General features: G+C 40.8%; 2 protein-coding genes across 2 annotated transcripts; both read right to left on the bottom strand.

Moving 5' to 3' along the window:
• Positions 1-13293: 13293 nt before the first annotated feature.
• On the bottom strand, positions 13294-60369 carry cops8 (COP9 signalosome subunit 8). The gene is made up of 7 exons (XM_060928618.1): positions 60196-60369; positions 43871-43941; positions 38962-39010; positions 38432-38564; positions 28452-28559; positions 14826-14888; positions 13294-14449 (listed from the first exon to the last, which is right to left on the bottom strand). Exons 1-7 carry the CDS (start codon positions 60265-60267, stop codon positions 14370-14372), a joined length of 576 nt encoding a protein of 191 aa, XP_060784601.1. The 5' UTR covers positions 60268-60369; the 3' UTR covers positions 13294-14369.
• trim63b (tripartite motif containing 63b) lies at positions 29588-31068 on the bottom strand. The gene has a single exon (XM_060928617.1). The coding sequence runs from the start codon at positions 30874-30876 to the stop codon at positions 29839-29841; it is 1038 nt and encodes a 345-aa protein (XP_060784600.1). The 5' UTR covers positions 30877-31068; the 3' UTR covers positions 29588-29838.
• Positions 60370-72089: the final 11720 nt, after the last annotated feature.

Here is a 72089-nt window from a genome sequence, read left to right on the forward strand (position 1 = left end):
AATGCCAATACACGATTTGCGTGCACACAGCAACGCCAATACATGGATACGCTCGGCTCCGCAGGCATCCTGCGCTCCAAATCACTCCACCCTGAACAGCGAGTGCCCTCTGGAGGGTGCGCACTCCGGCCCTGCACAGCTCACAGAGCGCACGAGTGAAGCGCACGAGCAGTGATTCGGGACTGAGCCGCTGTGTGTGTGATCCCAGTGCATATCGGGCATGCACGTCACTTACCACTTGCAAGTGGAAGGATGGCAAGCCTAAAGACAATCATAACTACACAATGGGCAGTATTTGCATCAGTATTTGCAGTATTTTCATACTTTTATACTCTTTAATGAAAGGTGATACAAGGCGGAAGTCCGCGCCATTTTTCAGCAGTCGCGTCACATGACCAACGCCAGCGAATCAGGCAGGTGGATGTCACAGTGACATTGTCCAATGACGATGCCAGCTAGAGCTCAGCACAGCGTATCCGCGTATTCTCAATGTTTACACAACACCAGACCAGACAAGATCTGGATTGAATACGTGGACCCTGGCGGATTCCCGTTTCCGGGCGTTTCCAGGTGTTTTAATGTAAATGGACAGTGCATCCGCGAAGAAAACGAGACAGATATGGTCTAATGTAAACTTGGCCTTAGATGAGCTTTTCATCCATGAGAGGATAAATACCTGATGCTCCCTACCAGTCAGACAGAACTGAAGAAGCCTTTCGGATGAGAGGTGAAACGTCTTCAAGAATCTTCAAGCAAGTCCAGTTGCTCTCTTTTACCACCCACAGTTTACCATGACCTGGATGACTGAGAATCTTCACAGACATGTTTCCACACACTTTGGGATGAGAACCCTTTGACTGGTGCAGGAGTATGAGAGGACTTCCAGAAAACTGGCAGACTACAGAAACCACCTGTGTTTCAACCTGAGATGCCGACAATCCAACATTATCCCCACTAGCCTACACCTGTTTTCAATGGTCAAAGGCCACAGAGCTGAAATAATCCTCCAGAAAGCCCAGAAGCAGCTTCTCAACGAGAGAGTGAGACAAGTACATTTCACCATCGATGCTCTCCAGAACAAGACTGAACTGATGTTTGAAGAATTGACATTACTTCTTCCCAGTGAAGTTTTGGAACGAGTCTCTGAGTTCGCTGAGAAGGCACAGATTTCACAACATACCAAAGGTAAGGAACGACAGATGCGCAAATTTCAAACTTTGCTGTCTAAAACCACCTCCTCCAGAAAGACAGAAGTGCTGACTTGGAGGAAGAAATCTGACCAGGCTACACAACTGGACATCGAAGAGATATGGGTGAAGAACTTATCCGACAGGGTACTCACCCAACCAGAGGAAGATGTTCTATCCAAGGGACTTAACTTTGCAGTTTCACCAGAGCGGATACCAGTGGTAGATCTCATCACAGCCACAGAGTCAGCCATCAGAAACAACAATCTGACCAACACTGAGGCAGAACAACTTAGACTGAAGATATCAGCTGCTCTGTCCAGTGTGAAAGCACCCCCCTCCAACCTCACCATCCAAGAAAGGAGGGCTCTTACATTGCTTCAAAGAGACTGGAACATCACCATCCTTCCTGCTGACAAAGGGAGATGCACAGTGTTGCTAAACACAGCGGATTACCACTCCAGGATGACCAGTCTCCTCAGCGACACTACGACCTATGAAACCTTGAGGCGGGACCCCACAAGTTGCTACAAAAAGAAAGTTGTTAGCTGCCTGCAACAACTAGAAAAGGACCAAGCCATCAACCAATCTCTGTACTACAGATTGTACCCTGGGGAAGCCATTCCTCTCATATATGGACTTCCCAAGATTCACAAGGAAGGGGCTCCACTCAGACCTATCATCAGCAGTATAAACTCTGTTACTTACAACACTGCCAAACACCTGGCCACCATCCTGGCTCCTCTCGTTGGGAATACTCCACATCACGTCAAAAACTTCCAAGATTTTGCTACTAAAGTTGCAGACCTCAAACTAGACGCAGATGAAACCATGGTTTCCTATGACGTCACTTCTCTGTTCACATGCATTCCCACCACAGAAGCAGTTGAATCTGTTAGAAAACGACTCCTTCGAGACAGCACCTTATTGGATAGAACAAACCTCACCACAGACCAGATTTGCATCCTGCTTGACCTCTGCCTGACTACCACTTATTTCCAGTTTAATGAAAGTTTCTACAGACAGAAGCATGGATGCGCCATGGGCTCACCGGTATCCCCCATTGTGGCCAATCTTTACATGGAGGAAGTGGAACATAAAGCTTTGACCACTTTTTCAGGAGTTGCTCCCAGCCACTGGTTCAGATATGTGGATGACACCTGGGTTAAAATCAAAACCCATGAGGTGGAAGCCTTCTCTAAGCACATCAATGCAGTGGATATTAACATCAACTTCACTCGGGAGGACGTCAGTGGGAATAATCTAGCCTTCTTGGATTGTGATGTACACATTAGACAAGACAGAAGCCTGAGCATCGAGGTCTACCGGAAACCCACACACACAGACCAGTACCTACTCTTTGACTCTCACCACCCACTGGAACACAAATTGGGGGTCATTAGGACCTTGCAACACAGGGCTCAGAATGTCCCTACAACGATAGAGGGAAAAGAGAAGGAGCAGAATCACATCCAGAAAGCACTTCAGAACTGCAGGTATCCCAACTGGTCTTTCCTCAAGAGCAGAAAAAAGAACAGAACGGACAAGGAGGATAACAGGAACAAATGCAAGAATATTGTCATTTCCTACATTTCTGGTCTATCTGAGAAACTCAGGAGGATCTTCTACAAACACAACATTCCAGTACATTTCAGACCCAGTAACACTCTGAAGCAGAAACTAGTCCACCCTAAGGACAGAATACCCAGACACAAACAGGACAACGTAGTATATGCCATTCAGTGCAGTGAGAAATGTACAGACTCGTATATTGGGGAGACAAAGCAACTGCTTCACAGGCGCATGGCTCAACACAGGAGAGCCAGTTCCTCAGGCCAGGACTCTGCTGTCTACCTTCACCTTAACAACAAAGGACACTCATTTCAGGATTGCAATGTACGCATTTTAGCCAGAGAGGATCGTTGGTATGAGCGAGGAGTTAAAGAAGCCATTTTTGTCAACCTGGAATGGCCATCACTGAACAGAGGTGGGGTCTAATGGCCTTTTTCCACTACCCTTTTTCAGCTCACTTCAGCTCGCTTCAGCTCACTTCAGCCCGACACGGCTCGCGTTTCGACTATCTCAAAACAGCACGACTCAGCTCGCTTCAGCCCTGCTTAGCACCCAAAACTCGCACAGTTTTGGAGTGGGGCTGAAGCGAGCCAAACCGAGCTGAGTGAGGCTGGGGGCGTGAGCAGACACTCCCCTGTGCACTGCTTGGTGAGGAGGAGTGTCCTCACATGCCCACACACGCCCCGCGAGCACGCTAGGATCTGTAAACACCGTAAACCCGGAAGAAGAAGAATTACGAATTACGAGAATTTCTGGAGCCTTATGCGCCTCACCTCATCTATACGCTCTTGCCAGTATCTGTTGGCGTTGTCGGTGACAACAAGCCACAGCACCAAGACCAGCAACACTAACGACTCCATGTCCTCCATGTTTATTGTTTACTATCTGGGTTGTGAGACTACCGCTTAAAAGATCACTGATGTCACTGTTTGCGCCACTTAACGACATCACGTGACGTCCACCCACTTTCGCTAACTCCACCCAATGTGTCCACCCACTTCCAGCCAGCACGGTTCAGCGCGGTTATAGTCGAAATGCAACTCCAATAGCCCCGCTCAGCTCGACTCAGCCCAACTCAGCACAGCACGGCTCAGCCGCGTTTGTAGTGGAAAAGCGGCATTAGACATCATTTATCAGCCACCTACAATGCAGTCCTTGGCACACTTCCCAAACAACTGAATGCACACCAAAACCCAGCTGTTTTCAGTGACTCACAGGAGGACAGAGAGAATCAGCATTCCATTGATCACCCTAACGGGCAAACCATTGATCATCCTAACGACTCTCGAGGCCGTTCACAACCAGCCCCCAGTTGACCCACACCAACAGGATGACTCAATGACACCTTAGATGAGCTTTTCATCCATGAGAGGATAAATACCTGATGCTCCCTACCAGTCAGACAGAACTGAAGAAGCCTTTCGGATGAGAGGTGAAACGTCTTCAAGAATCTTCAAGCAAGTCCAATTGCTCTCTTTTACCACCCACAGTTTACCATGACCTGGATGACTGAGAATCTTCACAGACACCTTAGTGCAGCATTTGATACCAGTGATCATTCCATTCTTCTAGACAGACTAGAAAATGTTGTGGGAGTTAAGGGAACGGCCCTCTCCTGGCTCAGCTCTTATTTAACTGATCACTATCAGTATGTTGATATAAATGGTGATTATTTATAGACGTACTGAGGTAAAGTTTGGTGTTCCACAAGGTTCTGTCTTGGGTCCACTGCTTTTTTCTTTATATATGTTACCTCTGGGTGATATTATTCGTAAACATTGTATTAGTTTCCACTGTTATGCTGATGACACACAGTTGTATGTTTCTGCAAAACCTGATGAGCGACACCAGCTTAATAGAATTGAGGAATGTATAAAGGACATCAGACACTGAATGCTTATTAATTTCCTTCTGCTTAACTCTGATAAGACTGAAGTACTTGTACTAGGACCATATGCAGCTAGAAGTTTTCTGATTGCACAGTAACTCTGGATGGCATTTCTACTTCTTCACATGCAGCAATAAAAGACCTCGGAGGGATTATTGACCCCAGTCTTTCATTTGAAACTCACATTGATAACATTACCCAGATAGCTTTCTTTCATCTCAGAAATATTGCTAAGATAAGAAATTTAATGTCACTACATGACGTAGAAAAACTAGTTCATGCTTTCGTTACCTCCAGGTTGGATTATTGTAATGTCTTACTGTCTGGGTGTTCCAATAAGTGCATAAACAACCTCCAGTTAGTTCAAAATGCAGCAGCAAGAGTCCTTACTAGAACTAGAAAATATGACCACATCACCCCTGTCTTATCCACACTGCATTGGCTCCCAATCAAATTTCGTATTGATTATAAAATACTACTGTTAACCTTTAAAGCACTGAATGGTCTCGCACCACAGTACCTGAGTGAACTACTGATCCTCTATGACCCGCCACGCCTACTTAGATCAAAAGGTGCAGGCTATCTGCTGGTACCTCGTATTGAGGTATTTCACCTGACATCACAGGGTCACATGACGCCCCGGTGTCCGCCATTTTGGACGGCAAGCTACATACTAATGCTGCAGACAGAGAGGGAGAACCAGCTTGGAAAAAAACGTGTTACAGACACCTAGAATAGATTAATTTGTCAGTAAGCACTCTATAAATAACCATGGTGTTTGCTTGTTGTGCTGTGGGCTGCCACAACAGACAGGGACAGCGTGCAGGACGCTCCTTTTACCGGTTTCCTACTGACCCAGACAAGAGGGCCAAATGGATTGCAGCTGTGAAGAGACAGGATTGGGAGCCAACAGAGTACTCCAGACTTTGCAGTGATCATTTCATTTCAGGTTAGTTTATCAGTCAACGCAATTTTGATAAAATATATAGCAAAAAGTAAATGGGTCAGTGTTTGTTAACCCATCTGAGCAGTGAAACAAGGCAGTGTTAATTTGTCTAGGGTTGCATGTAGCAGACATTTTGTTCTCCTGTTTGTCATGTATTATTTTCCTTTTGATGAATAAAGTTTATAAATACTACTTATATCATGTCATAGCCGGAGCTCGCCAGCGCGCCGGGGAGCTCGCCGGCGCGCCGGGGGAGCTCGCTGGCGCGCTCGGGCGCTGGGGGAGCTCGCTGGCGCGCCGGGGGAGCTCGCTAGTGCGCTCCGGCTATGACATGATATAAGTAGTATTTATAAACTTTATTCATCAATAGGAAAATAATAATCTATTCAATATTCTATTCTAATTGCCCAAACCTGTGTATGGCGATGGGTCAGTGAACAATCCTGGTGGAAGCAGGTAAATGTTGTTCTCTAAGCCTGCTAACCTCAATTTTTGCAAATACCTCTCCCTCTGCTCGCCCTGTAAATGCCCTACGTCGCTGGATAGTGAAGGTGTTTTCTGCATCTCGCTCCTTTTTCTTTTATGTTTTTCGTTTGTCGCCTTCCTCGCATTCAAACTGATTCGAGCTGTGCCGTCCAAAATGGCAGCATCACATGACTTGGTCACGTGGGTGAAATACCTCAATAGTGAAGGCTACATCAGGGGGCAGAGCCTTTTCTTACAAAGCCCCACAGTTATGGAACAGCCTTCCAAGTAGTGTTCGGGAATCAGACACAGTCTCAGTGTTCAAGTCTAGGCTGAAAACATATCTGTTTAGTCAAGCCTTTTGTTAATGGTGTTTATGAGGTAAAGGTGTAGATCTGGAGGGTCCTCAGACATAGTGTTTTGGTAAACTGGGATGTATGGATGCTGTCAGTTCCTACTCGCTTGCTCACTCAAGTTTGTTGATGGTGTAGTGGCTGGCTGTTTTATGTCCTGGGGCTCCCTCATGCCTGTGTTACCTTCTGGCCCTCCCCTTTTAGTTATGCTGTCATAGTTAGTTGCCGGAGTCCCTGCTTGTACTCAGTGCAATATGTATACTGTTCCTACTTATTCAGGTGACAGTGGGCATACCTAACAACCTGTGTCCCCCCCCCCCCAAAAAAAAAATCTGTCCCTCTGGGTTACATGTTGGTCCTGGGATCGAGATGCTGACCTCTTCTGCTCCTCGGACCTGCTTGATCCATCCTGGTGCCCTGTGTCTGGTTGGAGTCTCATCGCATTGCTCCTGTGAAGGACGGCCCCATGAGGACAGTTGAAAGTCACACCTGGAGGATGCTCTGGACTCTTACAGTAATGCTTTTATGGCTGAGGACTGCAGTTGTCATGAACAGTTTTGCACTCAAGTTTCCATCAATGAAGAGTTTATAACATCAACAAAACTGACTTCATGTTAAAACTGTTAATATTATAGTCATGCTGTCTGTTGTTGCCCAAATGAGGATGGGTTCCCTTTTGAGTCTGGTTCCTCTCGAGGTTTCTTCCTCATGTCGTCTGAGGGAGTTTTTCCTTGCCACCGTCGCCACAGGCTTGCTCATTGGGGATAGATTAGGGATAAAATTAGCATGTTTTAAGTTGTTCAAATTCTGTAAAGCTGCTTTGTGACAATGTTTATTGTTAAAAGCACTATACAAGGGGCGGCACGGTGGTGTAGTGGTTAGCGCTGTCGCCTCACAGCAAGAAGGTCCGGGTTCGAGCCCCGTGGCCGGCGAGGGCCTTTCTGTGTGGAGTTTGCATGTTCTCCCCGTGTCCGCGTGGGTTTCCTCCGGGTGCTCCGGTTTCCCCCACAGTCCAAAGACATGCAGGTTAGGTTAACTGGTGACTCTAAATTGACAGTAGGTGTGAATGTGAGTGTGAATGGTTGTCTGTGTCTATGTGTCAGCCCTGTGATGACCTGGCGACTTGTCCAGGGTGTGCCCCGCCTTTCGCCCGTAGTCAGCTGGGATAGGCTCCAGCTTGCCTGCGACCCTGTAGAGGGATAAAGCGGCTAGAGATAATGAGATGAGATGAGCACTATACAAATAAACTTGACTTGATTTATCATTATACTGTATGTGTGTATGGCCTAGATCAGAACTAGTCACCTATGTTTCCAGTATGAATATTTATACTCATTTTCAGTTATAATATCACAACTACAATATTACAGCTGGAGCACTGAGCCACCAGTACAACCCACTACACTACAGTAACATTTTGTTCAAAGATTTTTACTAATACCTTGCTGTTTTTTTTCTATTTGTTTTTGTTATATATAAAATAACATTTCATATCAGGAAGTAACAATATACACACAAATAAGGAATGGATAATTGTTTAGCCTTAATATGTGTTGTGTTCATTATGAAGGATGTAAGGTCAGGATAATGCTCCATATAAGGCAGCTGTCTTATGTTTATCTGACTACTTCATTTGTTTACTTTCAGAGAGGTGGCAAAGCATGCAGGGCAGTAGTTTTTGTTTCCAGGGAATTTCAATGGCAAACATTTCCCTGGCATAGACCAGCGCAGAGAGTAGCTTACACATTGAATAAAATCAATCAATCAAACACTACTACAGTTGGAATCAAGCGGGGTTTACACTTGTAGTGTCTTCCATGATTATTGGCACCCCAGCAGGACAATGATCTGAAGCATATATCCAAATCAACACGAAAATGGTTCACTGAGCACAGACTCACGCTTCTGCCATGGCCAGCTCAGTCCCCTGACCTGAACCCCAGTGAAAACCTGTGGGGTGAGCTGAAGAGGAGAGAGCACAAGAGAGGGCCTTGGACTTTGGATGATCTGGAGAGATTGTGTAAAGAGGAATGGTCTCAGATGCCCTGCTCTGCATCTCCAACCTTATAAAGTGTGACAGGAGAGACTCATTGCTGTTTTACTACTAAAGGGAGGTTGTGCAAACTATTAAATGCAGGGGTGCTAATAATAATGGCATATGGTTTTGTTGAAAGCAATTATTTCTTGAGGAGGGATTTGTTTTTCTCTGAATAAATGTATTCAAATTAAAAAGGTTGGATTTTTCTCATTTTTTTCAGTGCGAGATCAAGCAACTTTACCAAAAGGTGGATTTTTTTCCAACCCTTTACAAAGGGTGCCAATAATTGTGGAGGGCACTATATGTAATCAAATACCTACAGATTTAAACTATTTTACCTTATAAAGTATGGGAGCTAAAAAGCTAAACTAATGCATTGAGAGTATGACAATTCGGACAGGAAAAGAGAAAAACCTGCAACGATTAACTCTCCATAACCAAACTCATTTAAACTGTTTATTAGCCAATTCCAACTTCTGCCTGTGACTCATGTTTCCACATGGAAACATTTTCCCTTATGATGCAGTAACGGAAGAGCTTACTCATTCGTTCTGAAAGCAGATTTTAACGCTTCTCTGTCTATACAAGCAACATGCAGCGTCAGCACTTTGGCACTTCTTGTATGAGACAAACATTATCAAACTGTTAAAAACTTTTCAAAACTTTGGTTAGGAAAAAATATTGTTGCAAAACTCTCAATTCCAATTAAGATGCGTCTTTTTAATGCTACTACTGGTTTGTAGGACCCATTAAAAAAAGAAATTACTTTCCAGATACTGTAATATGCACTATTGTGAAAATGTATATTAGTTAATGGCATAATGTGCTGAATGGCATGGCAATTTCTTATGGAAAGCAATACTAGGCAATTTAAAGTATATAGAATATCATTATTTATGCTATTATTAGATATATTATTGTTTTCATTGCATTTTATTCCTCCTTCCACATGCTGTTTGAATAAGAGATGATCAGCAATGGCCCTAGGTAGAGGATATTATATGGCTGTACAAAGATGTGAAGTTTATCTACAAGTGGAGAAGATCTTAAAGTGAGCGAAGTGAAGGAGTATAAACTTCATGTCTTCACGCCACCATGTAATGCTCTTTATATGTACACACACACACACAAATCAAAAGAATTTTAATTTTGAACCAGTTGGCCATTTTAACAAACACACGAGAAAACATTGGGAGTGACATCATCAGAGTGAAATATCAAGAATTATTATATATACAGGCCACTTTTTCCATGAAATAAAAACAATGTATTCTATTCCCTTCTAGTGGGTTTATTGATGGCATTCAATATTGTTACCATATTGCTTATCCTCCATGTATTACGCCATGCTTCCCAATGGAGAATGAGCGTGCAATATTGTTACAGCATTGCATGTTGTCAAGACAACACAACGTCACACTTTGGAGCTCATGCAAAGATCCAATGACAAAATTTTGCTGCTGCGCATGCGCACAATCATTTCTTTGGCGGCCGCAAGAGAAAGAGAAGATGGGGGTTAATTTAGTGCTCGGAAGAAGCACCAAATAAATAAACTGAAAAGTGAAACTAGACACGTGCTGAACACCCGAAAGGCTACCAAAACTTCATTATATATTCTTCATGCATAATTACAAGAGAAAAACATACCAACAGACATCGAAAAACTGGAAGAGAGACACGTCAGAGATGTAACACTTCTGCACTAGTGCGTGACTGTGACAATTTGTACACAAACATGGCCGCGAGGTTTGCTTAATTAAAAACCGAAGATTTAAAGAGGCCGACGCGCTGAACATCAGAAAGGCTACCAAAACTTCACTGGATATTCTTCACGCATATTTACAAGAGAAAAACAGACCAACAGACATTGAAGAAATGGACAAGCGAGCAATAGCGGAAATAGTATCAAAGTTCTACTTGGAGGTGAGGAAAAGTGACAGATTTTTACAAGAGGACTTCACTTAGCAAAGTCCTTTTGCTTTGAACAACTGCAGTGTAACAATTAACTACTACCAAAAGTAACTTTGAACTTGAACTGTCCACCTGTACATAGCGTGTATACAGTATACAGTGGTGCTTGAAAGTTTATGAACCCTTTAGAATTTTCTATATTTCTGCATAAATATGACATAAAACATCATCAGATTTTTACACAAGTCTTAAAAGTAGATAAAGAGAACCCAGTTAAACAAATGAAACAAAAATATTATACTTGGTCATTTATTTATTGAGGAAAATGATCCAATATTACGTCTGTGAGTGGCAAAAGTATGTGAACCTCTAAGATTAGCAGTGAATTTGAAGGTGAAATTAGAGTCAGGGTGTTTTCAATCAATGGGATGACAATCAGGTGTGAGTGGGCACCCCGTTCTATTTAAAGAACAGGGATCTATCAAAATCTGATCTTCACAACACGTTTGTGGAAGTGTGTCATGGCACGAACAAAGGAGATTTCTGAGGAGCTCAGAAAAAGCATTGCTGATGCTAAGCAGGTTGGAAAAGGTTACAAAACCATCTCTAAAGAGTTTGGACTCCACCAATCCACAGTCAGACAGATTGTGTACAAATGGAGGAAATTCAAGACCATTGTTACCCTCCCCAGAAGTGGTTGTCTAACAAAGGTCACTCCAAGAGCAAGGCGTGTAATAGTCAGCAAGGTCACAAAGGACCCCAGAGCAACTTCTAAGCAACTGAAGGTCTCTCTCACATTGGCTAATGTTCATAAGTCCACCATCAGGAGAACACTGAACCACAAATGGTGTGCATGGCAGGGTTGCAAGGAGAAAGCCACTGCTCGCCAAAGAGAACATTGCTGCTCGTCTGCAGTTTGCTAAAGATCATGTGGACAAACCAGAAAGCTACTGGAAAAAATGTTTTGTGGACGGATGAGACCAAAATAGAACTTTTTGGTTTAAATGAGAAGCGTTTTGTTTGGAGAAAGGAAACACTGCATTCCAGCATAAGAACTTTATCCCATCTGTGAAACATGGTGGTGGTAGTATCATGGTTTGGGCCTGTTTTGCTGCATCTGGGCCAGGACAGCTTGCCATCATTGATGGAACAATGAATTCTGAATTATACCAATGAATTCTAAAGGAAATTGTCAGGACATCTGTCCATGAACTGAATCTCAAGAGAAGGTGGGTCATGCAGCAAGACAATGACCCTAAGCATACAAGTCATTCTACCAAAGAATGGTTAAAGAAGAATAAAGTTAATGTTTTGGAATGGCCAAGTCAAAGTCCTGACCTTAATCCAACCCAAATGTTGTGGAAGGACCTGAAGCGAGCAGTTCATGTGAGGAAACCCACCAAAGGTGTTCTGTATGGAGGAATGGGCTAAAATTCCTCCAAGCCGGTGTGCAGGACTGATCAATAGTTACTGGAAACGTTTAGTTGCAGTTATTGCTGCACAAGGGGGTCACACCAGATACTGAAAGCAAAGGTTCACATACTTTTGCCACTCACAAATATGTAATATTGGATCATTTTCCTCAATAAATAAATGACCAAGTATAATATTTTTGTCTTGTTTGTTTAACTGGGTTTTCTTTATCTACTTTTAGGACTTGTGTGAAAATCTGATGTTTTAGGTCATATTTATGCAGAAATATAGAAAATTCTATAGGGTTCACAAACTTTCAAGCATCACTGCAAGTTGGGTTGTTATTTAGGCTTTTTGGACTTGTACCATTTTTATTGGTAGAACTTTGACTTTGTACATTGGATTGATAGAACGCTGAATTACATTCCATCAGAATCAGCATTCAATATTGGTAAGTTACACCCCTGTTCTTAACTTTTTGTAAAATCTATAATTGTTCCATCGAATGTGTATGTACAACAACAACAGTTGGCTTTTATTTTCGTGGTCTAACAGATATATTCCATTCAGCTAGGATGATATTGAGACTCGTTCAATATCATGCTAGCTGAATGGAATATATCTGTTCTTATCTTCAAGCCAACATGTGATTTTTTTTTATTACACAGACACAGTCACAAACAAAGAGTACCCAAATTTATCAAAACAATTCAGTTGATTTCTTCACGAGTGCCAGAAAGAGATTTATGTCACGGTTTTGGTTCTCCATGTCCCAGATGTAGCTCGTATGAAAAATACAAGTGGTGTATTTCCCAGTAAAACATGCGTGTCCTTAATATGTATGACATTATTTAACTTCACATGCAGGAATACTGTAGTTAGTTAAACTGGCTACAAAAATTATCAATTATGCAAATTATCACTGAAATTTAAGAATAATTTTAACAATTATAACCTAAACTAGTAATATGTTCATTTTAGACTATGAAGTAATAATGAACATATTGCAAAGGATATCATTTCACAGAGTGACACATACACTTATCTACAACAAACAAGGCCATACTCTAGCAGAGCATCTTTTGCACACATGTACCAGATGCTTCAGCTGTCTATGACCCTGTGACATCTTCAGAGTTCAAAGCCTGCTAGCTGCTCTCTTCTTTGATCAAATGTAAGCTCTACAGTCCAGTAAATTACCAGTTCATTGGCATTACCTCAACGGTGAAAGACTAACCCAGCAATAGGTTTAATGACATGCTGAAGTCGTGATCTAGCATCATCTCTTTTCCTGTTAAAAGTGTTTCTAAGGTTACAAACACCGAAGTGTTTTTGAGTCGGAGTTTACATATTAGCAGCATGATGAACCGCAGCACGAATGTGTAGATGACAGTGTACATGTTCCAGATGTGCACTGGAAAACAGGAGTTCAACTGCCAGTTCAATTCAGAATATGCATTTTACATCACTGACTTCAGGAACATAAGGGTTCATCATTAAAAAGAGATGTACATGAAACATTGGTTTCTTTTTCCTTTTATCATTTGCGTCTGTTGAAGATCTGCATAAAACTCCAGCCTTTGCTTTCACACTAGGTTATGTGGTAAAAGCTGTCTATGATTGCCAACACCAGATGTTTTTATGTCATGTCCACGCCACCCCCATTCCCCTTTGGAAAAGAAACACACAAGATTTAAAAAAAAAAAAAAAAAAAACAGCCTCATGTACAGACTGTAGAAATGACAAACTATCATGCTACTACATCAACACAGACCTTGGACAACATTGTCTCATTGTATGTTCATTATTTGTGCTTATTTCTGTGGAAAAATACAACTTCCAATCAAAGTAAAACAAGAACCATGAGAATCACAGACAAGTAACAGGTAAAAGAGAAAGAACTTCCTCAAGAAGGTCGAAGGAAAAAGTTTAGATATGGTCTTTAAGCATTCTGTGAATGCTGGCCACAAACGTTAAACCTTATTTCAATACATGCAGCAGTTGTATTCGATTTATCCCTAATGCACAGGAAGCTTCCGTATTAATACTCCATGCCTACATGTACAGTCCATATGTCTGACATAGGACACATGCATGGTTTGTTTTCTCAAATATGTACTCTCATTATACCTTCATAATGCACTTTTAGCATTAAGCAAAAATATTCACAACAGTCCTTTATGCTCCTCGAGTACATCATAGACAGCACGGGATTTAAGGAGAAATTACTCATCATAAACATGGAAACTGTCCAGCGATTCATTTTTGACATGTGCAGGAGAAAGAAATTATTCTGTATAAAATTTAAACACCACTTAAATTGATTCTTTTTGCTAAATAATAATTTCATGTTTCTGCTAGCAAATATTTTTAAAAAAAAGCGCACAGGCTAAACATTAGCAAGTTAAACGATTGCAAAATCAAATCCAAATTCAAGAAATCACATGCACAGTGTAAGATTAGCATCTGGGAGAGGCCTGCATGCCAAAGACAGGAAGAACATACTTAAGACCTTTGAAATCACACAGTTTAGCTGAGAAGATGGAAACTGGGTGGGGGCGGGGCGGGGATGGGGTTGGGGTAAGGGTAAGGGGGATCAGTTCTCAAGGAAAGCCACGTAGTCAGTGAGTCTGGCCAGCTGCTGCTCGTTTGGAACCAAAGAGACAGGGGGTGGATCTGGAGAGAAAGAACAGCAAAGAAAGAAGCATAAGCCTGACACGAGAATATAAATTTCATCAAACCTCCCCATTCTCTTGCAACTTTTACTGCAAAGACGTACAGACTAACAACCTATAGTTGAACTGTGTGCAAAATTAACTTAAAATGTGCACACAACAGTAGAGCATGAATAAAATTAAAGCAGAGGCCAGAGAAGAAGGGGCTGAAGTGTGTGAGCAACACTGTATGGAGGTTGCCATGGAGAATGGACAGTTTGTTTTTCTACATAAGAGGGGAGTATAACTGGAACATTACAGACAGATGACTCAGACCTACACTAGGGGCAAGAAGGAAAGTTCTCTCTTTAATAAACAAAATGAAAGAGTGCCCCCACCTGGTTTCTGTGGTAATATCATCCTGGCGTTGGGATCTGCCTGCCATCCGTGACTGAGAACACCTTTAGAAAAAGAACAAAGACTGGACTGGTTTGTATAACACACCATAACACAACAGTGAATTGAATGGAGAGAGAAAATATTGGCATAATATTGTAATCCTGTAATGCTGGCGTAAAGAAGGCACCACAATATTCCTGCTTTAGTGATTTACACTGAACCGAATAAAGTCAGGATGAAGCCGTGCCAGCATGCATTTTTACATTGCGACAATGTCGGCATCTAGGGCGACATATCTATGTGCTGGAAAAATTAATAATATCTCGGGCATACCAGGACTGCTTTCAGAGTGTTCAGGTGCTTTTGTTAGCCATGCACATTTATACCACTCTTCAAACACAAGTTACTGAGCATCATAGGCAACATGTAATTACTTCCATTAAACAATTCACATTTAAGGGAGGTAACAGCCTCAATATATTTATACATATTACACGGTGGTGTGAAGATATGAAGTTTACCTTCGAGGGGTGAATGTATATATTCACGAGTGACTGAAGCAAACGAGCAATATTTCTCAACACAAGAAGATAAACCTCATATCTTTACACCACTGTGTAATGTTCTTCATATTATACTGTATGGACATCCACAAAAAAAAAAAAGCAAGCAAGTTAATCAAAAGAATTTTAATTTTGAACTGGTTTGCCATTTTGACAACGTGAATCTAGTCGGCGGGAAAACACAGGGAGTGATGTCATCAGAGTAAAATATGTCACTCAGATCTGCGAAGCATTCATATGAAAAAGTTTTTCAATACGAGAAGATAAACTTCATATTTTCAAGCCAATGTGTGATTTTCTTTTTATTATATAGACACATTCACAAACAAAAAGTACCCAAATTTATCAAAACAATTCAGAAATTTCCTCATGAGTGGCAGAGATGTGTCACGGTTTTGGTTCTCCATATCCCAGATGGAGTTCGTTGGAGTTCGGGGGTGGTGGGGGGACTTCCCAGTAAAATATGCATGTCGATAGAGTATATAGATATGTAAAACGTTTGTGTCCATTTTTTGGGGGGGGGGTCCCCATCACAGAAAACTGTGCTCACAAACGGGAGAGAGAGAGAGAGAGAGAGAGAGAGAATATATCTGAGTGAAAGGTAACGAGGAAGAGGGAAGAGAGGAGTGGGACAACTTGTGCAAGCAACATGTTTGTGGATCAGAAATAAGTTGAGAAGAAGGTGAACAGAATTAGGAAGAAATCTGAGGCAGAAAGACTTGCGGACCTTGTATACTATAGAGACAGACAATTGAATTTGCGCTGGTCTCAGAAAGAAGGATGTCGAATATGACCCCCGTCCCTTTTACACAGACGTCGACTCTGGCTCTGTCACTACCAATCGCTCCAGCTCAGAGGTGGAGCGCCACAGAACCCCTGATCCGCAATTGGATGTTTTATATGGAAAACAAGGCGGAACGAAGGCGCAAGATTCCTGCCTTGTACAGGCTGTGTAAAAGGGGCAACACAGAGAGAGAGAGAGAGAGAGAACACAAACAGGAAGTAAGGAACTGATGAGCTTGTAGTCTGTTCACCTTTAATTCCTAACTAATGTTTTCAGCTAATATTAATATTCATTTAAAGTGAATTTAAATGTCCCTAAACCACACTTCTTTCCTTGTACAAAGCAACAATCATTATGTTGCTTAACCATGTGTTTTCAAACCATAGCTGATCCAAAAGGCCATAAATTGATGGAAGATCAGCCAATTTTCATGGATCTCTGCCGAGACTGAATCGGAAGATCCCAAAGGGGTGGTGACGTCACACGTGTAATAATCCAGGTATCAATTTCATTCCTGTGTGCAGCAGTGGTCAGACCAGTCTCGATACGGAATTATGTTTTGGAGAGAATTCTGATAGTGACTGGGATTCTTGTATGTCGGATGAAGGGGCAGATGATTATCAAGGACATTCCAGAGTAAATGGTTATCTTTTCAAGCCCCCAAGACGAGAAACTGCCAGTTCACTCAGTTCATGACAGTCCCACTCACCGCCGACAGCGCATCACCAGCCAGAGAGAACTGGAAACACAGATTGGTTTGTGGACTTTTATTCTAAGCTGGCCACTGCAAAATATAGGGAAAATATTTGCATGTACCTCAATAAATGCAGAAATATAATCTTTAAAATGTATTCAGTGTAATTATTAAAAGAAAATATGAAGTGGGCGATAATAGGGAAATCAACGAACTGTCCAAATGTCATTTATTAAATAAATGGGTTTCTTTTTTGCTCCAATAATTCCCATGTGGTCGTTCTGATGGTGAGGAACACTTGATGAATCAGATTTACAGTGCTGCTTGAAAGTTTGTGAACCCTTTAGAATTTTCTATATTTCTGCATAAATATAACTTAAAACATCAGATTTTCACACAAGTCCTAAAAGTAGATAAAGAGAACCCAGTTAAACAAATGAGACAAAAATATTATACTTGGTCATTTGAGGAAAATGATCCAATATTACATATCTGTGAGTGGAAAAAGTATGTGAACCTTTGCTTTCAGTATCTGGTGTGACCCCCTTGTGCAGCAATAACTGCAACTAAACATTTCCGGTAACTGTTGATCAGTCCTGCACACCGGCTTGGAGGAATTTTAGCCCATTCCTCCGTACAGAACAGCTTCAACTCTGGGATGTTGGTGGGTTTCCTCACATGAACTGCTCACTTCAGGTCCTTCCACAACATTTCGATTGGCTCAAGGTCAGGACTTTGACTTGGCCATTCCAAAACATTAACTTTATTCTTCTTTAACCATTCTTTGGTAGAATGACTTGTGGTCGTTGTCTTGCTGCATGACCCACCTTCTCTTGAGATTCAGTTCATGGACAGATGTCCTGATATTTTCCTTTAGAATTTGCTGGTATAATTCAGAATTCATTGTTCCATCAATGATGGGAAGGTGTCCTGGCCCAGATGCAGCAAAACAGGCCCAAACCATGATACTACCACCACCATGTTTCATAGATGGGATAAGGTTCTTATGCTGGAATGCAGTGTTTTCCTTTCTCCAAACATAACACTTCTCATTTAAACCAAAAAGTTCTATTTTGGTCTTATCCGTCCACAAAACATTTTTCCAGTACAGTTTTCACATGACGTCACAGAGTCGGGGATTCCCTAGTGGCGGCCATCTTGTGGGTCAAGCTTACCGTACGGGTCACTGAGCACACATTGTAACGCACGAGTACAAAGTCTTCAAAAGAACCCAAGCAGGCTATTTAAAGCTAGCAATGGTGCACACCTGTTGTATTCACGGCTGTCGTAATAAGTCAGATGACGATGCCAAGCGGAGCTTTTATGGAATTCCCACTGTACGGGAGCACGAAGGCGAGCAAACAAAGAAACTCAGCATACAAAGGAGAAATCTATAGCTTGCGAGAATCAACCGCAAGGATTATCAGCCCGAGCGGTGTGCAGGACTGCGCAAATGTGCGCAGCTTTCCGATTTAAACTGTTTTTTTCTCATCCTTATACTTCCTGTTTCATGGACTGTAACGGATTTGCTTATTTAGTAATTTTAATACAGAATCTACTTTGAAATTATAATCAGACACTCCAACGCCCCCCCCAAAAAAAAAAAAATCGGATCTGTGCGATTCAGGCGGCATCCGCCAAAAGGCGCGCTGTGAATATATAAAAGTTGTATATATCAGACAGCCTTTAAAGGAACAGTCCACCGTACTTCCATAATGAAATATGCTCTTATCTGAATTGAGACGAGCTGCTCCGTACCTCTCCGAGCTTTGCGCGACCTCCCAGTCAGTCAGACGCACTGTCACTCCTGTTAGCAATGTAGCTAGGCTCAGTATGGCCAATGGTATTTTTTGGGGCTGTAGTTAGATGCGACCAAACTCTTCCACGTTTTTCCTGTTTACATAGGTTTATATGACCAGTGACATGAAACAAGTTCAGTTACACAAATTGAAACGTAGCGATTTTCTATGCTATGGAAAGTCCGTACTATAATGACAGGCGTACTAACACCTTCTGCGCGCTTCGGCAGCGCATTGATACTTTGCTCATTTGATACGCTCAGATATCAATGTGCTGCCGAAGCGCGCAGAAGGTGTTAGTACGCCTGTCATTATAGTACGGACTTTCCATAGCATAGAAAATCGCTACGTTTCAATTTGTGTAACTGAACTTGTTTCATGTCACTGGTCATATAAACCTATGTAAACAGGAAAAACGTGGAAGAGTTTGGTCACATCTAACTACAGCCCCAAAAAATACCATTGGCCATACTGAGCCTAGCTACATTGCTAACAGGAGCGACAGTGCGTCTGACTGCGTCTGACTGACTGGGAGGTCGCGCAAAGCTCGGAGAGGTACGGAGCAGCTCGTCTCAATTCAGATAAGAGCATATTTCATTATGGAAGTACGGTGGACTGTTCCTTTAAAGTTTGATGAAGTCAGTTTCAGGCTTTGGAGCAGGCTTTGGCAGCCCTGCATAGTCACTTGAAAATGCATCTTTGTCCACTTCGTAGGGGTCAATTCCCCCAATCAAGGCCAGTTTGGCTGCATACCGTTGTCGTGAGATGTCATCTAATGTATCTATATACTTCCGTTTGCTTGATTTTGCCGACATTGATCTTTATTTTAGAAAACTGACTATATAACTTCATAAATTCGTCCGAGATAATGTAGCCGGTAGTGGCGATGGTCCGTTTTGTTTGCCCCCCAAGATGGCGGCTGGGGGGCGTTCCCCGGAATGCCGTGACGTCAGTGAAAACTATCTATGGAGCACTTGCATGTGACGTCACAGCCGATCCAGATTGTGACAGACGCCATCTTGTCGGTCAAATGCCATATTCCGCCTTCTACTTCTGGTTCTACTTCTGCTTTTACTTCTACCTTTTCTTCTGGAAAACCCTACTATATACAATTCTACTACAACGGCTGCGGCTACAAGCTCTCGCTACCTGTGCACGTTTTTTTATGTTTTTTGTGTGTATTTTTGCGTGTTGTTCGTCTGTACCGGACTTCAATATCCACTACAACCGTATGGACTTGCTGGACATTGGTTTCCAGCAGAAAATGACGGTTTGTAGCGATTTCCATCGCATGCACAACATTCCGGACGAGAAAAAAAAAAAAAAAAACATTCCGGACGAGATAGCGAGACCAGTGGGGTCTCCGTGGATTGTTATCGGAAGCAAAGCGAAGGAGGCGGTGCTGGGAGCGGAAGCAAAAGCGAGGCTGCAGAGCCGGCCTGTTGACTAAGCTCAGAAAACAGCTACTCAAACCTCCACTGCTAAGCCTTTACCTCTCCAACGCCAGATCCATGTAAACAAGACGGCCAATTTGGAATTACGGCTGGAATTACCTTATTCTATTCTATAATCGGCTGGTCAGTGCTATACTCAATACTTAAGTGACTTACCCATCCAATGAGGATTCTTGTTTACAAGATGCCACATCTGAGTCGCTGACAAATCCTGAATTTCTGTAAAGATAACTGTCCAGAGATTTATAGGCACGCAGTGCTTCACTACTGAACAGCGAGGGAAAGTTAATGAGGTAATTATACACTTCCGGGTATTCCGCTGGCAGTTCAAAATCCGGTCGTGAAAACTCCGTCCGGAAAGCCATAAGGGTCACAAATCTGTAGATCGTTTATTTTAGACATATATCTAGTTATCTGTTCATTAGAAAAATGAGCCGTGTAGTCCGTCGGTTGAAATTGATCCATTCTGTACACGAGTGCAGCAGTATTCAGCAGTGTTTTTGACTGACAAGATGGCGGTTGTGTACTTTCCGGTCACGTGACTGCAAGATCTCTATAGGCTTCTGGCTTGTCCACGTGATCTTTAGCAAACTGCAGACAAGCAGCAATGTTCTTTTTGGAGAACAATGGCTTTCTCCTTGCAACCCTGCCATGCACACCATTGTTGTTCAGTGTTCTCCTGATGGTGGACTCATGAACATAAACATTAGCCAATGTGAGAGAGGCCTTCAATTGCTTAGAAGTTACCATGGGGTCCTTTGTGACCTCGCTGACCATTACATGCCTTGCTCTTGGAGTGATCTCTGTTGGTCAACCACTCGTGGGGAGGGTAACAATGGTCTTGAATTTCCTCCATTTGTATCTGATTGTGGATTGGTGGAGTCCAAACTCTTTAGAGATGGTTTTGTAACCTTTTCCAGCCTGATGAGCAACAATGCTTTTTCTGAGGTCCTCAGAAATCTCCTTTGTTCGTGCCATGATGCACTTCCACAAACGTGTTGTATAGATCAGATTTTGATAGATCCCTGTTCGTTAAATAAAACAGGATGCCCATTCACACCTGATTGTCATCCCATTGATTGAAAACACCTGACTCTAATTTCACCTTCAAATTAACTGCTAATCCTAGAGATTCACATACTTTTGCCACTCACAGATGTGTAATATTGGATCATTTTCCTCAATAAATAAATGACCAAGTATAATATTTTTGTCTCATTTGCTTAACTGGGTTCTCTTTATCTACTTTTAAGACTTGTGTGAAAATCTGATGTTTTAGGTCATATTTATGCAGGGATATAGAAAATTCTAAAGGGTTCACAAACTTTCAAGCATCACTGTGTTATTAGTAGGCAACATGAAATCTGCCTGCTTCGTTTGCACAAACTTCACCCACTGTCGCTTTAGATTAGTGTCATTTCTTGGAAATTTGTGAACTGAATGTCCTGTTGTATATGGATTTGAACATCTAAACACAACATAGTGCTTTCCCATCATTATTTTTGTAAGATTCCAACAACATCCAATTTCAGCAAGTAAACAAGCATGGAGTAAGATGAACCGAAATTACCCAGATAACCAGGGTTCCACGCATAATGTCATCATGGGTGCAAGTATAAAATTTTCAAAAACCTGAAAAGTCTGACAAAGGGGGGTGAGCCCCCCTTAGGGCTCGAAAAAAATATTAAATTACAAGTTAAAATGGTTGTCTCTCATGCAAACATTTATAATATTAATAGTTATATGATTTGCATATTCACATCAAATGTTTAATACATTTCATCAATTCATCTGAAATAATATTTCAAGTACAAGGCTTGATATTTCAAAACATCTAGCAACTACTAATTTAAATGTTGAAACAACCATTTTTAATGTGATTTTGCTGTGATACCTTTTTCACAATATATACACAGCTCGAGTTAAAATAAGGGGCCACATGTCTTGATGTCCTCAGAAACTCCTGGGTTTTAGCAAATAAGATTCAGCTTTTTCCATATACAAAAATATCTATAATTTTATAATCCATTACTGACTACAAATGAGTTTTCAACCTAACAACCACATTAGAAAAGATGATAAAAAAGCTAACAAACTTATTTCAAGACCTACCTTACTTTTATTTAATAATTGAAAGGTAATCAAATGTCAAAAAAAAAAAAGTTTATAAAAGCAGATACTTGTGATGAATAATTGGGCATAATGTCCCCTTACGCCGGCCTAACCTGGCCGGTCTAGGGGGCATGTGCCCAGCTTCATACCCCCCTTCCATCAATCATTATTAAACTTGCATCATATACACTACCTATCAAAGTTGAATGTATGTGGTACAAGTTTAACAATGTCCCTTATTTCACAAATCAATTCAATAACGATACAGTCTGACATTAATAAATAAACTAAGTTACTGTACCTGGTTTGATTGGACAGTCTTCTTGTTTTTCAAGTGATTAGTCTCATCGGTATGACTTAAGAAGGGACTTAAGTACTTGATAGTCTTTGAACAGCAGTCACAATACGCAACTCCCGGGACGTCCGGTTTTCTCAGCCATATTCCCCCATTTGTCACCGTTTTTGTCACACTCGCTTAACCATTCCCATCTCCATTTATTTCTAGACGTCTTTTCTAATTCTTTTGTATTGGAGCCTTCCAATAAAAACTTCATTTTGACATATTTTGATCAGCAACCACAGGCAAAGCATATGGATCTGTCGCAAGGGAGGGAAGCGAAATAAGGCTTATTATAAAAGCTGAAGTTTCATTGGACGGCAGTTAACAGTGAGCCAATCAAAAGCACCGTTCTAACTTGCACCAAAAGAAACGGCGACTCATGGGAATAGCTGTGTTGATTTGGTCGAACAACGTGCTACATGCGTGAAACATATCACACATGTATAACACCGTGAAACAACGGGCTAGTCAGGACCGCTCGTCGGTGAGCGGCATATAAATTGAATGTGGTTTGTGGCGAAGACGAGATGAAAAGATTTGTCTCGTGTATAACCCGGTAATACGCTGAGAGTGAGACAGTGAGAGGGCCACCCCTATACCCCCAGAAAATCTCAACGGATTTACATGATTTGGAAAAATGACTTTCAGAACCGAAAAAAAACGGAGCTTCCGGCACATGCCGGAAAACTCGCACCCGTGCGTCATACAAGATTAGCCCTGAGGCAAGGCTGCCTTTATCTGGGATCCAGACAACACGATTTATTGATCATTTTGTGCTTGATAATAAAATAAAAAATGAATTCATATTATTTTCCCCCTGCTTTATTAATTCATTTTGGTCATTACTAATGATTATATATTTATTTTAAAGCATTAAAATAAGGCATTACATACACTAATATGAATTATAATCATGGTTGCTTTAACTGACCATGTTACAGGACTGATGCATAATGAATGTAAATGTATGTAATGTAAAGCAAATTACAGCCGATTTCATCAGTGCAGTGCTGCACCTCTCACACACTGAAATCTGGCCCCTCCCAATATGGCAGATATGATGTGCTACAGCAGATAGAAAGCTACTTTAGTATATCAAAGCTAATGAAGTACGTTTTCCTGCATCTCCAGCTGTTTTAAAGAGTTTTAAAATTATATTTTAAAAAATTGTTTGTTTCTTACACACACACACACACACACACACACAGGGGAAAAAAAAAAAAAAAAAACTTTTACTGGGAGATACACCACTTGCATTTTTCATACAAGCTACAACCTGGACATGGAGAACCAAAACTGTGACATAAATTTCTATAAGTCACTCGTGAAGAAATCGATGAATTGTTTTGATAAATATGGGTACTTTGTTTGTTTGCCTATATAATAAAAAGAATCACACGTTGGCTTGAAGATATAAAGTTTATCTTCTCGGGTTGAAAAACTCGTATTTTTCATACAAAATACATTGCGGATCTGAGTGACGTATTTCCCGATATTTCACTCCGATGACGTCAGTCTCAGTGTTTTCCCGCTGACTACACACACGTTGTTAAAATGGCAAACTGGTTCAAAATTAAAATTCTTTTGATTAACTTGCTTTTTTTTTGTGGATGTGTCCATATAATATAAAAGAACACTACATGGTGGGGTGGCACGGTGGTGCAGTGGTTTGCACTGTCACCTCACAGCAAGAAAGTCCTGGGTTCAAGCCCAGCAGCTGACAGGGGCCTTTCTGTGTGGAGTTTGTATGTTCTCCCCATGTCTGCATGGTTTCCCCCACAGTCCAAAGGCATGCAGGTGAGGCTAACTGGTGGCTCTAAATTGACCGTAGGTGTGAGTGTGAATGGTTGTTTGTGTCTATGTGTCATCCCTGCAGTGACCTGGCGACTTGTCCAGGGTGTACCCCGCCTCTCGCCCATAGTCAGCTGGGATAGGCTCCAGCTTGCCCGCAACCCTGCACAGGATAAGCAGTTATGGAAAATGGATGGATGGATTACATGGTGGCACAAAGAAATGGAGCTTATCTTCTCATGTTGAAAATATTTTCACTCGTTCACTTCTCTCTCATGATATATACGTTCACCAGTCTAAGATAAACTTTCCATCTTCATGCAACCATGTAATATCCTCTCTCGTGTTTTTTATATATATATATATATATATATACACACACACACACACACACACTTAGGACTTGTGTGAAAATCTGATGATGTGTTAGGTCATATTTATGCAGAAATATAGAAAAATTCTAAAGGGTTCACAAACTTTCAAGCACCACTCTGTGTGTGTGTATTTTATATATATATATATATATATATATATATATATATATATATATATATATATATATATATATAAAATGTTTTTCTGATGTACAAAAAAAAAAAAAAAAAAATGAGACCATGATAAATAATTTCAAAACTTTTCCCACCTTTAATGTGACCTATAACCTGTACAATTCAATTGAAAAACAAATCTGTTAGGTGGAAAAACTTTTTAAAAAGTCCAATAAGCTGGTTGCATTTAAACTAAACTAATATTTGGTTGAAGCACCTTTTCATTTAATTACAGCATTCAGTCTTTTTGGGTCGGAGTCTATCAGCCTGCCACATCTAGACTTGACAATATTTTCCCACTCTTCCTTGTAAAAGCACTCCAAATCTGTCAGATCGCGAAGGCGTCTCTTGTGCACAGCCCTCTTCGGGTCACTCCACAGATTTTCAATTGGATTTAGGTCTGGGCTCTGGCTAGGCCGTTCTAAAACTTTTTTGGGGTCGTTGTCATGCTGAAAGATGAAATTCCTCTTCATCTTTCTAGCAGACACCTGAAGGTTTTGGCCCAAAATTGACTGGTATTTAGAACTGTTCATAATTCCCTCCACCTTGACTAAAGCCCCTGTTCCAGCTGAAGAAAAACATCCCCAAAACATGATGCTGCCACCACCATGCTTCACCGTGGGTGTGGTGTTCTTTTGGTGATGTGCAGTGTTGTTTTTGCGCCAAACATACCTTTTGCAGTTGTGGCCAATAAGTTCAACCTTGGTTTCATCAGACCATAACACATTTTCCCACATGCTTTTGGGAGAGTTGATGTAATTTTTTGCAAAATTTAGCCAGGCCTGGATGTTTTTCTTGGACCCTACCCCATAGTCCAGACATATGGAGAATACGGGAGATTGTCGTCACATGTAGTACACAACAAGTACTTGCCAGAAATTCCTGCAGCTCCTTCAGTGTTGCTGTAGGCCTCTTGGCAGCCTCCCTGACCAGTTTTCGTCTCGCCTTTTCATCAATTTTGGAGGGACATCCAGTTCTCAGTAATGTTGCTGTTGGCCCATATTTTCTCCACTTCTTGATGACGATCTTCACTGCGCTCCATGGTATATCTAATGTCATGGAAATGTTTTTGTCCCCTTCTCCTGACTGATACCTTTCAACAATGAGATCCCTTTAATGCTTTGTAAGTTCTCTGTGAACCCTGGCTTTTGCTGGAGGATGCAACTGAGTAAATATCTGAACTTTATTTGGAGTTAATCAGTCATTTTAATTGATGGCAGGCGTGAACCCAAAAAGACAATGCTGTAATTAAATCAAAAGGTGCTTCAGCAAAAGTATTAGTTTAAGGGTGTGCACACTTGTGCAACCAGCTTATTGTACATTTTTTGGCCCCTAACAGATTTTTGTTTTTCAACTGAATTGTACAGGTTACATTAAAGGTGGGAAAAGTTTTTCAACTATTTATCGTGGTCTCATTTATTTTTTTTACATCAGAAAAACCTGTCATTTTAACAGGGTGTGTACACTTTTTATTTCCACTGTGTGTGTGTGTGTGTGTGTGTGTGTGTGTGTAATGTAATTTTTTTAAATATAAAATATTCCATTACACACACACACACACACACACACACACACACACACACACACACACACACAGTGGAAATAAAAAAGTGTACACACCCTGTTAAAATGACAGGTTTTTCTGATGTTAAAAAAACCCCACGATAAATAGTTTAAAACTTTTGTTTTAAAAACAGTTATATATATTTAAAAAAAAACAATTTCTGCTTAATAAATAAAAGATAATTACATTAAGGCTATCACCAAATGAGGAAAAATAGGAGTCTAAATATTTTCTGAATTGTATATCCAACATTCTGCTGCAGCTGGCTCAAAATGCATCTTTTCCACCAACAGGCACCGTTCCACTTACTGGGAAATGTTTTGAAGATTTGTGTTATTTGTGATCGGTGTCATGCAAGAACAAAAACACATGGTTCTTGATAACTGCTCCTGGTTATATAATGTCCCACAATGTCTCAAGCAGGAACACACAGTACGTGGGATGATGGAACGCTATCAGGGGATTTATAAAATAAATGGGATTGTGAGGAGTGTGGGCTGGGGCTCAAGGGAACATAAAATCACAAAAAAATAATTTTTACTGGATCGAGACGTCTGCTCTTTTTTTCTTTTTTAATTTATTACAAATGAATAATGAGCTAACAGAGAATGCATATTTAGTACGGTCCCAGGGTGTTTTATAAACATCTTATTCTATAAAAAGACATTTAAACATTTTATTCTTTAACATTTAAAGGTCCCATGGCATGAAATTTTCACTTTCTGAGGTTTTTTAACGTTAAAATGAGTTCCTCTGACCTTCTTAAGTCACCCCAGTGACTAGAAATTTCATAATGTGTAAACCAAACTATGCCCAACATTTGAGAATGGCGCGTCAAAACGGTGCGTTGATAAGCTCTTCCCTTGCCTACGTCAGCAAGGGAGATGATCCCCACGCCCCCCCTCTGGATTCCCATCCACTGTATGGATTGCCCGCCCAACTCAAAAGTTGCTGTTTGTCCTACCAAGCCTACTGCGCATGCGCGAAGCCTACTGCGCATGCGCAGAACACATGACTACATTTTGTAGTGAGGAGCCCATAGAAGACACAACATGGAAGTTGCGCTGTACATGGATGTGACAACACAGAAAGGAGTCTGTTTTTACTGCCGACGGGAGAGCCCCTGAAGACGCAGTGGCTTAATTTTATTTACTTCAATAATACGCCGTCGAGTCTACCTAAGACGGTGTATGTTTGTCAGAAGCATTTTCCTGAGGAATGTTTCCACAACTTGGGACAGTAGGGCAGGTTTTGCACATCAACTGTCACTGAAGCCTGGGTCCGTACCAAGCATCCCTGCCGCATCAGCAACAAACACCGAACAAGTAAGTGTATAACTGGTCGTTTTGCCGTGTTTTAAAATCGGTGCATTAGCCTAGCAATGGCTACATTAGCTGTGCAGCTAACCGCTTCCTGCAGTTAGCCAGGGGCGAGTTGGGGGGGGAACGGCAAAGTCCCCACTCCTCCATGGTAAAACTGCTCAGTTTTACCATGGGCCTCAGGCTGAAAAAAAAAAAACGACAAAGTCCCAGTTTTACCATGGGCTCGAGTTGTACCATTTTTTTTTTTTTTAGACAGGGCGGACGGACCAGGGCATTCGCCCGCCTAGCCGTGCCCGACGAGGAGCGCTCTCGGCCGGCTTGGGAGGCAGACGGCAGCCCCTCCCCCTCCCCCCATGGCATGCCTCCACCGTCTACCCTTCCCCGCCTCCTGCTCCTCATTAGCAAAACGACGCACTGGGAAAAGCGCTGAAATGGGGTTTTCTCCCAGGAGGCTATATCTACGTACCGAGGGTTCATTTCGAGAAAGGCTGCGGATATAACATCCGGAAGCCTCCACGAGCCCGTTTAAAGCATCAACAAACCACCATGCCATGGGCCCTTTAACAATTTTACACATTCTCTAATTAGCTAAATGAAACACTTATACTGAGCATCTAAATGAATGTGCGATTTGATTTTAAAACTGCATCTTACCCTTTACAGCTTCTTCCACAGTGTATCCCACAAAGGAGGCGAAGTCATCTGCACTGATTGAGGTGTATGCTTGGGCAACGAGGCTATATGCCCTCCTGCGGGTCGATTCTAGTTGGGGATAAAACAAAACCAGATGACCTTAATGATCAAAATTCACGTGCAATCTGTTTGTCGATAATCCGAACCACATTCATTAACCAATACGGTACTTTTTAAATGTCTTCCCAGTGTGACTAATTGTATTTTATATACTCAGTAATTAAATAGCACTGCAACTCAGTGTTCATTTAAATGTTTCGTAAAATATAAAAGAGACACAAAAAAAAAAAAAAAACCCACCAGCAATGTGTTTCAATCTTTCAATGAAGCAATTAACCAGTTATTTTGCCAGGTTCCTGATTTATATTAGGTAACTGTCACTCTACTCAGTATTCTTCTTTCTGTCCTGCTCCAAGACCCCACCCCAACCTTCCCAGGCCAAACCTCAAACTATATCAACATCACAGCCCAAGTGGCTGCTACTTTTCACAAAAAGAGATTTCTTTTTTTAAATGGTACATCTATAAAATGTACCACACATGCCAAGTTTGCTTTCCTTGGATCTATTTGGACCTATACGACAAGAGAAAAACACAAGTTTTTCTTGCTTTGTCCTTCAAGTCAGTTCAGTGGAATTTTTTTTAATCCTTCTGTCTGGAAATCATTTCAGTTCAAGGTCACACAGCGTTTACAAAATGACTCAAAGAATCGGGTTGCTTAATATCCCTCTTTAACTTGCCGTATGATTTGCTGAAGAATCAGAGGGCAGAAATAGGAGCTCAGGTCAGCTGTCCTACACGGACATACTATTCCAAAGCCTCCTAAAAATAGGCTATGCTGTCTTTCCCAAGCAAAGAAAGCTCAAACACACAACTGAATTTGAAGATGGAGAAAACAACAATGCCAACTTATTTTCTTCATCCATACATTTCTTCTTAACCATAAATAAAAATGCATCTAGAACTCAATTTAATGCTTTATTAAAGATTTCACTAGAACAGAATAAAGAGTAATCACAAAAATTTACATACACAATCTTATTTTAAATTTTTATATTCTGTATTCATTTTATATCCAAGTATATAAACAGTATGATCATGTTTTTCATTCATTTCTGAATACAGAGTATACTCTCAGCATGTGATTCACATAGAAACAAAACATATAAACCATCATTATAAAAGTATAAAATGGCACTAAATCGTTTTTCTCTCAGGTGTTGTAGATTTTAGTGTTCAAATGGCTTAGCAGCACCATTTAAAAAGTTTGTTAAAAACATTTAGAAACATGACACTGTCCTTTGCTTCTCCTTCACCGACACTAACTCTCCAACTACCATATGTCCAGCTCACTCCTCCTCCTCCTCCTCTTCTTCTGCATCTCCATAATCATCATTGTCGTCTGCTCCAAAGTCCATCTTGGACAGCAATGTCTCAATATGGTCTGTGAAAAGCGTAAAATGGTCCATCCTCTCAAAACCAGGCCCGGGTCTTTCCTCAGCCAGGGAACTCTTGGCTGCATCCTTTGTCTGCGCAATGAGAGCCTTGGAGGACTGCAGGAACTCTGCAGTGCTGCTTTTTTCAAGGGCCTGAACTGCTGTATCGGTGAGTTCCGTGCCTGCTTGGAGGAGGTCTCCATAACGTCTAGCTAGCTTTCGTAAGGCTGTCACCTTCTCATCCTGCTCTTTGCTAATACGATCCAAGAGGACGTTCTTTCGTTCCTCTAGAGCTACATATAGAGCATCAAATCTCTCCCCTAGCCTTTGCTTCGCATGCTGCGCATTGTCCTGAACAGCTTTGCAAACTTCCTCCATCTGGTTGAGCAGGGCCTGCAGCCGCCCATTTCCCGCAACCAGAGCATCAATGGCATTGCTCATCTCTCCTTTTTGGGCTTGGTAAACGCTAGCAAGGGGGGAGACTTCACAGTCCTTGTGCTGTCCAAACACTTTACACATTGAGCAAGTGGGAATCTGGTGGGTCACACAGTAGATGTTGATCCTTTCATCCTTGTGCTCCTCACACAGCGGTTCAGTGGAGACTTTAGGTTTTACAGGTGCTGCTGTGGTTCCACCACCTTCTTGCTGCTGTTTGTAAAGGTCAATTATGTTCTCTACTAGAAGATTCCTTTGAAGTCCATGTACACCATGACGATCAAGAACCACCTCAAAACGACATGTTGGACACCTGAACACTCCGCCTGAAAATCTGTAAGGGTTTCGAGACTCGTAAAGGTCACTAGCACATCCACGGCACAGGTTATGCTGGCAGGGAAGGATCACTACAGGCTTGGTGAACATGTCAAGACAAATTGGACAACTAAGTTGTTTTTCCAGACTCTCCATGGAGCTAGATGACCCCATCAGGGAGCCAGTCCTCTGGATTTCCATTTTAGCTATCACTGGTGTCTAATGCTGGCTGCAACGTCTGCTGTAATTATGGCAACACAGTACAAGCATGTCTTATCAGTTCTCAGTTCTGCGGAAGCACAGTTGGCCGAAGGTTTTATACCATCCTTGTGTTGCCGGTGACACACACACTCGCCACCCAATCAGAGCGCACAGCTTGTTTTCAAGTCTGTTTTTGGAGAAGCAACACCCCCAACCTCTCATCAGGCTTCATATCACATGCTTCTATGAAACTAGGACACAACTTCAGCCTTTCCAGTGACAAATTCCCTACGATTAAATACCTGAGCAGTGATAAACAAGACCCATCTGTTGGGCTATGGACTCAAATCTGTCATATGGTTATTATATTAGCCATTACAAATTACCTTTTAACTGTTTACTTTCATTAAAATTAATTTTGTAGCACTGTAACATTGTCCTTTTTAAAGAGAAGGTACAGCTTAAATTATATTTTTTTAATTAATTAAATAAATAAATAAATAAATAAATAAAGCGAGCATTACATGCCGACCAAAAGCTATTGAATTTTTTGTTATATACACACACACACACACACACACACCATCTTTTGTTGACTGTACAGCAATGGAAGATGTTTTAACTAGATATTATTTATTCAATATTAAATAAGTTAATATACAATATTAATATCGATAATATATTTGAACTACATCCTGACTATAAAGAAAAAAGTATGAATTATTACATCAAATTTCACTGAACAGTATAATTTAGCATTTTAAAATGTCTGTTTTGCAGTGCATTTGTTATATTAGCACATCCTCACATTATGAAAAACTGACCAATACTCCATTTGTCCATGAACAAACATGTTAAAGGTCTAGATAGACATGGGGAACACAGTGCTACATGAGCAAAGGACTATTTTTATCTTCTTGCCTTGGGTTGAGTAAATCGCACGCACGCACGCACACACACGGATCAAGTGAATAGTCTGTGGAAGTGATTCCCTTTACTAAGCTCAGTTTCAGAGAAATGTTTTGCTCTTCTTCAAAAAAAAGCATCCCTTTAAAACACATGCTGAGCACATTCATTAGTGTTTGTCTACCTAATTTTTCAGGAAGCCTCGCCCTGCAGAAAGCCTACATACAGTACATTATAACAAAAGCAAGAAACTGTAGGATCAAGTCTTGAAATGAGAAATAACCTCGCATGCTTCATAATGCTGTAAACGGCTCTCCATGCAAATCTTTTGCTTGGAGAATAACTAAAGAGCAGAAGGACCAAACTTCGTGAAAAGCAGGAGGACTAAACAGCTTTAAATTGTACCAGGAATACAGAACATGCTTGTCATCTTTGAAGGACAACAGATAGCCATGTAAAAAGCCCAAAGTTCAGCACAACAAATGAAAACAAATCCCTGCAAAGCACATGCCCCGGAGCATTGAACTGGGTTTTCACAACACTCTCTGCTACTGTAAACTGCTACGTTCAAGACAGTGTGGGTAACATGACTCAACCATACTCCAAGTCTTTGAGCTTTGTACTCACAATCAGGCTTACTTTTCAGCAAACAGTCATGGTTATTTTTAGACTCTGATTGCGGAGGAATGCACTGAAAATCATCAAGAGGAAACAGGAAACTGAATTACAAATTGAAGGAACACATTAGAGCAGGGGTCTCAAACTCCCAGCCCGCGGGCCACTTCCGACCCGGATCTGGCTCGCAACTTGATGTCAAAATTTAATGTGATTTGGCCCTTGAGGGTATTTTTTATATATTTTTTTTTTGTTTTACCACCACAATGACCAAGATAAAATTTTTAGCGAATAAAAACATTTCATTTCAGATAATAAAAACTATTTAATTTAAAAAAAAACAAAAAAACTTATTTTGAAGTGTGCAAAATATGTGCGCAGGTGTGGAACAACACGAAGTTCATGACACGAAGACAACGACGAGAAGGGAAAATATGTCTCTTTCAAAACCTAAGAGAAAAGGTTGATAGCGAGAATAGGCAGTTTCAAGACAAATGGACATCACAGTATTTTTTTGTTGAGTTTAGTGGAAATGTGATCTGCCTCATATGTAAAGTAGTGCTGTCAAAGTTAACGCGATAACGCGTTAACGCAATCTCAATTTATCGCGATTAAAAAAAAAAAAGTGCCATTAACGCAGATTCTAATTTGGTCCTGCGAGTCACCCGAAGTTCCTGTTGAGGCTTGTCGCGCGCTGCTTCAATAGGAGTACGTGTGAGTGATGGAGAAAGGCACAGACATATAAACATTCTCGCCGCCATATTGGATGGGGCAAAGTGGAGATTCTTCAACCGCCTCTGGTATAGCGTCTAGACAGTAGCCGAGAATAAAGATGCCTCATTCATGTGCTGCGTTTAACTGTACCAACAGGTTTACCGTCCAAACGAGATCACATGGGATTACCTTTCACAGGTGAGACTGGAAAAATACTTTTCAATACTGTTCCTTCAGTCTTCAGTTTCCCAGCTCATCTCCACCGGGTAGGTGTAGAGTTATAAGCGGTGAGAATTAGATAATACAGTGCCACACTATGATGAACGTGTTTGAACGTATGATGAATGTTTTTATTTTTGTTATCTGTTTTTTTCTTCTTTTATGGCAAATACTTCTCTTCAAAAGAAACTAATGAAGAGTAAAATAAAACATTTTTTTTATTTTCACAGTGATATGCACTTTATTTTTCATCCCTTGGTTTTCTCATCTAATATGGAAGTTATGGATGTCAGTGGCTGTGACAAGACGTGTTATGCTCTGCAATAAAAAAAATAATAAAAAAAATTTGGTACAAAGCAAGCCCATTCCCTTTTTTATGCTGATAAGAGAATTACAATGGTTTTTCATGTGACAAAAATGCGCGATTAAATTGCAATTAATCGCGAGTTAACTATGACAGTCGCGACATTAATCGCGATTAAATATTTTAATCGCTTGACAGCACTAATGTAAAGAGAAACTCGCTGTTTTGAAATAATACAATCTCAGGCGTCATTATTCAACTAAACACAGCGAGCATGGTGAGATATACAAGGGAGATGATGACAGGAGACAACGAGCTGAGCAGCTACAAAAAGGACTACTATCCCAGCAAGAACTTTTCCACAACGCCCGTAAGGACACCGATGCTGCAGTTGAAGCAAGCTATGTGATCTGTGAATTGATTGCCAAAGCGGGAAAACCATTCACCGAAGGGCAGTTTGTGAAGGACTGTATGTTGCGAGTTGCTGATATTCTCTGTCCCGAAAAGAGGAGCTTATTCAACAACGTTTCTCTCTCAGCGAACATTGTAGCCGAGCGGATTAATGGACTGTCAGGTAACATTTACAGGACAGAGCCCGCAGTTTAATTGCATACTCTATTGCGCTTGATGAAAGCACTGACAAAACGGACACTGCTCAACTAGCAATTTTCGTCAGGGGTGTTGATGACAAGTTTGAGGTGACACAAGAGTTGCTGAGTTTGTGTCCTATGTATGGCCATACCACAGCAAAAGAAAAGACATTTCAGCAGCTGTGCAGTGCGATTGAGCGGCTTGGTGTGCCGTGGAACAGACTGGTGGGCATTACCACTGATGGAGCACCGTCCATGACAGGCAAGAAAAGCGGACTGGTAGCGCTGGTACAGAGAAAGTTAGAAGAAGAAAATGCTGATCCAGCTATTGTTCTGCACTGCATTATACATCAGCATCAACTGTGGGGCAAATGCTTGAATTTTGAACATGTGATGCCTGTTGTCCTGAAACGTGTTAATTATATCAGGTCCAGAGGTTTACAACACTGCCAGTTCAGGGCCTTTTTGGAGGAAATTGAGGCATCATATGGTGACGTGCTCTACTTTACTGAGGTGCGCTGGCTAAGCAGGGGAAACGTGTTAAGGCGATTTTTTTAATTAAGAGCTGAGGTGAAGAGATTCATGGAAAATGGCAGGCTGGATATTCCCGAGCTTGATGATCCAAAATGGACAATGGCATTCCTTGTGGACATAACACAAAAACTAAACATCCTGAACCTAAAGCTGCAGGGTCCTGGTCAGCTCATCACAGCTGCCTATGAGTGTGAGAAAGCTTCCTCCACAAAACTGAGATTGTGGAAAACTCAACTGTCTGCAGCAAACCTCTGTCATTTTGCTGCATGCAGATCTTTGGTTGAAGAGGGCACATCTTTCAGTGGGGATGAATATGTCTCTGCTATTGAAAACCTGCAGCGAGAGTTTGATGAACGTTTTGCTGACTTTAAGGTACACCGTGACACCTTTCAGCTATTTGCAGACCCCTTCTCAGCTGATGTGGAGAGTGTCCCTGGCGTTTTGCAAAATGAACTTATTGACTTGCAGTGCAGCAGCGAACTAAAAGCTAAATTCAGAGAGGCACAGGGAAAAGCAGACAAGATTAGAATGTTTCTGAAAGAGCTGCTTCCATCATTCCCAGAGCTATCCGGAGTTTTTAGTCATGCATTGTGGCTTTTTGGAAGTACGTGTGTGTGAGAAATTGTTCTCAACAATGAATTTGAACAAAAGCAAGCACAGATCAAGGCTTACAGATGCCCATCTTGAAGCTGTACTCAGAGTTTCAACTGCAACGACCATTAGAGGAAATGTGACTCAGCTTTGTGAGCACAAGCGCTGCCAGGTATCTGGCAAGAAATAATGCACAAATGGGCTCAAGGATGATTTGTTTGTTGAGGGCAATACAGTAAGTTAAATAGTTTACCATAAAGAACCGTTAAAATGCGGATACTTGTGTTTGAAGGTGTTGTTTGTTGTGTTAACAAAAAGCAATGCATGCTGGTATTTCATTTATCAGTTCCTTGCCAGGTTTAAACAAGTTATGAGAGGAAAATATTTTTATTTGGTGTGAAACACATACACTACCGTTCAAAAGTTTGGGGTCACCCAGACAATTTTGTGTTTTCCATGAAAAGTCACACTTTTATTTACCACCATAAGTTGTAAAATGAATAGAAAATATAGTCAAGACATTTTTTCTGGCCATTTTGAGCATTTAATCGACCCCACAAATGTGATGCTCCAGAAACTCAGGCCCTGTCCACACGGCAACAGATTCAGGTGAATCTGATAAAATTGTTTATTGTTTCGGCCTGGCGTCCACACGGCACCGGCGTTTTGGGTGCCCCAAAATGAAATATTTTGAGAACGGGTTCCAGAGTGGAAAGATCTGGCAACGGCGCCGTTGCGAAGTCGTCTGGATGAGTAGAACGGATTTGTTTACAATGATGTCACAACCACATGACTGTGAGTGCTTCACGCCGGGCATAGACATATAAACAGACGCCGCCTTCCACGTAGAATCATACGTCATCCTCGCCGCCATATTGGATGGGGCAAAGCGGAGAATAAAGGTGCCTCATTCATGTGCTGCGTTTAACTGTACCAACAGGTTTACCGTCCAAACGAGATCACATGGGATTACCTTTCACAGGTGAGACTGGAAAAATACTTTTCATTGTATTTGGTCATAATTTTACGAACAGATTTTCCTGACTTTGTGGCTAATATGAAGTCTTGCGCATAATAGCCGCTCGGTGAAACCTGTCTCCAAACAATTTATAATTTATAAATAAATTTATAATTTATTTCATAGCCCACCCAACCAATTTCACCACCAGCTGTCAGATGGTGATGGCACACTCAAAAATAGAAGAGATTGGAAGCATGTCAGACTGTGAAGCAATCACATGGAGCAATCCCACTGTAATATGGTTTAATTGAATTTTTTTCCATATAGCACTGTATATTGCAAAAATTGTTTTTGGAGACATTTTATAGCCTATCTGCACGGCATTTAATGAAAGTGATGGGGAGACGGCACGGCTTCAGCAGCGTAAGCACAGCACATTATTCTACACGATCCCCGCTGAACTCCAAAACATGCCTTGATGTGTAGATCTCGTTAGTAGCTTACGATAGTAGCAGCGGAATAAAAAAAAAAAAAAAAAGTTTCCGATAGCCTGATTCCGGTATAGGCCTGCTGCATGTTGAGGAAAATTAGGTCACACCTCCCACGGAATATTGACGGGTATTTCGCACACTATTTATAACCATCACATTAAAAGTTATACATGTTGTTTTGATGCCCGTTTGTTTCCCCAAATATATACACGTATGTGTCTTAATGGGTGAATAAAAGGCATCGAGTTAAATATTATTGTAGAAAGGGGCTTTATGAAGTTCAGTCCATTTACTTGCATTGGTTTACGGGGAAGATTTGCCACATCCAATATGGCGGACACTCTGACGTATCCCAGCAACGGGCCATCAGGCTCAATGCGGCGTCTATGTTTATATGTCTATGACGCCGGGTAGAAGAAGGGGTTTATGCGCATGCGTCGTACTTCTTCTATTGTTCTGGTGTCTCCGATGGGACCGTCTTACAGCGCACGTAGATGTGTGGCATGTGTATTGCATCGTTTTCAGCAAACATTGCGTTGCCATATGTACCTGATATTTTACTGATCCGTTGCCCATGTGGACGCGATGTTTAAAAAAAAAAAAATCTCGTTGCCGTTGTGTGGATGTAGCCTCAATCTGCTCAAAGGAAGGTCAGTTTTATAGCTTCTCTAAGGAGCTAAACTGTTTTCAGCTGTGCTAACATGATTGTACAAGGGTTTCTAATCATCCATTAGCCTTCTGAGGCAATGAGCAAACACATTGTACCATTAGAACACTGGAGTGAGAGTTGCTGGAAATGGGCCTCTATACACCTATGGAGATATTGCACCAAAAACCAGACATTTGCAGCTAGAATAGTCATTTACCACATTAGCAATGTATAGAGTGTATTTCTGATTAGTTTAAAGTGATCTTCATTGAAAAGAACAGTGCTTTTCTTTCAAAAATAAGGAAATTTCAAAGTGATCCCAAACTTTTGAACGGTAGTGTATACACCTGTTTATATGCTTTTTTGTTTTTATGATTTGTTTTAATATTTATTTCATCATTATTTTAGTGATAAACTAAGGCTGCTAGGTGTCTAAAAGGAGATAAAAAAAAAAAAAGACTTTGCACTTTCTTTGCAGTTTTGTGTTACAGTATTTGAAATTAAAAAAAAAAATATCCGTTCTTTTTTGTATTATACTTGAACATTGTTGTGGCCCTCCGATCAGATGACGTCGGCAGCAGTCGCCCCCAGCTCATTTGAGCTTGAGACCCCTGCATTAGAGGTTACTTTTCAGCTAATTTCATTGTGGTGCTGTGTGGACGGGTGCATTGTCTTGGAGCAGCAGCACGCCAGCTCGAAGCTTTCCTTTTTTCTTTCGTTTGAGTTTTTGTGGACAGTGATCTAAAGGTTTTACACAGTTATACCCCAAAATGGGAGTTACACCCCTTGTTTCCAGGTGAGGCTGAGAACTTTTTGAAGTACCCTCATACATTGCTATAAAAAAGGGCTTTTTGACTGGTCTAAACCAACCACACAAACATCTATAGACTGTTCATTTGGACTGCTTATTAGTATTTGGTGTTTAGTGTCAACATCCTCATAAATCAGCACACTCCAAATGCACACTGCTTGACAAAGTACCTCTTAGAGACTCCATTACAGGAAGAATTGCTTCAGACCACTGATGGGCAGCAATTGCGCTGTAGATGCCTGGGAAATCTCTCTGCCAGATACACTGTCCTACTGCCCAAACAGCTGCCAGTTCTGGGTTTGCCTGTGCAAATACATTTCATTCGCTTTTAACAATATTTTCTTTTTTTTAAATCTCGGCTAGTGTACAACATTTTAATGATTCTGTTCATCTCAGACCTCCAACTTGTTTATACAATTCATTGATTAACAATATTGCTCAAGCTTCTGAAGTTCAAATTATTTTATTTCATTTCATTTGTGGACCAAAGTGTCTACTACTTGGCAGTAGACATGCCGGTTACGGTACATTTGTTTGTTTGAAGATGCCACCAGATTGTTAAGGACATTAAAACAAAAACTAAAATATACAGAGATTTATTTAATTTACACCCCCCCATCCCTGTTCATTCATAACCCACTTAACCAACATTGGAAAAAAGGAGCTGTTGCTCTCATTAGGATAACTATTTGAGTATTACCGTTTTGATGGCTTGTGGAATCCGCTTCCAAAGATACCTGGCATTGTTCCTGTGGAGTTGTAATAATAATAATAATAATAATAATAATAATAATAAATGCATGTAACGATATCATCCCAAATTTATGACTGGAATCAATGAAATAACAAATGAATTGCATTATCAGGCTGTGTAATCTTAGTTTTTCCTAGCTGTAATTACATTATTTAGACCGCAGGTGTAGAATAACATGGGATAGCATGAATACATATGACGACTTCACCATAGATGGAAGTAACACAGCTCTAATGCTGTGAAAACACACAAAATAAAATAGCTCTAAAATGAAAAAGAGCTGCTGTTTGATTGTGAACAAATAGATTTAACAAGAAATCAGAGCTCTGTTTTTATAAACTAAAGAAAGATCAAGAAAAAAAAGAAGCAAATAACGGTAGTACCTATGTTATTACAATGTGGGAAATAAGGCCGGCCTGGCGGACATTTACTGGTAATTTTCGTATTTGTCCGTCTGTATTTCAAAAGCATCAAACCGGATGGCCCATGAAAAATTGTAAAGATATAGGTCTAATCTACATCTAATTTTTTTCCAAATGTTACATTGGGTGAATACATTATTTCATAACACGGCCTGTGATTAGCCGATCGCGGACGCTCTCGATGAATAACAAGTGTGGCAGCGGGGGCGTGGTCAAGCGTCGGTCTGTGAATGGAGGGCGGAGTCAGGGAAGGTAAGTGGCAGAATCACTGCACCTGATGTGAGTTAACCTGTGTTTGTGCGTCTTCCCCAGTGACTGCGCCCTATAAAAGGAGAGAGCAGAGAAAGGGAGCTCTCTCCCCCAACCAGAATGCTTGTGTGGGTGCATGCGTGTGACTGGGAGAGTGTAAAGTGAAAGCTGAAAAGCTAAAATAAAGAGTTCGAGAGAACTCAGTTCTGGCCTGCCACGCTTCTGTGCTCCACCCACCTGCTCAGATTCCTACAACAAACCCCTCATCAGCAAGTAGGAGTGCATTCTGGCATACCACCATACAACGCTATGCTATCAGCTGGGTAGGTATCCCACTAACATGAAAAGAATGTCAAATGACTAAACCTGTATCTGATGCTGAGACACAGACTGTGGCACACTAAATAAGACAATAATAATCCACTCAGTATTCACCGTTGTTTTTAGTGCACGATGCAGTTGAACTCGTGTTTTAGGGTTGACAGTATGCGACTGATCAGGTTGGTTGAATAACAGTTCAGTTTCCATGAAACTTTGCAGTACAGTATTATGTTAGGTGCCAAACTGCCAATCTATGGTTATTATTATGTGCATTTTTTTATTCATAATAAGAATGACAGTCATACGCTTTGGAGGATGTAGATTTATATTTTAGAGTTTTTATTTTCTTCTATTTTCTAAGTTCGAGTCCAGCAGATTTTAGTCTGAATGCCAAATGATATTACCATGTCTAGTTTTGAGTCATTTTAAACATTATTTTGTTACAAAGTTATTTGGAATCTCATACTCAAAATTTTAACTCTTATGTAAGAATAGTTGTATTGTTAATTACTAAATTTCTTAGACTTACTATAAACATAGTAGTATAAAAAAATAGTCATTGTTGACAATGTTTCATGAGCGCCATTACAGTACCTATATATGAGCACCAGTAAGTTGTAACCAACTTGAAAATTCTTGCCCCCCATACTTCTTTCTAGACATCGAACTGACCTGTGTGTGCTACTGTTTTCTTGGGTATAACTTTAAGTGTGTTTTTCTTGAAATTGAAAATTATATTCAATTTGTAGTGTAATTTGGCCTTTGAAGATCACAAAAATGTGTCTGGAAATAGCTGAAAAGCCATCTCCATGCATCTAAAGCCCTTCAGCTTCCAGAGCCCCAAGGTAGGCCTCGGACCCCTGGCAACATTATTCCAGGCCTTTGGCCCGTCATTTGGACAGGCTGCAATTTGGATGGACAGACATCATTTCAGACTTGCCTGTCCAAGCCTCAATGCCAGGCATTGCCCGAATGCCCAATTTGCCCGACCAAGATTCTCGGGCAGAACTATTTTAGCGAGTTAAGCCCGTTCAGGCACACCTATGAGCAGCTTCTTTAAAGGACATGGGACATGAAACATAAATGCACGCTATATCAGTTTCTTTCCATTAAAAATATGAAATAATTGCATCAACAAATACAAAATTATCTATTAAATTCAGCAAAATCGTTATATTCGTGATGATTATATGGCATTTCTGCTCGAGCTCCGATATGCATATTTTACAACCGGAAGAGCCGCTGTCACGTGATCATACGTCACAAAAACTTTCGGGCACAGCACAAGCGGGTAGATGAATATGGAGAAGTGTGAATCGTGATGATGACGAATGCGACAAAATAGTTTGTGTGTCTTGGATGACAAGAAATTTGTTTCGTTTTTAGAGTGTTTAACGTACATTGAACATCATGGTGTATTGCGACCTCCCAGTCAGTCAGACGCGCTGTTACTCCTGTTAGCAATGTAGCTAGGCTCAGTATGGCCAATGGTATTTTTTTGGGGCTGTAGTTAGATGCGACCAAACTCTTCCACGTTTTTCCTGTTTACATAGGTTTATATGACCAGTGACATGAAACAAAGTTCAGTTACACAAATTGAAACGTGGCGATTTTCTATGCTATGGAAAGTCCGCACTATAATGACAGGCGTACTAACACCTTCTGCGCGCTTCGACAGCGCATTGATACCTTCACTCGGAGTTGTACCATTATTTTTTAGACAGGGCGGACGGACCAGGGCATTCGTCCGCCTGGCCGTGCCCGACGAGGAGCGCTCTCGGCCGGCTTGGGAGGCAGACGGCAGCCCCTCCTGGAAGTGTGGTTTTACCATGGGCCTCATGCGGTAAGGATTAGTATTATAATTTTGGGTGTATCAATTATTGATTATCATAATTCTGACTCGTTTCGCCATTTTGAATGTTTTCATCTCGGACTCTGGAAGCATTGAATCTCAATCAATCTCGAAAAATATCAGCCAAAAAAAAAAAAAACTAGCTTGCAACGGACTTTAGCTAGATCTATGATGAACTTTCAATGTATGATACAAAAATAATACTTCTTTCAACAGATCATTAGCCTTTGAGCAGAATTGTTTTTAACTTACCAGGATGTGTTATCGAGCCGACCGCTTTCAGTTTCATGGGGATTGAATGAACTCTCACTCTCAGAATCATCTGACCCGGCAGAGTAAAGACAAGATCTATGTTCATGTGAATTTCCAGCTATCGGTTCGAATTGATAGGGTCTAACTTCACATCTCCGTGAAACATCGGGAATGTCACTGTCGATGGTGTCCATTTTGGTAACCTGTTTACATTAGATACCCAAGCGCTGGCTCCTTGAAAAGTTTTTGTGACGTCATGGGTCACGTGACCGCTTAGCTAATTAACGAATCATTGTTTTATGCTGATGTATAAAAAAGTTGAATAATGTGATGATTTTCACATTTTTGACACCCTGCAGTGATTTAGATGGCATTTCTTATGTCCTTTATACATAATTATACCCAGAAAAAAATCCATGTCCCATGTCCTTTAAGCACAAAAATGATTCAGGTGAGTACATTACAAAAAACAAGACGTATTAACCAGCATCCTCGGCTCCCCTGTGATCTCCATTTTGGTTTTATCGTTCCCCATTTGTAATGGCAATTCTGATTGGCTCGCTTCAGGCACACGCGTGCATTTGTGCTTTTCCCAGGTTGACTTTCAGACGTCCACATATACACATACATATTTACTGTAGAGGGTGTGGTTTACTAATTGAGACACAAAAGCATGTCTTTCCATTCATTGAATGTACTTACCACTAGCTTTTTTTTAATATATATCATTTACATAGCGAATTATCCCATAGATAAATATATCTTTTATATATTTTTATTTTTTTTTTTTTTGGGGGGGGGGGGGGGGAGGAGATTGTGGATGGATGGCACACACAATTTGCAGAGGCTGCGCAGGAAGCTGATGTAGATGAGGAGGACAAGTTGTTTAATTTCCTCCTAAATGCAATGGCAAACTGAATGATAAGACAGTACTGCAGTACAGACTCCCGTTTTATAATGTTTTTAGTTTTATAATTCACCTTTGCAATATTGCTAGTCATTATCATCGGCAAAACAGTGCGTTGTGTCCTAAACTCTATATAAAAAGGCATATTATGTACTAGTACTGTACATAAGTCTTGCATATATGATATTGATTTGTTTCATGTCTTCAGGGCTTGTCTTGTTCTTCTGTTGCAGAAATAAAATGTTTTTAAAAATAAATATCTTAAAAAAAAAAAAAAAAAAACACACGTACTTTTGTCTAAATAACTCAATTATACCCCTAGAAAACATACCAGTATTGCCTTGAACCATGTACTTGAAAGCTTGCCGAAATACCACAACATTTTATGGCAAAAAGAAGTTCAAGGGGGGCAAAAAAATTGAGGCCATTTGCCCAGCAGGGCAAAAAGTGTCAAAAGTTAACACTGAGGCCTGCTGTTCTGTGACAGTCTGCTTAAAATTCCTTATTTCCCACACTGTTATAAAACTTTTCATTTAGTAAAAGGAATATTTTAGTTAATAGGTTATTATATTTTACTCCAAACTTTACAAAAGTGGGTAAATAATTATTGCTGCTTATTAAGAAAACAAAACAAAAGGTTTTTTGTATGGTTTTTTTTTTTTTAAACACAAGGAATTCAATTTGGTAAAGAACAGCAAAATAAAATGTTGCTTTTTTTTGGTAATAAAATTTTTCATTTAATTTTTTTCCCCAAAATATTGTGAATCAAATCAAATTATGAATTGGATGAATCGTTACATGCCGAATAATAATAATAATAATAATAATAATAATAATAGCTCAAACACTCACATATCATTGTGCAGCAGGTAGAGGGCCAGTAACTGGCAGTACACTTGTGGAGTCGCAATGCCACCTGGAGCCTGTAACAGTTAGTAGCAGACTTTATGCAACATCACATTTCAGGAAATATTCTCTACAGAGATGTGGGGAAAACTAAACCTACTATTTATATACTGGTTAGACAATTTAAAATTATAAAAACATCGTATGTGTGCTTCAGAACATCATACTGTATAAAATCAGTCCAAATATCCATGTTGATGCAAATAAAACAGTTCAACAACAAGTAACTAATATCTCAAACTTTTTCTCAGTTCATATTTGCGTGACGTGGGTGTTTACTTCTAAGCATGTCAATAATCACATCACACAAATCTCCGCTGCCATAATTCAAGTCACACAAAGCTAATTTGCAAAGCATAAACAGACAGGAGTGGAACAAAACCCTGTTTGTGTAACCCACAGAGTTAAAATACAGAGCGCACACGGGTCACATGATCACATTCTTTCATAGAAAGCCTGAGAGATCATGTGCACTTGTGGAGTGATGGATAGCTCTGGGGACAGATCACAACAACTAAAACAGATTATACATTATGTGACTAGCTACACGACCATGTTATAATGGCTAAAAAGAGATCATCATACAACACCATCCCTGCACTTCAAAAATCTACAGTACTTGAGAAAGAGCCCATGGAAAACGATCAGTTTAGCCGACTTTGGAGCTCCATAGCTCTATCCTCAGGTGCTGCTATAGAGCCCATGATGTTTCAGTCGAACATTTTCCGCCAGACCAGAGACTTTGTTTATTCAATAAAACGTTTTTGTATTTATTTATTTTTAAGATATCATAGACATACAGTGGGGCAAAAAAGTATTTAGTCAGTCACCAATTGTGCAAGTTCTCCCACTTAAAAAGATGAGAGAGGCCTGTAATTTTCATCATAGGTACACTTCAACTATGAGAGACAAAATGAGAAGAAAAAAAAATCCAGAAAAATCACATTGTCTGATTTTTAAAGAATTTATTTGCAAATTATGGTGGAAAATAAGTATTTGGTCAATAACAAAAGTTCATCTCAATACTTTGTTATACACCCTTTGTTGGCAATGACAGAGGTCAAACGTTTTCTGTAAGTCTTCACAAGGTTTTCACACACTGTTGCTGGTATTTTGGCCCATTCCTCCATGCAGATCTCCTCTAGAGCAGTGATGTTTTGGGGCTGTCGCTGGGCAACACGGACTTTCAACTCCCTCCAAAGATTTTCTATGGGGTTGAGATCTGGAGACTGGCTAGGCCACTCCAGGTCCTTGAAATGCTTCTTACGAAGCCACTCCTTCGTTACCCGGGCGGTGTGTTTGGGATCACTGTCATGCTGAAAGATCCAGCCACATTTCATCTTCAATGCCCTTGCTGATGGAAGGAGGTTTTCACTCAAAGTCTCATGATACATGGCCCCATTCATTCTTTCCTTTACACGGATCAGTCGTCCTGGTCCCTTTGCAGAAAAACAGCCCCAAAGCATGATGTTTCCACCCCCATGCTTCACAGTAGGTACGGTGTTCTTTGGATGCAACTCAGCATTCTTTCTCCTCCAAACACGACAAGTTGAGTTTTTACCAAAAAGTTCTATTTTGGTTTCATCTGACCATATGACATTCTCCCAATCCTCTTCTGGATCATCCAAATGCTCTCTAGCAAACTTCAGACGGGCCTGGACATGTACTGGCTTAAGCAGGGGGACACGTCTGGCACTGCAGGATTTGAGTCTCTGGCGGCATAGTGTGTTACTGATGATAGCCTTTGTTACTTTGGTCCCAGGTCTCTGCAGGTCATTCACTAGGTCCCCCCCGTGTGGTTCTGGGATTTTTGCTCACCGTTCTTGTGATCATTTTGATCCCATGGGGTGAGATCTTGCGTGGAGCCCCAGATCGAGGGAGATTATCAGTGGTCTTGTATGTCTTCCATTTTCTAATAATTGCTCCCACAGTTGATTTCTTCACACCAAGCTGCTTACCTATTGCAGATTCAGTCTTCCCAGCCTGGGGCAGGTCTACAATTTTGTTTCTGGTGTCCTTTGACAGCTCTTTGGTTTTGGCCATAGTGGAGTTTGGAGTGTGACTGTTTGAGGTTGTGGACAGGTATCTTTTATACTGATAAGTTCAAACAGGTGCCATTAATACAGGTAACGAGTGGAGGACAGAGGAGCCTCTTAAAGAAGTTGTTACAGGTCTGTGAGAGCCAGAAATCTTGCTTGTTTGTAGGTGACCAAATACTTATTTTACCGAGGAATTTACCAATTAATTCATTAAAAATCCTACAATGTGCTTTTCTGGATTCTTTCCCCCCATTCTGTCTCTCATAGTTGAGGTATACCCATGATGAAAATTACAGGCCTCTCTCATCTTTTTAAGTGGGAGAACTTGCACAATTGGTGGCTGACTAAATACTTTTTTGTCCCACTGTACATTTTGTTTACAACATGAAACCTCTGTTCATAATGTTCAATTTATTTCGTTTGATACAAACAGAAATGTATATTCTTTTGCAAAGTTTCTGATTCAGAAATAAAAAGCAGTCTTAAAATGTTCATTCAAACTTTGTTCAAAACATTCTGGGAACTGAACCGAATAGAATCATGAAGCCAGTATCACGAATTGACTCGAATCGTGCCTGGAGTGTATCGCTACACCCCAAAAAACACAAAATTACAGGAGTTCACAGAGAGTAAGCTACAATTAAATGTTTTTCATACAGCCATAAAATAATAAAATAAACTAGGGTAACGAACTAGAAACTCAACAGTGGTATTGTTAATAAAGCGCCTTTTATAAAAAAAAATAGTAGGAGTGTGAATTGTGCCTAATTTATATTATTTGAATATCTGGAATGGTTGACTGATTTGACGCTTAAAGATTTGGGAGGAGGGGGGCTTGTTTAATACAGCATAATCTAGTGTAATTCTCTACTGCAATTAAACTTTCCTCCTAACACTAACAGGACACAAGTGTGTATGTACAGTGGTGCTTGAAAGTTTGTGTACCCTTTAGAATTTTCTATATTTCTGCATAAAAATGACCTAAAACAACAGATTTTCACACAAGTACCAAGTAGATAAAGAGAACCCAGTTACATAACTATGACAAAAATATTATACTTGGTCATTTATTTATTAAGGAAAACGATCCAATATTACATATCTGTGAGTGGCAAAAGTATGTGAACCTCTAGGATTAGCAGTTCATTTGAAGGTGAAATTAGAGTCAGGTGTTTTCAATCAATGGGATGACAAATCAGGTGTGAGTGGGCACCCTGTTTTATTTAAAGAACAGGGATCTATCAAAGTCTGATCTTCACAACACACGTTTGTGGAAGTGTATCATGGCACGAACAAAGGAGATTTCTGAGGACCTCAGAAAAAGCGTTGATGCTCATCAGGCTGGAAAAGGTTACAAAACCATCTCTAAAAAGAGTTTGGACTCCACCAATCCACAGTCAGACAGATTGTGTACAAATGGAGGAAATTCAAGACCATTGTTACCCTCCCCAGGAATGGTCGACCAACAAAGATCACTCCAAGAGCAAGGCATGTACTCGTCAGCAAGGTCACAAAGGACCCCAGGGTAACTTCTAAGCAACTGAAGGACTCTCTCACATTATCCAATGTTCATGAGTCCACCATCGGCATGCTGAACAATGGTGTGCATGGCAGGGTTGCAAGGAGAAAGCCACTGCTCTCCAAAAAGAACATTGCTGCTCGTCTGCAATTTGCTAAAGATCACATGGACAAGCCAGAAAGCTATTGGAAAAATGTTTTGTGGATGGATGAGACCAAAATAGAACTTTTTGGTTTAAATGAGAAGTGTTATGTTTGGGGAAAGGAAAACACTGCATTCCAGCATAAGAACCTTATCCCATCTGTGAAACATGGTGGTGGTATCATCATGGTTTGGGCCTGTTTTGCTGCATCTGGGCCAGGACGGCTTGCCATCATTGATGGAACAATGAATTCTGAATTATACCAGCAAATTCTAAAGGAAAATGTCAGGACATCTGTCCATGAACTGAATCTCAAGAGAAGGTGGGTCATGTAGCAAGACAATGACCCTAAGCACACAAGTCGTTCTACCAAAGAATGGTTAAAGAAGAATGAAGTTAATGTTTTGGAATGGCCAAGTCAAAGTCCTGACCTTAAATCCACTTAAAATGTTGTGGAAGGACCTGAAGCGAACAGTTCATGTGAGGAAACCCACCAACATCCCAGAGTTGAAGCTGTTCTGTACGGAGGAATGGGCTAAAATTCCTCCAAGCCGGTGTGCAGGACTGATCAACAGTTACCGGAAACGTTTAGTTGCAGTTATTGCTGCACAAGGGGGTCACACCAGATACTGAAAGCAAAGGTTCACATACTTTTGCCACTCACAAATATGTAATATTGGATTATTTTCCTCAATAAATAAATGACCAGATATCATATTTTTGTCTCATTTGTTTAACTGGGTTCTCTATTTACTTTTAGGACTCGTGTGAAAATCTGATGTTTTAGGTCATATTTATGCAAAAATATAGAAAATTCTAAAGGGTTCACAAACTTTCAAGCACCACTGTATTTGACATTTGTGCTCTAGGATATTTGAAAATCTTGCTGAATTCACAAAAAACAGTGATCACAGTGGCAATGTACGTTTATTATAATATAAAGATTGCAACAGATATTTCCATATTATACGGTAGCCTGTGATGAAAAATGAAACATTATGCAAACTCTCAGTACGCGATTTGTATCTATATTTATCACTGTTGTACTGGGCAGGGCTTGACATTAACTTTTTAATCCACTCATCCAGTCGGACAAGCAGCAGGATTTCTCACTTTTCCTGACCATATAGCCTTTTTAATCCTATGCATTTACTAGTTCAGCGAAAGGAAAGTGATTAACAAAGTTTATCAAAAAGCAGGTAGTTATGTTTTAATCAGGGCTTTCCCTAAAGCGCAGATATGTGGCACTCCGCCGCGTTGCGCAACCTCAGCACCGCACTATCATTTGCACACCAAAAAAAAATTTTCATTACTATAAATTGAACAATGCAGAGTACTTGCCGCACCTAAATATATCTCCTATTCCCCTACGAAAATGAGTAATAACTATAGAAGTAGGAATATATTGTAATATATACCTAGGTCTAGACGATCCTGGTACTCAACCCAGAAGTGAAAGTAAGGGGTTTTGCTGCATGCACTGACTGCCATATAGTCTGGTTAACACCAGACCATATCACAAGTGAAATATGGTCTGGAATCCGCCTATTGAATTTCTCGGAGGGGAGGTGTGGTTTACGATTGTCAACGGCCGTTTATTGGACGTTGCGAATGTCTATCATTTGGCGTATACGTAGCCCATGGCCAATCATGGCAGTTGTACCCGGTGACGTAGTTAGAGCGACGAAGAAGATGAAGAGGCAAAGAAGAGAAGGAAGGAGAAAGAGAAGGCAAAACAAAAATAGGAAAAAACAATGGCACCAAACGATTACTGCCGTTTGTGCAAGACAAAGCTTGATCGAAAGTTTGGTTCGTATCGCTTGATCGAAAGTTTGGTTCGTATTGATGTAACTCTTGAATAATTTCTATTAAAAATGGTGATTTTCAACAAATATTCAACTCGTCCTGTCGGACAGGAGCTGACTTGTCCGGACCAAACATTTGGTTGTCCTGGACAGTCGGACTACCGTTAATGTCGAGCCCTCATGGGTCACATTTTCCTTTCATCGAGGACATCTACCCTGAGCTGTGTATAAGGAAGGACTGCACTATCAGGATTTCTCTCACCCTTCCGATGAAACTTTTCTTCCATCTGGAAGAAGGCTATGGCTCTCCTGGGCCAAGTATACTAGATTCCTGAACAGTTACTTCCTGGAGGCCATAAGACTTCTGAACAAATACACCTGATGAATATTCCATTCCATTCCCTCTCACTCTGCAACTCAAAATCACTACACTCATTCACATTACTAAAGGGATATAATATCTTCCAAAATGTTCATACTGCTGCTCAGAACTATCTACATTTTGCACCATCAGTCATACTTTTTGGTTTTGTAGTGTTAGGGTAAAATATATTTACTTATTGCTTATTGTATAGTGAGTTGCCTGTATTTAAGGTCTGTGACTGTGTTACTTATCCCCTTTCCATGTCACTCTCATGTGAACTGTAAATCTGTAGTTCTGCAGGAATTATATTTCCTCCCAATCTTTACACTTGAGGAGGAATGAAAATCAGTCTTGACTTTGTGGATACTACTAACAACCTAGGATTTTTTTTTGTAGCTTCATATGCATATGTGATCACCCTTTCCCTCTGCACGAGAGTGAAAACTGCCTGCTCGGTTTTAAAATATTGCCAAATGGGTCTGTATACGGGCGGCACGGTGGTGTAGTGGTTAGCGCTGTCGCCTCACAGCAAGAAGGTCCTGGGTTCGAGCCCCGGGGCCGGCGAGGGCCTTTCTGTGTGGAGTTTGCATGTTCTCCCCGTGTCCGCGTGGGTTTCCTCCGGGTGCTCCGGTTTCCCCCACAGTCCAAAGACATGCAGGTTAGGTTAACTGGTGACTCTAAATTGACCGTAGGTGTGAATGTGAGTGTGAATGGTTGTCTGTGTCTATGTGTCAGCCCTGTGATGACCTGGCGACTTGTCCAGGGTGTACCCTGCCTTTCGCCCGTAGTCAGCTGGGATAGGCTACAGCTTGCCTGCAACCCTGTAGAACAGGATAAAGCGGCTAGAGATAATGAGATGAGATGAGAATGGGTCTGTATACTTTACACACACACACACACACACACACACTATCCATATTCAGTGGATATGAGCAATCACGTGCCCTGATTGGCTACTCTGCTACTAGGATATCAGCTCATTTTCTGTGAGTAGAGAAAAACAAAATGGCAGAGCACATCAAGTCAGATACATCACTTGATAAAGTATTCATAAAAGAAACAGAAATGGCTAAAAGAATATCAGGGCTCCTCCCCCAATATCTCCTGTTCCACACTCCAGCCCAGTTGGTGGCAATAATGCACCTTTAAAGTTGGTTTGCAAACCACCAAAAAAAAAAAAACCCTAAAGAATACGGAGAAAATGGCGGAGCATGTTGCTGAACCAACCGAGGACAAAATAAAAACCTCTACTCGAAAACAAAACCCCGCCCCCAACAAAATATGGAATAAAAGTACTTGATGGTAAGAACGTATCTTTATTTTCCAAGAATTATTATTATAGCATTGTTCACAAATTGCGACTGTCATTTCACCAGTTTGCTTACATTCTAAGCAGAAATTATTTTGTCAAAAGTTTTATATGAAGTTTTTATTTATTGAATTTGCAAAAAATAAAAATACTGTTTCTCAAAATCCAGTGAATGTGGATAGAATAAAACAGTTATTCCACTCAATCTTGTCATACTATAGCCAACTCCGTGCTAAGCGCCTCGTCGGCTATCAGCTCATGTACGACTCGATTTCATGGAATAACTTAAATACACACACACACAGAGTTTTGGTCAGAAGTTTACATACAGTGACATGAATGTCATGGCAATATTTGGGCTTTCAGTAATTTCTTTGAACTGTTCTTTTTCTGTGGCAGATTGTACAGCATACATCTTTCATTAAAAAAAAACACTAGAATTTGGTGCACAAGTTTTAATTTTCTTTGGGTTTTCTGAAATCACAGTGTCAAAATTATACATACAGGTCAAAAATATAACAGCACACCTAATATTGAGGTAAAATGTCTCTTTGCAAGATTCACCTTGACCAAACGTTTTTGTTTAGCATGAACAAACTTCTAGCAGAATTCTGGTTGGATATTTCACGACTCTTCATGGTAGAATTGGTAGAGTTCAATTAATTTTGTTTTGTTTTTTTCTTGGCATGGACTCGACTTATAAGTATGGTCCATACATTTTCAATAGGGTTGAAGTCAGGACTTGTTGCTTAATGTTAGCCTGCTTTATCCTCCACAACCAGCTCTGATGTGTGTTTGGGTTCATTGTCCTGTTGTAACTCCCAAGTCGTGCTCAAGTTTCTGATGGTTTATGCTGAAGAATTCTGAGGTAGTCCTCCTTCTTCATTATTCCATCCACTTTGTGCAATGAACCACTTCCACTGGCAGTAAAACAGCCCCAGAACATGATGATCCTACCACCACCATCAGCTGGTACAATGTCCCTCTGTACATGGTGGTCATTGTGGCCAAACAACTCAATCTTTGTCTCATCTCACCATACAGCTATCCTCCAGAAGGCTTTTTCTTTGTCCATGTAGTCAGCTTCAAACTTTAGTTAAGCTTGAAGGTGTCAATTGTGGAGCAGGGGGTTATTTCTTGGATAGCAGCCTCTTAGTCCATAGTGATCTGAACTGTAGACAGTGATCCATCAGCTTCCAGTTCATGGCAGGGCTGTGTCATGGTGGTTTCCAGGTTGTTTCTGACCATCCAAATCAATTTCCTTTCAACTGAGGGTGACAGTTTAGGTTTTCTTGAAGCAAAGTGAGCTACACCTCACAATAACTTGGATACAATTGTTTGAACTGATCTTGGAATTTGCAGTTGTTTAGAAATGGCTCCAAGAGACATTCTGGAGTTGTGTATATCTGCGATCCTCTTTCTCAGATCTGCACTGAGCTCCTTGGACTTTCCCATTTTACTGTGTTGGACAATCCAAAGAGTGTTGTAAACAAACCCTTTTTATGAAGGCACTGAGAAGCTACCAGCTGTAGTCAATCATGATCACTAACAGGAAGTTAAGAGACCTCGGCAGGATAAGAGACATTTTGGAAGTTTCAGCACCTCTGAATTAATAATCTAAATGAGCGTATGTCTATTTTTGACCTTGTATTGATTTCAGAAAACCCAAAGAAAGTTAAAACTTGTGCACCAAATTCTAGCGTTTTTTTTTTTTAATTAAAAGATGTATGCTGTACAATCATTCTGCCACAGAAAAAGAACAGTTCAAAGAAATTACTCAAAGCCCAAATACAGGGTTCGTCAAAATTATGTTAACACTGAAATGGTAGAAACCATTTATTCACAAAACATACAATCATATGTGCAAGATGAATTACAGGATGGTCTCAACCTGTTCGCCATAGTGTTCAACACACAAAAACCAGCAAGCAACAGTACCATTTAAAGCCCGGACACACATTTCGTGGGGAAATGTCACCCATGGTGTACATCTATCTGCAGGAGAAAACTAATCCATTAGTGTTAACAATTTTGACTAACCCTGTATTGCCATGATATTTATATCCAAGATGACATTCATGTCACTGTATGTAAACTTCTGACCACAACTGTACACACACGCGCGCGAGAAAGATTTTTATACATCATTTACACTGTTTTGTGCTTTATTTGGTTCAGTCACTAATATTGAGGTGACTTTGTTACGCCAATATTATGGGCTGTGTCCAAAATCACTCACTTCTCCCCACTCACTATATCTACGGAATTCTACATAGAGGACTATATAGTAAGCTCATTGGTAAAACGAAAAACACACTTGCGGACACTACTCCGCTACGCTGTTATTTACATCACTGTCACACAATTAAAATGTACCAGATCAGTCAGCTGGCGGGTTTTCAAAATAGTATACGTATGTGTGTATTTTTGTGATAAATCCATATTATACTGATTGATTTTACAACCCCGATTCCAAAAAAGTTGGGACAAAGTACAAATTGTAAATAAAAACGGAATGCGATGATATGGAATTTTGAAACTTCCACATTTTATTCAGAATATAACAGATGACATGTCAAATGTTTAAACTGAGAAAATGTATCATTTAAAGAGAAAAATTAGGTGATTTTAAATTTCATGACAACACATCTCAAAAAAAGTTGGGACAAGGCCATGTTTACCACTGTGAGACATCCCCTTTTCTCTTTACAACAGTCTGTAAACGTCTGGGGACTGAGGAGACAAGTTGCTCAAGTTTAGGGATAGGAATGTTAACCCATTCTTGTCTAATGTAGGATTCTAGTTGCTCAACTGTCTTAGGTCTTTTTTGTCGTATCTTCCATTTTATGATGCACCAAATGTTTTCTATGGGTGAAAGATCTGGACTGCAGGCTGGCCAGTTCAGTACCCGGACCCTTCTTCTACGCAGCCATGATGCTGTAATTGATGCAGTATGTGGTTTGGCATTGTCATGTTGGAAAATGCAAGGTCTTCCCTGAAAGAGACGTCATCTGGATGGGAGCATATGTTGCTCTAGAGCCTGGATATACCTTTCAGCATTGATGGTGTCTTTCCAGATGTGTAAGTTGCCCATGCCACATGCACTAATGCAACCACATACCATCAGAGATGCAGGCTTCTGAACTGAGCGCTGATAACAACTTGGGCCGTCCTTCTCCTCTTTAGTCCGAATGGCACGGCGTCCCTGATTTCCACAAAGAACTTCAAATTTTGATTCATCTGACCACAGAACAGTTTTCCACTTTGCCACAGTCCATTTTAAATGAGCCTTGGCCCAGAGAAGACGTCTGCGCTTCTGGATCATGTTTAGATACGGCTTCTTCTTTGAACTATAGAGTTTTAGCTGGCAACGGCGGATGGCACGGTGAATTGTGTTCACAGATAATGTTCTCTGGGAATATTCCTGGGCCCATTTTGAGATTTCCACATACAGAAGCATGCCTGTATGTGATGCACTGCCGTCTAAGGGCCCGAAGATCACGGGCACCCAGTATGGTTTTCAGGCCTTGACCCTTACGCACAGAGATTCTTCCAGATTCTCTGAATCTTTTGATGATACACTGTAGATCAGTGGTTCCCAACCTGGGGGTCGCCAAAGATCCACGGGGGGTCGCGAAGCCCTCTTGATTTTAAGGGGATTGATAATTTTAATGCAAGTCGTATATGTTAAATAAATGAGAGAGCATTTAATTCATATACAGTATGTTACAAAACCAACAAAATTCAAGGGCTGCATTAAACATGTATTCAGTATTTAAATACATAAACAAAAAATAAGTTACGATAGGACAGTTATCACGAGAAACAGTGTGTGACGTCACGTCATTGCTTCTCGTGCAGTGCTGTGTAGCCGTTGCTAGCAACGTAAACTGCGCTGGGAACTGTGAAAGATGGCGAATCGTCAGGTAGAAGAGACTGCGGAATGTGTCAAAAAGAAAAAGAGGGGGTACCAAAAAAGTTATTTAGAGTTTGGTTTCATAGAAGCAGTGCATAAAATTAAAGCTGAAATGTGTCTTTTGTCATGAGAAACTAGCCAACGAAAATTTGAAGCCCTGCAAGCTGAAGCGACACCAGACAACTAAACATCCCGAGACGGTGGGTAAACCGAAAGAGTTTTTTCTCAGAAAACGAGAGCTTGTTGTCGCCAACAGGCCCCAAAACATCAAGGACCATTTCTTTAGGGCTGGCAGTGACCAGAGGCAAGCAACGATTGCATCTCGAGTGCTCTCTCCTAATTGCCAAAGCCAAAAAGCCGCACAGCATCGGCGAGACACTGATTAAACCTGCTTGCATTAAAATGGCTGATATACTGTGTGGACCGCAGGTGGCTAACAAATTTAAGACTGTACTACTGTCTGACAACATAGTGAAAGACAGAATCGACAGAATGGCAGGAAACGTTGAGCGCACACTCATCAAAAAACTTAAGACCGGCCCGTTTTCAATCCAGCTGAATGAAACCACCACTGTGGCGGAGGAAGCAATCCTCATTCTTTATGTACAGTACATTGAGGAAAGTAAGCTTAAACAAGACATTCTTATGTCTGTCAATCTCACATCCGCCACAAGAGGAGAGGATATATTCAGTGTAGTTGACACATACTTCACAAGCCACAACATTCCCTATGAAAATATAGTTGCATGCTGCACAGATGGAGCCGCGTCAATGATGGGGAAAAATAAAGGCTTCAGCAGCCGTTTGAAAGAGAAGGCACCGCACTGCTTAGTGTTTCACTGTATGATACACAGACACGCACTGGCAGGCAAACACCTCTGCAAAGACCTGAACGAAACCTTAAAGACTGTGGTCAAAATAGTAAACTTTATAAAAGCTCATCCGGTCAACAAAAGAATCTTTGCACAGCTGTGTGAGGATGAGACGCATCAGACACTCCTTCATACCGAAGTCCGCTGGCTTTCTCGTGGGAAAGTGTTGATGCGATTCATGGAACTTAAACAACAAATACAGGAATTCTTAGCCGTACACAACACGAAACTAGTGGACGAAATGACAGTCGAGTTTCTCATCAAGACTGCGTATCTTGCGGAGATATTCAGTCTGTACAATGAGGCAAACAAACGTATGCAGGCCGCAGACGCCACCGTCATGGAGTGCAGAGAGACAGTGGATGCGTTTTTGCGCAAAGTGGAGTACAGACGGAATAAATTGGGAAAGGGGGACCTGCGACAGTTTCCCTTGGTACTACAACAATCAGGGGGGAAGCTACCTGATGCTTTGGTCAGACAATTCACCTGCCACATGGATCAGCTTCAAGAGGAGATGCGCTCGCGTTTTTTGGATATTAATGAACATATCTCAAAAGACGCATGGGTGATGGGCCCATTTCTCGCTAAAGATGATGTGGAGCACCTCCAGGCTGAGGATGAGCTCGTGGATATAAAGTCCAATTCTCTCTGCAAGCGGTTCTATGATGAGCATGGATACAAGCGGTTTTGGTTGGTAAAGGGAGCAGTAGTCACTCCCAGGCTTGCTCATCATGTGATCACCAGACTCATCTTGCCTTTTGCCACAACATACCTGTCAGAGACTGCTTTCAGCACGCTGGTCACCATCAAAACAAAGGCACGCAACAAACTGGATGTGCACAGTGACTTTCATTTGGCTGTTACCAACGTCACTCCAGACATCCCAGCACTGGCTCAGGAAATACAGTGTCAAGGCTCTCATTAAAAGTTAGGTTGCCTGGAGATAAAAAAAAAAAATCAACAAAAATGTGTGCCTATTGCAAGTGTGTTAATTTTACACAGGTTTTCCTCATTTTCCGTGTTGTTGCTGTTTTGTTTTTTTTTTTAATTTGGTAATATATTGAAATATAATTAAGAAACATGTTTTACAAGTATAGTTTATGTAGCCTAATTTCACACTGGTTTTTGTCATTGGTCTGTGTTGTTTAAGCAGGTAATAGGCCTATACTGAAATATGATTAAGAAAGATGTGTTTGTTAAAGTAGGCCACAGGTTCTGAAGTGAAATTGCAGGTAGCCTGAATTATTCCAAAATAATAAAGTACTTCATGTAAAAGAGGTAGGCCTATTATTTCATAATAAATTTCATGGGGGGGTGTCACCGAAGCTTACAATGGTAAAAGTATGGGTCCCTTCAGAAAAAGGTTGGGAACCACTGCTGTAGATGATGATATGTTCAAACTCTTTACAATTTTACACTGTCGAACTCCTTTCTGATATTGCTCCACTATTTGTCGGTGCAGAATTAGGGGGACTGGTGATCCTCTTCCCATCTTTACTTCTGAGAGCCGCTGCCACTTCAAGATGCTCTTTTTATACCCAGTCATGTTAATGACCTATTGCCAGTTGACCTAATGAGTTGCAATTTGGTCTTCCAGCTGTTCCTTTTTTGTGCCTTTAACTTTTCCAGCCTCTTATTGCCCCTGTCCCAACTTTTTTGAGATGTGTTGCTGTCATGAAATTTCAAATGAGCCAATATTTGGCATGAAATTTCAAAATGTCTCACTTTCGACATTTGATATGTTGTCCATGTTCTATTGTGAATAGAATATCAGTTTTTGAGATTTGTAAATTATTGCTTTCTGTTTTTATTTACAATTTGTACTCTGTCCCAACTTTTTTGGAATCAGGGTTGTATTTCCCACATTAATAAAAACTCAAAGTACTTTGTGTCTGCTGCATCTTTCAGTTCTTTTAAAATCAAGGCTGAATACTTTCTTCTTTGTCGCTGCCTTTTATTAAATCAAATTCGAGGTTTTTGATTAATTCCTTGCTCTGCACTGTAACTTTTTTCCCTATATTTTATGTCTTATTCTATTTTAGCTTATTTCTGTTCTCTTACTATTTTTAATTGGACTTGAATGTCTGTTTATAATGGGTTTTCTTCCTCTGTCCATTTACCCCAACACACTATAATATTACTGCCCTTCTTTCAGCACGACCGCAGTGCATGATGGGATATATTGCTTGGTTTGTGTCCATCAGTTGTACACCATTTTTCACGGTGCATTTTGGGATACTATGACTCCACTATGTAAAGTGTAATAATTCTCACTATACATTCAGACAGCACTACAAAATGGCGAACTCACTATACAGTGGTGCTTGAAAGTTTGTGAACCCTTTAGAATTTTCTATATTTCTGCATAAATATGACCTAAAACAACATCAGATTTTCACACATGTCCTAAAAGTAGATAAAGAGAACCCAGTTAAGCAAATGATACAAAATTATTATACTTGGTCATTTATTTATGGAGGAAAATGATCCAATATTACATATCTGTGAGTGGCAAAAGTATGTGAACCTTTGCTTTCAGTATCTGGTGTGACCCCCCCCCCCCTTGTGCAGCAATCAATTAAATGTTTCTGCACACCAGCTTGGAGGAATTTTAGCCCATTCCTCCATACAGAACAGCTTCAACTCTGGGATGTTGGTGGGTTTCCTCACATGAACTGCTTGCTTCAGGTCTTTCCACAACATTTCGATTGGATTAAGGTCAGGACTTTGACTTGGCCATTCCAAAACATTCACTTTATTCTTCTTTAACCGTTATTTGGTAGAACGACTTGTGTGCTTAGGGTCATTGTCTTGCTGCATGACCCACCTTCTCTTGAGATTCAGTTCATGGACAGATGTCCTGACATTTTCCTTTAGAATTCACTGGTATAATTCAGAATTCATTGTTCCATCAATGATGGCCAGCTGTCCTGGCCCAGATGCAGCAAAACAGGTCCAAACCATGATACTACCACCACCATGTTTCACAGACGGGATACGGTTCTTATGTTGGAATGCAAGGTTTTACTTTCTCCAAACATAATGCTTCTCATTTAAACCAAAAAGTTCTATTTTGGCCTCATCTGACCACAAAACATTTTTCCAATAACCTCCTGGCTTGTCCACATGATCTTTAGCAAACTGCAGATGAGCAGCAATGTTCTTTTTGGAGAGCAGTGGCTTTCTCCTTTTATTGACCTCACCGATTATTACACGCCTTGCTCTTGGAGTGATCTTGGTTGGTCGACCACTCCTGGGGAGGGTAACAATGGTCTTGAATTTCCTCCATTTATACACAATCTGTCTGATTGTGGATTGTTGGAGTCCAAACTCTTCAGAGATGGTTTTGTAACCTTTTCCAGCCTGATGAGCATCAACAACGCTTTTTCTGAGGTCCTCAGAAATCTCCTTTGTTCGTGCCATGATACACTTCTACAAACATGTGTTGTGAAGATCAGACTTTGATAGATCCCTGTTCTTTAAATAAAACAGGGTGCCCGCTCACACACTGATTGAAAACACCTGACTAATTTCACCTTCAAATTAACTGCTAATCCTAGAGGTTCACATACTTTTGCCACTCACAGATATGTACAGTAATATCAGATCATTTTGCTCTATAAATAAATGACCAAGTAGAATATTTTTGTATCATTTGTTTAACTGGGTTCTCTTTATCTACTTTTAGGACTTGTGTGAAAACCTGATCATGTTTTAGGTCATATTTATGCAGGAATACAGAAAATTCTAAAGGGGTCACAAACTTTCAAGCACCACTGCATAGTGAGTGATTTTGGACACAGGGCATGATCATCGCCTCAAGAGAACCTTATCCAATCATATCGATCCGCAGAACATCCTGCGGTAGGAAAAAAAGGCGTTACTCCATCAGAAAACACCTAGGAAGACTTAACACGGATTAATGTTCAGTTTTACATGAATTATAATGCCAAGCAGCTAATCTGAAGAAGATTACCCAGACAACTCGAAACGGAGAAGATAACGGACTAGGTTTTTTTTTTTTTTTAGTGGAAGCAGTAAGATTTTTTTTTTAAATTATTGATTTATTTAGTTAGTATTCGTGTAAAAAGCATTGATTGTGTACAGTGAGATATTGCTAAGTAACGCCCTTAAGCTAATAAAGACCTTAAGGTCACTGTATATTATTATCCCTCATACAGAATAAAGGAGGTTATATCTCTATCTCTGTCTATAATGACAGTGACATCACTCACTGTAAATGTAATTCATGTTTACTAGCTAATTACAGCCCTGTGTCACTGTCTAGTCTCCGCTCAGTTATACCTCCAGCTCCTGAGTTTCACACTGCTCCAGAAGCTTCTCGTAATGTTCTCCCAGCATGACTGCCACTGGCATCTTCGAGAAACTTCACACAAACACACAATGTCAAACTTTCTGCTAACCGGTAAGCAGAAGGCAAAATGCTAACGAGTATTTTTCTTCTTCTTCTTCTATGGCGTTTTATGGCAGCTGGCATCCAGTTTGTTGCATTGCTGCCACCTACAGTGTCATTCCATTATTACACTAGATTCTCTGAAGGAGTCCTGTGTCCTTTTGATAAGAGCCATTCCACCGAATCGGTGCCATTTCCGTCCCTAGAAAATCATATGTATAAATGCACATAAAAATCTACTTTAAAATACATTTCCTTATTACGCAGAATGCCCTGCACATTGATCTGATTTCAAATTTAAGGTATATAATTCTCATCAGGGCGGCACAGTGGTGTAGTGGTTAGCGCTGTCGCCTCACAGCAAGAAGGTCCGGGTTCAAGCCCCGTGGCTGACGAGGGACTTTCTGTGCAGAGTTTGCATGTTCTCCCCGTGTCCGCGTGGGTTTCCTCCGGGTGCTCCGGTTTCCCCCACAGTCCAAAGACATGCAGGTTAGGTTAACTCATCTCATCTCATTATCTCTAGCCGCTTTATCCTGTTCGACAACCATTCACACTCACATTCACACCTACGGTCAATTTAGAGTCACCAGTTAACCTAACCTGCATGTCTTTGGACTGTGGGGGAAACTGGAGCACCCAGAGGAAACCCACGTGGACAACATGCAAACTCCGCACAGAAAGGCCCTCGCCAGCCACAGGGCTTGAACCCAGACCTTCTTGCTGTGAGGCGACAGCGCTAACCACTACACCACCGTGCCGCCCCAGGTATATAATTGTAAGGATTAATAAAAACTACCTAAAACACTGAAAAATAGCATGTGTTACCTGTCCCCGCACTCTAACTTCATACTTAACTATGAAATATTATGATTAAAATCCTTCAGAAACAGTATTTCTTTTGCACTGTTGTGTGACTCCATATCCTATCCATGGTTTAAATATATTTTTTCATAAGAAATACACAATATCTTAGTTAAAATACACATTTTAGTCGTGTCCCTGGGTTTTCACTCAGTCCTGTTACCCAAACATATTACCCCATCTGACAAATTTGGAACATTCCATAAATCACATGCTCAACAGGAAGCTACATCAGTTGTGTCTTCTGAAGGCCATGGGAAGACCAAAAGTTAGTTCTCTCATTTACTTTTCTGTATATTTGATGATTTTTTAACTTTGACTGATAAGGTCAATGTCAACATACTGTCCTGTTACTTAAATTATTTCTTAGATGATATTTGTTTATTTTAAAAATACAGATTTTTTGGTAACTCACTAGAATGTGCTAAGTGTGGTCATGCTATTAGCGATGACGCCATGTGGCTTAATTCCATGTATTAGCTAATCCTAGGCTAAAAACTCAGTCCTGTTACTCATATAAAGAGTATGCAGCCATCTTTGACTTCCAAACCTTGTAAAATAAATAAATAACATAGCCTGAGGTTGACCAATACACATTTTGAATCGTTAAATATGTGTCTTATTATAATCAGTGTTGAAAAGATATAACAAATTAAGTTTAATTTGGGAGTGGTACAACAAGCAAATGGCACCCATTTGGTGGAATGTCCCATATTTTAAAAGCCAACACTTTCCCTTCCCAGTTGATCCCATTTCTAAAATTGTTCCCACTGACACTTCTTTCATACCCACTTTCCTGAGTTCTGTAAAAAGTTCTTGTCTTTCTCTACTGTATTTCTCACAGGCAATAAGAACATGATGCACTGTCTCAGGCTGTTGACACTCTAGGCACAGACCATCCTGATGTTTTCCTAGCAGGAAGAGAGTACTGTTGAGGTAAGTATGTCCAATTCTCCAATTCTGGTGGCATGGTGGTGTAGTGGTTAGCACTGTCGCCTCACAGTAAGAAGGTTCCGGGTTCGAACCCAGCGGCCGGTGAGGGCCTTTCTGTGTGGAGTTTGCATGTTCTCCCCATGTCTGCGTGGGTTTCTTCCGGGTGCTCCGGTTTCCCCCACAGTCCAAAGACATGCAGTTAGGTTAACATGGGTGGCCTTGGGCTGAGGTGCCCTTGAGCAAGGTACCTGACCCCTGACTGCTCCCCGGGTGCTCTGGTGTGGCTGCCCACTGCTCTGTGTGTGTGTGTGTGTTCACTGCTTCAGATGGGTTAAATGCAGAGGATGAATTTCACTGTGCTTGAAGTGTGCATGTGACGAATAAAGGTTTCTTCTTCTTTCTTCTCCTCTACTAGTTAATGAGAATAAATGTCTCCCCTTACTCTCTTGTTCCCAGCACTGCTGCCACTTTAGGTTTACTTGTTTCCAGACAATACACTTGCCTTCCGCTTTGGAAAGACTAACATTGATGTCAATATTTTCTTTTTTCACTGCTTTTTTGCTAGCCTATCCACTTTCTCATTTGTTGGAATATACATAGAAGACTAGATGCCTCACCGCGTATTCCAGAACGTCCGCACAGGGCGGCCATCTTACCACAGGCAAGCTTTTCCACAGAATTTGCGGTACACTGAGGTAAGACCATTGAGATGCTTAAATGTTTATACTCTTATCTCGCTGAAATTTTGACATGTATACAAATGGTTTGATTTCTTAAAACATTATTAATGTGGTTGTAATTCTGGGTGCTTGAACATGCTAAAATCGTACCTTTTCTCTTCAAAAACGACTTACTGCAGCTTTGTCAAAGTTGTGTTTCATGCTAGGCTAGCTCGTAGCACCAAGTAATTTTACATGGAAGGTCATGAGATAATATTTTCAATAACTGAAGTTGCACTTGCACATGGTTTTCATTTTCGGGTTGGTTAATTTAAAACAACTTACATTATGATTTCTAGAGGAAATTAAATTACTGACTGTGACGAGATGCCAGACTTCTGCGCGGCTTTCGGTTGCTCGAACCGGCGATATCTGGAAAGTAGGGCACGCGGGATCACCTTTCACCAGTAAGATAATACATCATTTTTTTAAGGATAATCGGTAGCGTTATTTACTTAGTGAAATAATGTCCAATACAGTTCCTGATATGAGCAGCCGGGCTTTTTTGTCACAAACTACCGTGAGTCGCTGTCACTGTTTTATATTATTACTTACTTGGGCAGTGCATTTGTTATTATGCTATGATGCGAGTTTACATTTGTTATTATGCTATGATGTGAGTTTGCATTTGTTATTATGCTATGATGCGAGTTTACATTTGTTATTATGCTATGATGTGAGTTTGCATTTGTTATTATGCTATGATGTGAGTTTGCATTTGTTATTACGCTATGATGTGGGTTTACATTTGTTATTATGCTATGCTGTGAGTGCATTAGGTTTTTGAGGTGGATGAAGTATTTCTGAAGTTTCAGAAGTGAGTAAGCTGTTTATTTAACTTTAGCTTCCCCTATGGCCCTATCACATGTAAAAATATTTTCACTAAAAATTGGAAATAAATTGTATGGTTATTTGTCCTAAGGCCGCAGTTATCCATAAGTATGCAGTGTTAGGCTCCTCACAGCATAGGAATTTCAGCATGTATTTTTTTTAAACATAAAATGATTATTCATCATTAATATCATAAATACATACTTCCGTTTGTTTGTTTTTTTATATAACAAACCAAACCGTTTGAATATCGATTGAAATTTGAGGAAGTTACGGTCATCTGAAAAGTACATATCGCTACCAACACAATGTAATGGGTAAGCCAGCTGTCTGAGGTAAGATGGCCGCCATGTGCGGACGTTCGACTTCGTTGACGAGCAACGGGGACGAGGCATCTATGCTGCGTTCATGTGCTATGGGAATTATGGTAAATACCAAACGCCGACATGGAAAACACACATGAACGCCCCCTCTTGTGGTATTTTCCACTGGGCAACTCGTAGAAAATTTTGATACACGAGTTGCCGAGATGAGATGAACTTTAACCTTTTCAACATGGCGGCGAGCGGTACAAGACACTTGAATGCTAAGCATTGTACGCTACTAAAGTTTTTTTTTACTAGTACTAGTGGGTAGTTTTTGGTGTCTATGCAATGTTGCGCCATTAACAAGTGTAATATAATACATTAGAAATCCGTTTCCTTTAAAAATGCGTTGTTATGGTTTGTTTTTACCTATCCAGAGCAGACGCTATTGCTAACGATAGCTAACTAACTATTGCTAACTTGAATCTGGTCCACCATCTTTAATTTGTCAACCACAACAAAAGCATGTGAACACAACACACTGGTAAATACCACTTCCCAACTGGAAAATATCATCTTCCCATAGCACATGAATGCAGGGCTAGTCTTCTATGTAAATCTATGGGAATACCAATATGTGCAGGAACCCACATCAATGTCTTCTTCTTCTTTAGTTTGCAAACACAAATACCTCCGCGAACATCGCCACCTAATGGACAGTAATTGGGCTTCTTCTGCACCTCTGAATTCTGGCGCATTACCGCCAGCTGTTGGGCTGGAGGGTGGCGTGTGGCGGAGGAAGTCGTGTGAAAAATGTAGCTGCAGTTAGTTAGTTAGTTAGTTAGTTAGTTACAGAGATGGACAAAGTACTCAACTTCATTACTTAAGTCAAAGTGCAGATCCCGCTGGTCAAATGTTACTCCAATACAAGTGAAAGTTGTACAGTCAAATTTTTACTTAAGTACTGAAGTATTTGCTTTTAAAAAATAAAAGTACATTTTCTGTCAACGCATTGTTGTATTATTACCACAGCGCTTACAAAATCTAATGCCTCTGAAGCAACTGACTGGATTTACTGACTAACTTGTACAACCTGTAGAATAAACACCTGGTAGAATGTTAGTATTGAGGTATTTCACTCACGTGACCAAGTCATGTGATGCTGCCATTTTGGACGGCACGGCTCGAATCGGTTTGAATGCGAGGAAGGCGACAAACGAAAAACATAAAAGAAAAAGGAGTGAGATGCAGAAAACACCTTCACTATCCAGCGACGTAGGGCATTTACAGGGCGAGCAGAGGGAGAGGTATTTGCAAAAATTGAGGTTAGCAGGCTTAGAGAACGACGTTTACCTGCTTCCACCAGGATTGTTCACTGACGTACGGAAGTACACGAAGCCCTCGTCTTTACCTGACTTCAGCCCACATGATCTGTATACCTATGTCGTTAAAAACCCATCGCCATACACAGGTATTGATCTGAAAGCGTATACGAGTTTGGATACCTACAAATATTTTGTGTCAGGCTGGGTAACATGCCTACATCAGCGGGTCGTCCCTGGAGCCGGTGGTCGCCATCTTATTACAGCTAAGGTTTGTTCACATTTTCATTTACTTTCGGTCCTCAGGATAAACTAAATGTTATTAAATGTCATTGAAATAACTTCTTAGTCTGTTGAGACATGGCCCGTTATAAATTTGCTGTTACCAGGCAATGACCAAGAACTGTATTATTAGGGTCGGTGTAGTTGTAGCAGTGTATTAGCAACTAGCTGTTAGCACTAGCTAATGTCAACAACATCATAGCTGGTATGTTACTGTAGCAATGTTTACGTTCAGTCATTTGGATGACTGTTAAAACCTTTCAGTCTCAAGTTTTTCCTTTACTGGATTTACTAGTTTACTGAGCTAGCATGCTCGGGCAAGCTGGGAGCTAGCGCACGCTAGCCTGCCGGCGGCCGGCGCGCGCCAGCCTGCCTGAGCTAGCGCGCTAGCTCCCAGCCTGCCCGATCTAGCTCCCAGCCTACCCGAGCTAGCTCGCCAGCCTGCCCGAGCTAGCGCTCCCAGCCTGCCCGAGCTAGCTCGCCAGCCTGCCCGAGCTAGCGCTCCCAGCCTGCCCGAGCTAGCGCTCCCAGCCTGCCCGAGCTAGTGCTCCCAGCCTGCCCGAGCTAGCGCTCCCAGCCTGCCCGAGCTAGCGCACTAGCTCAGTAAACTAGTAAATCCAGTAAAGGAAAAACTTGAGACTGAAAGGTTTTAACAGTTATCCAAATGACTGAACGTAAACATTGCTACAGTAACATACCAGCTACTGTTGTTGACATTAGCTAGCTTGACGTTCAAAATGGCGGACACCGGGGCGTCACGTGACCAGTGTTGCCAGATTGGGCGGTTTTAAGTGCATTTTGGCGGATTTGAACATGTTTTGGGCTGGAAAACGTCAGCAGTATCTGGCAACACTGCACGTGACCCTGTGACGTCAGGTGAAATACCTCAATAGGTAATCATATGGGGACGAGTAAAATTAAGGATTAATTTTACGAGCGGGTAGCACGGTGGTGTAGTGGTTAGCGCAGTCGCCTCACAGCAAGAAGGTCCAGGTTCGAGCCCCGTGGCCGACAAGGGCCTTTCTGTGTAGAGTTTGCATGTTCTCCCCGTGTCCGCGTGGGTTTCTCTGGGTGCTCCGGTTTCCCCCACAGTCCAAAGACATGCAGGTTAGGTTAACTGGTGACTCTAAATTGACCGTAGGTGTGAATGGTTGTCTGTATCTATGTGTCAGCCCTGTGATGACCTGGCGACTTGTCCAGGGTGTACCCCGCCTTTCGCCCATAGTCAGCTGGGATAGGCTCCAGCTTGCCTGCGACCCTGTAGAACAGGATAAAGCGGCGAGAGATAATGAGATTTTTATGTGCATTTATACATATAATTTTCTAGGGACGGAAAGGGCACCGATTCGGTGGAATGGCTCTTATCTAAAGGACACAGGACTCCTTCAGAGAATCTAGTGTAATAATGGAATGACACTGTAGGTGGCAGCAATGCAACAAACTGGATGCCAGCTGCCATAAAACGCCATAGAAGAAGAAGAAGAAAAATACTCGTTAGCATTTTGCCTTCTGCTTACCGGTTGGCAGAAAGTTTGACATTGTGTGTGTTTGTGTGAAGTTTCTCGAAGATGCCAGTGGCAGTCATGCTGGGAGAACATTACGAGAAGCTTCTGGAGCAGTGTGAAACTCAGGAGCTGGAGGTATAACTGAGCGGAGACTAGACAGTGACACAGGGCTGTAATTAGCTAGTAAACATGAATTACATTTACAGTGAGTGATGTCACTGTCATTATAGACAGAGATAGAGATATAACCTCCTTTATTCTGTATGAGGGATAATAATATACAGTGACCTTAAGGTCTTTATTAGCTTAAGGGCGTTACTTAGCAATATCTCACTGTACACAATCAATGCTTTTTACACGAATACTAACTAAATAAATCAATAATTTAACAAAAACCTAGTCCGCTATCTTCTCTGTTTCGAGTTGTCTGGGTAATCTTCTTCAGATTAGCTGCTTGGCATTATAATTCATGTAAAACTGAACATTAATCCGTGTTAAGTCTTCTTTGGTGTTTTCTGATGGAGTAACGCCTTTTTTTTCTACCGCAGGATGTTCTGCGGATCGATATGATTGGATAAGGTTCTCTTGAGGCGATGATCATGCGCTGTGCCCAAAATCACTCACTATGCAGTGGTGCTTGAAAGTTTGTGACCCCTTTAGAATTTTCTGTATTCCTGCATAAATATGACCTAAAACATGATCAGGTTTTCACACAAGTAGATAAAGAGAACCCAGTTAAGCAAATGAGACAAAAATATTCTACTTGGTCATTTATTTATTGAGCAAAATGATCCGATATTACTGTACATATCTGTGAGTGGCAAAAGTATGTGAACCTCTAGGATTAGCAGTTAATTTGAAGGTGAAATTAGAGTCAGGTGTTTTCAATCAATGTGTGAGTGGGCACCCTGTTTTATTTAAAGAACAGGGATCTATCAAAGTCTGATCTTCACAACACATGTTTGTGGACGTGTATCATGGCACGAACAAAGGAGATTTCTGAGGACCTCAGAAAAAGCATTGTTGATGCTCATCAGGCTGGAAAAGGTTACAAAATCATCTCTAAAGAGTTTGGACTCCAACAATCCACAGTCAGACAGATTGGGTACAAATGGAGGAAATTCATGACCATTGTTACCCTCCCTATGAGTGGTCGACCAACAAAGATCACTCCAAGAGCAAGGTGTGTAATAATCGGCGAGGTCACAAAGGAGCTCAGGGTAACTTCTAAGCAACTGAAGGCCTCTCTCACATTGGTTAATGTTCATGAGTCCACCATCAGGAGAACACTGAACAACAATGGTGTGCATGGCAGGGTTGCAAGGAGAAAGCCACTGCTCTCCAAAAAGAACATTGCTGCTCATCTGCAGTTTGCTAGAGATCACGTGGACAAGCCAGAAGGTTATTGGAAAAATGTTTTGTGGATGGATGAAGCCAAAATAGAACTTTTTGGTTTAAATGAGAAGCATTATGTTTGGAGAAGGAAAACCCTGCGTTCCTACACAAGAACCTTATCCCATCTGTGAAACATGGTGGTGGTAGTATCATGGTTTGGGCCTGTTTTGCTGCATCTGGGCCAGGATAGCTGGCCATCATTGATGGAACAATGAATTCTGAATTATACCAGCGAATTCTAAAGGAAAATGTCAGGACATCTGTCCATGAACTGAATCTCAAGAGAAGGTGGGTCATGCAGCAAGACAATGACCCTAAGCACACAAGTCGTTCTACCAAATAACGGTTAAAGAAGAATTAAGTGAATGTTTTGGAATGGCCAAGTCAAAGTCCTGACCTTAATCCAATCAAAATGTTGTGGAAGGACCTGAAGCAAGCAGTTCATGTGAGGAAACCCACCAACATCCCAGAGTTGAAGTTGTTCTGTACAGAGGAATGGGCTAAAATTCCTCCAAGCCGGTGTGCAGAAACATTTAGTTGATTGCTGCACAGGGGGGTCACACCAGATACTGAAAGCAAAGGTTCACATACTTTTGCCACTCACAGATATGTAATATTGGATCATTTTCCTCAATAAATAAATGGCCAAGTATAATTTTTTTTGTCTCATTTGCTTAACTGGGTTCTTTTTATCTACTTTTAGGACTTGTGTGAAAATCTGATGTTGTTTTAGGTCATATTTATGCAGAAAGATAGAAAATTCTAAAGGGTTCACAAACTTTCAAGCACCACTGTATAGTGAGTTCGCCATTTTGTAGTGCTGTCTGAATGTATAGTGAGAATTATTACACTTTATATAGTGGATTCATAGTATCCCAAAATGCACCGTGAAAAGTAGTATACAACTGATGGACACAAACCAAGCAATATATATCCCATCATGCACTGCGGTCATGCTGAAAGAAGGGCAGTAATATTATAGTGTGTTGGGGTAAATGGACAGAGGAAGAAAACCCATTATAAACAGACATTCAAGTCCAATTAAAAATAGTAAGAGAACAGAAATAAGCTAAAATAGAATAAGACATAAAATATAGGGAAAAAAGTTACAGTGCAGAGCAAGGAATTAATCAAAAACCTCGAATTTGATTTAATAAAAGGCAGCGACAAAGAAGAAAGTATTCAGCCTTGATTTAAAAGAACTGAAAGATGCAGCAGACACAAAGTACTTTGAGTTTATTAATGTGGGAAATACAACCCTGATTCCAAAAACGTTGGGACAAAGTACAAATTGTAAATAAAAACGGAATGTTAAGAACATGCAAACTCCGCACAGAAAGGCTCTCACAGGCCACGGGGCTCGAACCCCAACCTTCTTGCTGTGAGGCGACAGCACAAACCACTACACCACCGTGCCACCTGGAAGTAATTCTAATGTTTGTAAATAAATGAACTGATAATGTTTAACCTGTGTCAGAAAATCTTTTTGTTCCACTTTCTAAGTATTTTCATAGATCACATTTTGTTAATCATTCATTGTTTGTATTAATTTCTACTTTTGTAGTTTACCAATAAATGTCAACAGGCAACTGACATTGTCACCACATGAAAATCCAGGTCATTTCATACCTCAGACCAAAATATAAAATGTCTACTGATATTGTAATATGTGGTAGATATTTACAACAAACTGCAAGAAAAATTTTTTTTGAATGGAAGAGAAAAATCTGAATATTTCATCTCATTCATCTCTAGCCGCTTTATCCTTCTACAGGGTCACAGGCAAGCTGGAGCCTATCCCAGCTGACTATGGGCGAAAGGCGGGGTACACCCTGGACAAGTCGCCAGGTCATCACAGGGCTGACACATAGACACAGACAACCATTCACACTCACATTCACACCTACGGTCAATTTAGAGTCACCAGTTAACCTAACCTGCATGTCTTTGGACTGTGGGAGAAACCGGAGCACCCAGAGGAAACCCACGCGGACACGGGGAGAACATGCAAACTCCACACAGAAAGGCCCTCGCCGGCCCCGGGGCTCGAACCCAGGACCTTCTTGCTGTGAGGCGACAGCGCTAACCACTACACCACCGTGCCGCCCCTCTGAATATTTCAAGCATGTAATTTTTTATATGCTAGGAATTTAATTATGGTCTACTTCTATTTATTGCAATAGGATTCCAAATACTCTATAAGCATTCCATTCTGTTATGAATCAGAAATAATTATTATAAATCACAGCACTTTTATTTTAAGTACTTCATCTACTTCAACAATGTTACACAAAGATCAATACATAACAGTTGTAAATGTCACTTAATTCCACAGGGTGTCGATAATGGTGGACACCGATGAAAGTGATCACTATTTTTGACACCTCACGTGACGTCTCAAACGTGCATTTAAATACAAAATGGCAACTGTCAAATGAAAGAGTAAGAATCAAAGCAGGTTTCGACAAGGAGATCATGAAATATCGGTGAGTTTGATAAGTAAAAACATGTCCATGAGCTTTCCACCATGCTTACCTGTGATGATAACATCCGGGTTTTCCTCAAATTGCTGATCGTACTAAAAAAAATTCCATCTCAGGTAATGAGCTGTCATCAGACAACAAGATGTGGGGGTGGGGTGGGGGGTCTTCCAGTTGATTAATTAACCAATAATAACTGTTGTAACTGAAACTCACCTTTGTAAAATTGTTTTTTATTGGTAAATCTGAAAAGGTGTCAATAATTATGGAATGTCTATAATTGTAACTGCCACTCTACAATAAATACTAATGAAAATAAATACGTAGGACAGTTCACACTAACTGGACAGCAAAACAGTATTTGATGGAAGAACCTATTCCCAACTGGAGACTGCAAACCATAGGCTCTACCATATCCGATTGGATCAAGTCCATCCCACACCATGACCTGGTCTTCTCAGGCAGTCTCCCGTCCCAGTAATAAGCAGTCTTTTGAGGCACATTGGGTGGCGCCAATCTCCATTTCTATTGCTGGGTTTCACATGATGTCACATCCACCTCATTAGTTATTTAAAACTTTAGCTTGTGGTCTACCAAAGCTCAGTTGACAAAGTGTTTGTATGGAGAAGGTGTATTGCTTGCATGAAAAATGCCTTACGCGTTGGTTTAGGTTGTTTGAATCGATCAAATCATGAAACTGATAAAAGTTTCTTCAGGGTTCCCTGTGAACTAATAAAAAGGATGAACGAACGCAGGATTTCACAAAAAGACGTCGAGAAAGGTGGTTTTTGATCCTCTCACTGAAATCGAAGGGAGCCGAGTCGAAGCATGCTCGAGTTTGCAGTGATCAAATTCGTGAAAGGTTTGTATTTCCCTCTCAGCTCTGTCCTTAGTGTTTTCCAAGTACTTTTCTTGCTATGTGTCGTTATTTTACGGTACTTTTTTTAGTCACGAAGCACTAAAGTCCCCAGCTGTTTCTTTGTTTACTCCTCACTCTTCACAAAGTCCATATGCATGAAGGCCGCGACAAAATTCTTACCCAGCCAAACAGTTGCAATGCACTGTGATCACTTCTCCGTCTTGTTTAACTAAGATCCAGGTCTTTAAAGGAGTTTCTGATGATCTTTGTGAATGATTTACCTGAGAGATAAG

The sequence above is a fragment of the Neoarius graeffei genome, chromosome 9 (assembly GCF_027579695.1).
Source record: "Neoarius graeffei isolate fNeoGra1 chromosome 9, fNeoGra1.pri, whole genome shotgun sequence".
In the NCBI taxonomy this organism is placed as follows: domain Eukaryota; kingdom Metazoa; phylum Chordata; class Actinopteri; order Siluriformes; family Ariidae; genus Neoarius; species Neoarius graeffei.

Excerpts from the sequence above, each read along its gene's own strand:
- trim63b (XM_060928617.1), bottom strand. The coding sequence starts at position 30,876 with ATGGAAATCCAGAGGACTGGCTCCCTGATGGGGTCATCTAGCTCCATG.
- cops8 (XM_060928618.1), bottom strand. The coding sequence starts at position 60,267 with ATGCCAGTGGCAGTCATGCTGGGAGAACATTACGAGAAGCTTCTGGAG. Across the intron at positions 43,942-60,195 it reads GTGAAACTCAGGAGCTGGAG|GCTCCAGGTGGCATTGCGAC; the intron begins GTATAACTGAGC and ends TAACTGTTACAG. Across the intron at positions 14,450-14,825 it reads GATATTACCACAGAAACCAG|ATCCACCCCCTGTCTCTTTG; the intron begins GTGGGGGCACTC and ends CTTTCTCTCCAG.